Source organism: Hyperolius riggenbachi, chromosome 3, assembly GCF_040937935.1.
Source record: "Hyperolius riggenbachi isolate aHypRig1 chromosome 3, aHypRig1.pri, whole genome shotgun sequence".
NCBI lineage: Eukaryota > Metazoa > Chordata > Amphibia > Anura > Hyperoliidae > Hyperolius > Hyperolius riggenbachi.
In genome coordinates this window covers 33381793-33453881 of record NC_090648.1, presented here as the reverse complement: position 1 = coordinate 33453881, position 72089 = coordinate 33381793, and the positions used below count along the sequence as shown (strand labels likewise).

General features: G+C 48.8%; 1 protein-coding gene across 1 annotated transcript; it reads left to right on the top strand.

Annotated features, from left to right (window-relative positions):
* The first annotated feature begins 39326 nt into the window (after positions 1 to 39326).
* Positions 39327 to 59495, top strand: LOC137560913 (zona pellucida sperm-binding protein 3-like). Its single transcript, XM_068272081.1, has 8 exons — positions 39327 to 40050; positions 46568 to 46686; positions 50183 to 50286; positions 50360 to 50537; positions 50615 to 50735; positions 50835 to 50926; positions 57709 to 57839; positions 59255 to 59495. Exons 1-8 carry the CDS (start codon positions 39571 to 39573, stop codon positions 59476 to 59478), a joined length of 1449 nt encoding a protein of 482 aa, XP_068128182.1. The 5' UTR covers positions 39327 to 39570; the 3' UTR covers positions 59479 to 59495.
* Positions 59496 to 72089: the final 12594 nt, after the last annotated feature.

Sequence of the window (72089 nt, the reverse complement as noted above, 5' to 3'; positions counted from 1 at the left end):
GTACAAATGTACCATGTATTCCCGATGTAAGCTTTTTCCATGCTTGATCCTTAATTACCCTGTGCAATAAAGATCCAGATTGCAAGGCCTTTGTTATACGCCTACAATTTTCTGTAAGATTTTTAGATTTACCTGTCAGATGATTTCCAAGTTATTGGAAATTATCTAACCATCTGCCTAGCAATTTAGCATTGTTCTACTCAGCAGGAGGTAACCAGAAGACAATGCAGAAATAACTAGACTTAAGGGGCCCATACACCTAATCATTCTCCCACCGATATACAGCAGTTTCGATCACTGTGATCGAAACTGCTGTGAAATCGTCGCGCATACGCTGAGAACTATTTCCATCCAAAATCAATCGTTCCCATCGAGCCGTCCATGCGGAAGATTTTGCTCAATCGCCGGTGGGTTGGGACTGTGTCGATAGCGGCAATACGTTACCTGCTCCGCTGGCGCAAGTCCCCTGGTCTCCGCTGTCTTCTTCTCCGCTGGGCTCCAGGTATCGGCTGATTTCACTTCCTGTCCCGGCATAAAGTTTAAACAGTAGAGCGCCCTCTACTGTTTAAAACTTCCCCCGGCAGGGGAGACCGGGGAACTCATGCTGGCCGGATCAGGTAATATATATATTGGGGGGGGGGGGGCAGCTTCACAGATGGTGAATCGATTTCATGCTGAAATCAATTCACAATCTGTTTGCAGTAAAGGCAGCTATACAATCACTCTCTGATCAGAGAGGGATTTATCTGTTGGTCGGTCTAATGGTAAATCGACCAGTGTATGGCCACCTTTACTAGAAATGGTCCGAATGGTTCCCGGCAAACTTCTGGGGTTTGCAATCGCAGAGAATCGTGAACTTATCTGGAAGTTCGGTTTGCCCCCATAGTGTCATGAGGGTCAACTTTTACCCTCTACATCAGTCAGCAGGCACATTGTAGCCAATCGGGCTACACTCCCTGGAGCCACTCCTACACCCCCCCCCCCCCCCCCCCCCCCCATAAAAGGCAGGCGGCATCAGGCTTTTCACTCACTTGTGTGCCTACATTAATTAGAGAAGTGAGAGCTGTTCAGAGACCTATAGGGGAAAGCTTAGTTAGGCTCTTGTAGGCTTAGTTAGCTTGCTCCTTGCTGATTCTTATTGCTAAAAAAGCATCACTCAACAACAGCTCTTTTGAGAGCTAATCTTGATCGTGTGTGGCCCACTTGCATTATATGCAGCCCTGTCAGTCTGTTGCACCTGGCCTTTAGCCCATTGGTGGTATAATTAGTGCTGTGCACATTATAATGCCCATCATTGCATATACCTACTACCTGTTGTTCACTTCAGTGCACCCACCTACCTACGTGAGCGCATGCACTGTCACTGTGCCTGTCCGGTACCTGTCTGTGTCAGGTGCACATTGTAATACCCATCACTGCATATACCTACCTGTTGTGTTCAGTGCACCCACCTACCTACGTGAGTGCACGCAGTGTGATATACCACTCCATGCATACCTGTTAACTGCACCTGTGTGACTGCACATCGTATTATTCAAATCAGTGCATACCTTTCACTTCATCTCCCGCAACACCCCCTCCCCCCCGATATGGACAAAAGAGGTAGAGGCAACCCCAGAGGAAGGCCACCCGGCAGGTCTGTGCGAGGTCATGCTGATGTGATTTTGTCCGGCCCTGAACCAAAGTACAGTGCTCAGAAGAAGGCACGTCCCATCAACTCCCAAAATTGTCAGGACGTGGTTGACTATTTAACACAGAACACCTCATCTTCTGCAGCCACCAGCGCTACTACAAGCACCACATCCACTACATTTGACAGTTTGCAGGAGTGATTCGGTGGGGAAATCACTGATACACAGCCATTATTGTTACAACCAGATGAAAGTGCTAAGCCAAGTTACACCGCCTCATATGTCTGAGTTAGGCGACACTATGGACGCAACGTGTGCGGAGGGGGATGATGAAGTACCTGCTGTTGGTGCAGTTTTGGAGGTGGCAGGATGATTATGATGCTGATATGGATGCCACGTATGTTCCAAATAGAGGATAGAGGAGATGAACAGGAGGACAGTTCAGAGGGGGAGTCAGAGAGGAGTAGGAGACGAGTTCCTAAAAGAAGCAGGGGGAGCTCGTCGTCAGAAACAGCTGGTGACAGTGTCCGGTGCCATGTATTGCCACCTATGATCAGCCATCCAACATGCCCTTCAACGTCAGCTGCTGATGCCACCATAGTGCCATCACCCCACGGGGGCTCAGCGGTTTGGACATTTTTTTAATGTGTCTGCCTCAGATCAGAGGAATGCCATTTGTTCTCTCTGCCTCCAAAAATTGAGCAGTGGAAAGGCCAACACTCACGTAGGGACAACTGCCTTACGAAGGCACATGGAGAAAAGGCACAAACTGCAATGGGAAGAGCACCTGAGCAAAAGCAGCACACAAAAGAAAAGCCACCCTCCTTCTCCTCTTCCTCTTTCAGGTGCATCATCTTCAGCCGCTTTCTCCCTTACACCTTCACAGCCACCCTCCTCCACTCCGCCTCTGACCTTGAGCGGTTCCTGCTCCTCTGCTCACAGCAGCCAGGTGTCCATGAAGGAAATCTTTGAGCGGAAGAAGCCAATTTCTGCCAGTCACCCCCTTGCCTGGCGTCTGACAGCTGGCTTGGCGGAACTGTTAGCTCGCCAGCTGTTACCATACCAGCTGGTGGACTCTGAGGCCTTCCGTAAATTTGTGGCCATTGGGACACCACAGTGGAAGATACCGGGCCGCAATTATTTCTGTAAAAAGGCGATACCCAAACTGTACTGTGAAGTTGAGGCAAGTGGTGTCATCTCTGGCACACAGCGTTGGGTCAAGGGTCCACCTGACCACGGATGCCTGGTCTGCCAAGCACAGTCAGGGCAGGTACATTACTTACACAGCCCATTGGGTCAACCTGGTGACCGATAGAGATGGGCCGAACGGTTCGCCGGCGAACGGTTCCACGCAAACTTCGGTGGTTCGCGTTCGCGTCCCGCTGGCGAACCTTTGCGGAAGTTCGGTTCGCCCCATAATGCACCTTGAGGGTCAACTTTGACCCTCTACATCACAGTCAGCAGGCCCAGTGTAGCCAATTAGGCTACACTAGCCCCTGGAGCCACTCCCCCCCCCCCTTATATAAGGCAGGCAGCGGCGGCCATTACGCTCACTCGTGTGCTGCCTGCGTTAGTGAGAGTAGGGCGAGCTGCTGCAGACTGTCTCTCAGGGAAAGATTAGTTAGGCTTAACTTGTTCCTGTCTGGCTGCATACCTGTGCTGTGAACCCACCACTGCATACCTGTGCTGTGAACCCACCACTGCATACCTGTGCTGTGAACCCACCACTGCATACCTGTTCTGTGAACCCACCACTGCATACCTGTGCTGTGAACCCACCACTGCATACATGTGCTGTGAACCCACCACTGCATACCTGTTCAGTGAACCCACCACTGCATACCTGTGCTGTGTGAACCCACCACTGCATACCTGTTCTGTGAACACACCACTGCATACCTGTGCTGTGAACCCACCACTGCATACCTGTTCTGTGAACCCACCACTGCATACCTGTTCTGTGAACCCACCACTGCATACCTGTTCTGTGAACCCACCACTGCATACCTGTTCAGTGAACCCGCCACTGCATACCTGTTCTGTTCAGTGGACCCGCCACTGTATACCTGTTCTGTTCAGTGAACCCGCCACTGTATACCTGTTCAGTGAACCCGCCACTGCATACCTGTTGTGTTCAGTGAACCCGCCACTGTATACCTGTACTGTTCAGTGAACCCGCCACTGCATACCTGTTCTGTTCAGTGAACCTGCCACTGTATACCTGTACTGTTCAGTGAACCCGCCACTGCATACCTGTTCTGTGAACCCACCACTGCATACCTGTTCAGTGAACCCACCACTGCATACCTGTTGTGTTCAGTGAACCCGCCACTGCATACCTGTTCTGTTCAGTGGACCCGCCACTGTATACCTGTTTAGTGAACCCGCCACTGCATACCTGTTCAGTAAACCCGCCACTGCATACCTGTTGTGTTCAGTGAACCCGCCACTGTATACCTGTACTGTTCAGTGAACCCGCCACTGCATACCTGTTCAGTGAATCCGCCACTGTATACCTGTACTGTTCAGTGAACCCGCCACTGCATACCTGTTCTGTTCAGTGGACCCGCCACTGTATACCTGTTTAGTGAACCCGCCACTGCATACCTGTTCAGTGAACCCGCCACTGCATACCTGTTCAGTGAACCCGCCACTGCATACCTGTTGTGTTCAGTGAACCCGCCACTGCATACCTGTTCTGTTCAGTGAACCCAACGCATCAGTGCGCATACCTGTGCAGTTAAGTGAACCCACCTACCTACGTGAGTGCACGCAGTGTGATATACCACTCCGTGCATACCCGATATGGACAAAACAGGTAGAGGAAGAGGTAGTGCCAGAGCCAGAGGAAGGCCACCCGGCAGGTCTGCGCGAGGTCGTGTAAATGTAATTTCGTGTGGACCTGGCCCACAGTACAGTGCTCGGAAGAAGGCACGTCCCATCACCTCCCAAGATTGTCAGGACGTGGTTGAGTATTTAGCGACACAGAACACCTCATCTTGCTCAGCCACCAGCGCTACTACTAGCACCACTTCCGCTGCATTTGACACTTCGCAAGAATTATTTAGTGGTGAAATCACTGATGCACAGCCATTGTTGTTACAGCCAGATGAATTTTCACCAGCTCATATGTCTGCGTTACGCGGCAACACTATGGATGTAACGTGTAAGGAGGATGAAGGACCTACTGATGGTGCATGTTTGGATTTTTCTGAGTCAAGCGAAGCTGGGCAGGATGATTACGATGATGACGATGATAGGGATCCTCTGTATGTTCCCAATAGAGGAGATGAAGAGGGGGACAGTTCAGAGGGGGAGTCAGAGAGTAGTAGGAGGAGAGAAGTTGCTGAAAGAAGCTGGGGCAGCTCTTCGTCAGAAACAGCTGGTGGCAGAGTCCGGCACCATGTATCGCCACCTATGTACAGCCAGCCAACTTGCCCTTCAGCATCAGCTGCTGAGGTCCCCATAGTGCCCACATCCCAGGGTGGCTCAGCGGTGTGGAAATTTTTTAATGTGTGTGCCTCAGATCGGACCAAAGCCATCTGTTCGCTCTGCCAACAAAAATTGAGCCGTGGAAAGGCCAACACTCACGTAGGGACAAGTGCCTTACGAAGGCACCTGGAGAAAAGGCACAAACAGCAATGGGATGGCCACCTGAGCAAAAGCAGCAGCAGCACACAAAAGCAAAGCCACCCTCCTTCTCCTCTTCCTCCTCCATCAGGTGCATTATCTGCTTCTGCCGCTTTCTCCCTTCCACCTTCACAGGCACCCTCCTCCACTCCGCCTCTGCCCTTGAGCGGTTCCTGCTCCTCTGCCCACAGCAGCAGTCAGGTGTCCGTGAAGGAAATGTTTGAGCGGAAGAAGCCAATTTCGGCCAGTCACCCCCTTGCCCGGCGTCTGACAGCTGGCGTGGCGGAACTGTTAGCTCGGCAGCTGTTACCATACCGGCTGGTGGACTCTGAGGCCTTCCGTAAATTTGTGGCCATCGGAACACCGCAGTGGAAGATGCCAGGCCGCACTTATTTTTCGAGAAAGGCCATACCCCAACTGCACCGTGAAGTTGAGAGGCAAGTGGTGTCAAAGTACCCTGGCTTAGCGGATGTCCTGAAGCAGGCCAGGAAGTTCTGTGGGCATTTGAGGCGGTCTTACACAGCCATGGCACGCTTTGCAGAAATTCAGCGCAAAAACAACATGCCGGTGAGACGCCTCATTTGCGATAGCCCGACTCGCTGGAACTCGACCCTGCTCATGTTCTCCCGCCTGCTAGAACAGAAGAAAGCCGTCACCCACTACCTCTACAACTACAGTAGAATAAAACAGTCTGGGAAGATGGGGATGTTCTGGCCCGACAACTGGACACTGATGAAAAATGCATGCAGGCTCATGCGGCCGTTTGAGGAGGTGACCAACCTGGTGAGCCGCAGTGAGGGCACCATCAGCGACTTAATTCCCTATGCTTACTTCTTGGAGCGTGCTGTGCGTAGGGTGGCGGATGAAGCTGTGAATGAGCGTGACCAGGAACCGTTACGGCAGGAACAGGCATGGGACCAATTTTCATCAGACCCAGCTGTTTCCTCAACACCTGCGGCAGCACAGAGGGGGGAGGAGGAGGAAGAAGAGAAGTCGTGTGCAGAAGACGAGTCAGACTCAGAGGATGATGAGCAAGGTGTTTCTTTGGGGGAGAAGGAGGAGGAGGAGGAGGGGACAGCGGCAGGAGAACAACCGCAGCAGGCGTCGCAGGGGGCTTGTGCTGCTCAACCTTCCCGTGGTATTGTTCGCGGCTGGGGGGAGGAGGTTGACTTACCTGACGTCACTGAGGAAGAGCAAGAGGAGATGGAGGGTACTGGATCCGACTTTGTGCAGATGTCGTCTTTTATGCTGTCCTGCCTGTTGAGGGACCCCCGTATAAAAAACCTCAAGGGGAATGAGCTGTACTGGGTGGCCACACTACTAGACCCTCGGTACAGGCACAAAGTGGCGGACCTGTTACCAACTCACCGGAAGGTGGAAAGGATGCAGCACATGCAGAACCAGCTGTCAACTATGCTTTACAATGCCTTTAAGGGTGATGTGACAGCACAACGCCAGCAAGGTACCACTGCCACTAATCCTCCTCCCGTGTCCACGCAGTCAAAGACAGGACGCTCCAGCGATCTCATGGTGATGTCGGACATGCGGACGTTCTTTAGTCCAACGCCTCGCTGTAGCCCTTCCGGATCCACCCTCCACCAACGCCTGGAACGGCAGGTAGCCGACTACCTGGCCTTAAGTGTGGATGTAGACACTGCTGTGAACAGCGATGAGGAACCCTTGAACTACTGGGTGCGCAGGCTTGACCTGTGGCCAGAGCTGTCCCAATTTGCCATCCAACTTCTCTCCTGCCCTGCCGCAAGCGTCCTGTCAGAAAGGACCTTCAGCGCAGCTGGAGGCATTGTCACAGAGAAGAGAAGTCGCCTAAGTCACAAAAGTGTTAAGTACCTCACCTTTATCAAAATGAATGAGGCATGGATCCCGGAGGGCTGCTGCCCACCCCAAGACTAAGTCAGTCCCCGCACACACAGCATCTCTGCCTGCACGCCGTGTGACTGGCTGCCTGGGCTGCCCCAAGAAGACTAAGTCGCTCCCAGTCCCTCCACACAGCATGTCTGCCTGCAGGCCGCTTGACTACCTTCTCCACCACCACCAACAGGGTCCGGGACTCCAGGCGGATTGCTAAATTTTTTAGGCCGCTGCTAGCAGCGGCCGCTGTAATAATTTTTCTGGTGCGTGTACATGACTGCCTAATTTTTCTGGCTGCACTGCGGGCAGCTGCAACAACAAAAGAAAAGGCATGTACATGCGCCCATTCCCCTTCGTGATCATTACCTTGCCGTGGTGAAGGGGCTTGCGTATCACAATGAAGCCATGACCGGCGCATAGATGAGTGTCTCGGGGGGCACATAAAAGATAATAAGGTCGTTGCTTCATTGTGGTCAGACCAAATTTGATCAGCTGGACAGTCACTGTTCTGTCATTCAGCTACATCAGCCAGGCGACCATATGGGCTGTAAAGCCACCAAAACATGCACTCTCGCCATGGTGCGCACCAGTCCAGCACGGCCGTCACTACACAAACAGCTGTTTGCGGTGCGTTACACGGTGAGTTTGTTGTGTCAGTGTGAAGCAGTACCTTAATTACACTACCTGATTGATGTATACACATGCAAGATGTTTTAAAGCACTTTAGGCCTGTCATTTAGCATTCAATGTGATTTCTGCCCTTAAAACGCTGCTTTGCGTCAAATCCAGATTTTTCCTGGGGACTTTTGGCGTGTATCCTACTCCGCCATGCCCCCCTCCAGGTGTTAGACCCCTTGAATTATCTTTTCCATCACTTTTGTGGCCAGCATAATTATTTTTTTTTCCAAAGTTCGCATTCCCATTGAAGTCTATTGCGGTTCGCGAACTTTAATGCGAACCGAACCTTCCGCGGAAGTTCGCGAACCCGGTTCGCGAACCTAAAATTGGAGGTTCGGCCCAACTCTAGTGACCGATGGCAAGCAGGGAGTACGTGGCTGTGCAGCGGACCAACTTGTGACACCTCCACGGCTTGCAGGCAGGCCTCCTGCCACCTCCTCTCCTGCTACATCCTCTTCGCTGTCATCATCATCATCCTCCTTGGCTGAGTGGCAGTTCAACTCTACTGGTGCTGCGATCTCCTCTCCAGCTACACAGCCCCAGCTCCCCAGGGCCTATGCTGCATGCCAGGTACGACTGTGTCACACCATCTTAGACATGTCTTGCCTCAAAGCGGAGAGTCACACTGGAGCAGCTCTCCTGGCTTTTCTTAACAAACAGGTGGATCAGTGGCTGACCCCGCACCAGCTGGAGATCGGCAACGTGGTGTGTGACAACGGCAGCAATCTCATTTCCGCTTTGAATTTGGGAAAGCTGACACATGTATACTGCATGACACATGTGCTGAATCTAGTCATTCAAAGATTTGTGTCAAAGTACCCAGGCTTAGAGGACATCCTGAAGCAGGCCAGGAAGTTGTGTGGGCATTTCAGGCGGTCTTACACGACCATGGCACGCTTTGCTGATATTCAGCTGAGAAACAAGTTGCCGGTGAGACGCCTGATTTGTGATAGCCCGACTCGCTGGAATTCGACCCTCTTTATGTTCTCTCGCCTGCTAGAACAGGAGAAAGCCGTCACCCAGTACCTCTACAACTACAGTAGAAGGACACAGTCTGGGGAGATGGGGATGTTCTGGCCCAACAACTGGACACTCATGTGAAATGCATGCAGGCTCATGCAACTGTTTGAGGAGGTGACCAACCGGGTGAGTCGCAGTGAAGGCACCATCAGCGACTTGATCCCGTACACTTACTTCCTGGAGCGTGCCGTGCGTAGAGTGGTGGATCAAGCTGTGGAGGAGTGTGAACAGGAACAGTTATGGGAGGAAGCTTTGTGGCATAAATTCTCATCAGAACCAGATGTTTCCTCAACACCAGTGGCAGCACAGAGGGGGGAGGAGGAAAAGGAGGAAGAGTCGTGTGGGAAGAGGAGTCAGACTCGGATGATGAGGAAGGTGTTTCTTTGGAGGAGGAGGAAGCGGCGGCAGAAGAACAACCGCAGCGGGCGTCGCAGGGGGCTTGTGCTGCTCAATGTTCCCGTGGTATTGTTCGTGGCTGGGGGGAGGAGGAGGACTTACCTGACGTCACTGAGGAAGAGCAAGAGGAGATGGATGCAACTCAAGAAAGAACAAGCAGCATATCTAACAGCTTAGTAGCCATATTAAATAAATATAGAAAATCAGGGGAAAGGTCAACGACCTCAAACAATTCATTAAACTCAGCAACAAGAAAAAGGACCACCTGACATCATTAATAATTCAATAGAGCAAACAAAGGAAAAATCCAGGATGTGATTGAATGCAAAATGTCTTTATTGATAGCCACTACAAATTTAAAATCAATTAAAAGCAACAAGACCAACCTGGACCAAATACTCAATAATATATAGAGCCCGATACCAGCACTTAGCTTGGTAAAATATATGTGTCACAGTCTGAGCTTCCTGCGATAAATAAAGCACAGTATCTGGACTAAAAATATACCAAATACTTGTAATTATATATAAGTATACTGTGTCGCAGAGAATAATTCAGATATGAAGGCACATATGGGGCAATCCCAGTATCAACAAAAAGGCCCCCCACACATAAACTGCCACTGATGAGGTGCTAGTGCGTATTAATATAAATATAAAGTGCTCAAAGTGCAACTTGACATAGGTTAACAACTAGATATAAGTGTTATAATGCATGTGACAACAATTATGGGAAAAAAAAGGTTGAAAAAGGAGAGCTAAGCTCACGAATAAATGAGAACAGTGAAAGGGGATATATGGCTTCGGCGGAGCTAGCCGGACAGCGCGGGCAGCGCGCGTTTCAAGCCTTCCTGGACCCTTGCGACTACTTTACATCGGTGAGCCTCCATTTATAAGCCTCCTCCTTCTGCCATATATCCCCTTTCACTGTTCGCATTTATTCGTGAGCTTAGCTCTCCTTTTTCAACCTTTTTTTTCCCATAATTGTTGTCACATGCATTATAACACGTGTATTCTCCACAGTCAGCATGCAACGCATGAGCTGACGTGGAGGAGGTACACACACTAGCACACGGAAACAGGCTATCCCTAGTATAGTGGAGGGGAGGACTGACTCCAATAGGAGATTGTGGCGCACAGAGCCGGTGCAGATCCGACAGCCACAAACAATACTTTTGCGATAACGTCTCAGCGCAAGGTAGCGCTGAGCGCATAAACCAGAACTGAGGAGATCAGGACAGGTAGACAGAATGAACGCTTGCTAGCTAGCCGCTACTTAGCGACAGCAAGCGTCCAAAACAAGACAGACTGGAATGAGGCAGCCAATGCGATTGCAGCGATGGCGTGCCTCACAAAGACAGGACAGGATAGTCAGGAAATAGCAGGATCAAGATAGATGAACGTAACACAGACAAATATACAATAAGTATGTTTTCCTAGCGTATTACAATTACAGCTATCAATGAAACTATTTGTAACGTCTGACTAACATATGTATATATCGGCAATGAACCGATATATGACATAAGCAGGAACGCTGACTAGGAATGGAGTAACACAGGGAACAGGACTCAGAAGGATTCGCTATCTCTTCGCAGAGATGAACGCAATCCACAAATGGTAACAGAACAGGATTCAGAAGGATTCGTTATCTCTTTGCAGAGATGAACGCAATCCACAAATGGTAACAGAACAGGATTCAGAAGGATTCGTTATCTCTTCGCAGAGATGAACGCAATCCACAAACAGAACCAGGAGCAGGGTAACTACCTCAGCACGGGTGATCACGGTACGCGCAACCTACCAAAACGTGCTGGAAAGCTGACTAACTGCACACAGGATATAAACAGTTCGTGTACGTATACATCAGCGACCCTGATGTATCAACGTAACACGAATACAAGGAAAATAATAAACGTGCTGGTATGCATATATATTGGCAATGAACCAATATATGATGCAAAGACCAGCAAAGTATCTTTAGAACAAGAAACACGATCGGGGGCTGAAGCGACAGCAAGACAGGCTTAAACTGAAGCTATGAAAACCCGAGGAGTCCTGCAGGAAGCAGATCTTTATACTGAGGTCATCCAATGGGAGCAGACATGCAGATTCCCACACAGGTGAATGATAAGTCACAAGCTGACAGCAGGGGAAGGCAGACAAAGCTATGCAGCTTGCATGGAAAGAGATCAGAACTGCCTGAGCTGCAGCACTACTACTTCCAGCAATACCGGCTGCAGCAGCGATCATGACACCCCCATATAAATAAAAAACTCAAGGGGAATGAACTGTACTGGGTGGCCAGGCTACTAGACCCTCGGTATAGGCACAAAGTGGCGGACATGTTACCAACTCACCTGAAGGCAGAAAGGATGCAGCACTTGCAGAACAAGCTGGCAACTATGCTTTACAATGCGTTTAAGGGTGATGTCACAGCACAACGCAATAAAGGTACCACTGCCAGTAATCCTTCTCCCATGTCCACGCAGGCAAGGACTGGATGCTCTAGCGATCTCATGGTGATGTCGGACATGCGGACATTCTTTAGTCAAACACCTCACCTTAGCCCTTCCGGATCCACCCTCCACCAACGCCTGGACCGGCAGGTAGCCGACTACCTGGCCTTAAGTGTGGATGTAGTAGACACTGTGAGCAGCGATGAACCCTTGGACTACTGGGTGCGCAGGCTTGACCTGTGGCCAGAGCTGTCCCAATTTGCCATCCAACTTCTGTCTTGCTCTGCCTCAAGCGTCCTGTCAGAAAGGACCTTCAGCGCAGCTGGAGGCATTGTCACTGAGAAGAGAAGTTGCCTAAGTCACAAAAGTGTTCAGTACCTCACCTTTATCAAAATGAATGAGGCGTGGATCCCGGAGGGCTAAGACTAAGTCACTCCCCACACACAGCATCTCTGCCTGCAGGCCATGTGACTGCCTGTCCCAAGACTAAGTCGCTCCCCACACAGCATCTCTGCCTGCACGCCGTGTGACTGCCTGTCCCAAGACGAAGTCGCTCCCCACACAGCATCTCTGTCCGCAGGCCGCTTGACTGCCTTCTCCGCCACTACCAACAGGGTCCAGGACTCCAGGTGCATAGCTGAATTTTTAAGGCCGCTGCTAGCAGCGGCCACTATACTCATTTTTCTGGTGCGTGTACATGCCTGCCTAATTTTTCTGGCTGCACTGCAGCTGCAACAACAAAACAAAAGGCATGTTATAATTGCAGTATTTGTATAGCGTCTTTCTCCTGTCGGACTCAAAGCGCTTGCGAGGCAGCCACTAGAGCGCACTCAGTAGGCAGTAGCAGTGTTAGGGAGTCTTGCCCAAAGCGCTCCTTACTGAATTACTGGCTTACTGAACAGGTAGAGCTGAGATTCGAACCCAGGTCTCCTGTCCATGTACATGTGCCCATTCCCCTTCGTGATCATTACCTTGCCGCGGTGAAGGGGCTTGTGTATCACAATGAAGCAATGACCAGCGACTATAAGAGTCTCGAGGGAGCACACCCAAGATATTAAAGGTTGTTGTTTCATTGTGGACAGACCAAATTTGATCAGCTGGACAGTCACTGTTCTTCTATCATTGAGCTACCACAGCACAGCGACCATATGGGCTTGAAAACCGCCACGGCCTGCACTCTCGCCATGGTGTGCATCAGTCCAGCACGGCCATCACTACACAAACAGCTGTTTGCGGTGCGTTACACATTGAGTTTGGTGTGTCAGTGTGAAGCAGTACTCTAATTACACTCCCTGATTGATGTATGCACATGCAAGATGTTTGAGAGCACTTTAGTCCTGCAATTTATCATTCAATGTGATTTCTGCCCTTAAAACGCTGCTTTGCGTCAAATCCAGATTTTTCCCCGGGACTTTTGGCGTCTATCCCACTCCGCCATGCCCTCTCCAGGTGTTAGACCCCTTGAAACATCTTTTCCATCACTTTTCTGGCCTAGAAAGTACTTGTGGATCGCACACCTGTATTTGTGCTGGTGATGTGCCTGGACCAGAAGATAGGTAGCACTCCCGTCTCCAATTGCTTAGTAGAACGTAGAGTCCAGCACCATCAATTGTATTAATGCTCTTTATTATAAAAGACACATTGACAAAAGAAGCAACGTTTCGGAGGGGACCCCCTCCTTTCTCAAGCCAAAGTCAGTGTCTGAATATATGCTCTAAATCACACATTTATATACACATACAAACATGGAGATAACCAATCACATTTGATGTCTGCCTATGGCGACCAATCACTTACCACCACCTTGGGCGGACTTGATAGAGAACTGTGTCTTTCATATTCAAATGTGAGCAGACGCTCACCAGCCAGTGATGCGCAGGAATGGGGGAGGAGAGTGCCGGCCGCACTAGGCTCGTCTCCACAAAACGCCGACCACTCAGCCCAGAGGAGCTGGAGAACGTCATCAGGTTTCATGTACTTGTTGAATAAATTCCACTAGGCTCGAATGTGGCCCCGCCCATATGCAAAAAACATCATCGATATATCTGTACCAACACTGGGCAAAAGAAGTAAATAAAGTGTTACTGTAAATAAACGATTCCTCATATAGATTCATAAAGAACAGGTACCTATTTCTAGAAGAGGAGGTAATAGGTTAACCAAACTCCTTAATAGAGAGGCTGTATGGATCCGCAGATTAGATACGTTAGAACCAAGGGGGCTAAATAGAGAATATGACATGCAACCGTTCCTTTAATTGCTCCTCTGAATATTGTTTATTTCCATGTTTGTTATTGCTACGTTGTCTCATGGTTATTAGTTATATTTACCAACTCAATTATTTTTCCATGATAATAGTACCATGAAGCTTACAGATTGATGGCTTTCGCTGTTGTCACACTGATTGACTGTAATGAGGTCTCTTTGTTTATGTTTTCCAGCGTGTTGCGCGGAGGGAGGGGGGCGTGGTGGTCAGCGCTGTGTGTTACGTCCCACTTCAAGCACGAGGCCGGTCTGTTTACATCCCGACCATGTGACTTGGTGACGCTGACACCACAGGGGGCGGCGGCTACGCCGCGCGCTCGCAGCCACGGAGGTTTCCCATCAGGTCCGCCTCGTTAAGAGGCGTGACCTGATGACGTTTTCCAGCTCCTCTGGGCTGAGTGGTCGGCGTTTTGTGGAGACGAGCCTAGTGCGGCCGGCACTCTCCTCCCCCATTCCTGCGCATCACTGGCTGGTGAGCGTCTGCTCACATTTGAATATGAAAGACACAGTTCTCTATCAAGTCCGCCCAAGGTGGTGGTAAGTGATTGGTCGCCATAGGCAGACATCAAATGTGATTGGTTATCTCCATGTTTGTATGTGTATATAAATGTGTGATTTAGAGCATATATTCAGACACTGACTTTGGCTTGAGAAAGGAGGGGGTCCCCTCCGAAACGTTGCTTCTTTTGTCAATGTGTCTTTTATAATAAAGAGCATTAATACAACTGATGGTGCTGGACTCTACGTTCTACTAATCACTTTTCTGGCCAGCATAAGTGTTTCTAGTTTTCAAAGTTCGCCTCCCCATTGAAGTCTATTGCGGTTCACGAAAGTTTGCGCAAACTGAACTTTTGCGGAAGTTTGCGAACCGAAAATCGGAGGTTTGGGTCATCTCTAGTCTCTACTAGAGATGGCCCGAACGGTTCGCCGGCGAACGGTTCCAGGGGAACTTTGGGTGGTTCGCGTTCGCATTGAACCAGGAACTTTTTTCAAAAAAGTTTGGTTCGCCCATAGACTTTATTGCCCGCCGACTTTAGCGGTTAATAACAAAGTCCCCTTACATAGTAAAAACACCAAATTTCCAGGGTATGTAAAGGAGGGCAGTGACTACAAGAGGAAAAAAAAATTTTCAAAGACCTTATACTTTTTGAGAAAATCGATTTTAAAGTTTCATTAAAAAGAACCGGATGATTCATGAACCGTTAGTATAGCTTAGAATGCGTCCTGAGCAGGACGTATAGCTGCCGCCTCCTGCTGTCTCTCCCCACCTGCCGGCTCCGCTGCTGTCTCTCCCCACCTGCCTTCACCTGTCACCCTCACCTAGCCTGGCACCCAGCGCACCCATGGGTGCCAGGCTAGGTGAGGGTGACAGGTGAGGAGGTGGGGAGAGACAGCAGGAGCCGGCAGGCATTCTCTGCTATGTGGGGGGGGGGGGGGCGTCGGAGATCTTCAATCAACTTAATTGAAGATCGCAACATAAGAGGATACATTATTCGTTGGATCGTTTACCGTGGATATTGGGGTGGGATTTTTTTTTTAAAGGTACAAGTAAGTATTTATGGTTAATTTAGAATAATAAAATACTTTTCTCGTGGTTGTGTTTTTATTTCATTTAACCCTTTGTGGAAATGGGTAAGGGGTACTTTGTTTCTTAAAGGGGACTCCCAGATGCCACCACGAACCCCCCCCCCCCCCGGGAGTTGTCGCCCCCACCTCCTCCTGGGGCACCAGAGGTGGGGGAAGAGCCCCTTGTCCATGGATTGGACAAGGGCTCTGGGGGGGAGGGGAAGGCTTGGCCGTCCCCCCCCCCATACCGTGGACCATGCGGGCTGTTATAGCTCAGGGTGCGAAGCCCCAGCCGGCCGGGGCTCCGCATTCTGGCTGTCCCAGCCTGCATGGGGGACAAGGGGTTACAGAGGCTCGGGGGGGGGGGGGGGGGGACCACGCCATTTTTTTTTCAGATTTCCCACACACAGCACATAAAAATAAAAAAATAATAAAAAAAGATGTTTAAAGGACTTTCGAGGCCACAAATGTTACATAGTTACATAGTTATTTTGGTTGAAAAAAGACATACTTCCATCGAGGAAGACAAAAAAACCCTTACAAGGCATGGTCCAATTAGCCCCATAAGGGAAAAAAATTCCTTCCCGACTCCAGATGGCAATCAGATAAAATCCCTGGATCAACATCATTAGGCATTACCTAGTAATTGTAGCCATGGATGTCTTTCAACACAAGGAACACATCTAAGCCCCCTTTAAATGCAGGTATAGAGTTTGCCATAACGACTTCCTGTGGCAATGCATTCCACATCTTAATCACTCTTACTGTAAAGAACCCTTTCCTAAATAAATGGCTAAAACGGTTTTCCTCCATGCGCAGATCATGTCCTCTAGTCCTTTGCGAAGGCCTAGGGACAAAAAGCTCATCCGCCAAGCTATTATATTGCCCTCTGATGTATTTATCCATGTTAATTAGATCCCCTCTAAGGCGTCTTTTCTCTAGACTAAATAAACCCAGTTTATCTAACCTTTCTTGGTAAGTGAGACCTTCCATCCCACGTATCAATTTTGTTGCTCGTCTCTGCACCTGCTCTAAAACTGCAATATCTTTTTTGTAATGTGGTGCCCAGAACTGAATTCCATATTCCAGATGTGGCCTTACTAGAGAGTTAAACAGGGGCAATATTATGCTAGCATCTCGGGTTTTTATTTCCCTTTTAATGCATCCCAAAATGTTGTTAGCTTTAGCTGCAGCGGCTTGGCATTGAGTACGATTATTTAACTTGTTTTCTATGAGTACTCCTAAGTCCTTCTCCAAGTTTGATGTCCCCAACTGTATCCCATTTATTTTGTATGGTGCTAGACCATTGGCACGACCAAAATGCATGACTTTACATTTTTCAACATTGAATTTCATCTGCCATGTATGTGCCCATATAGCCATCCTATCCGGATCCTGTTGCAATATGACACTATCTTCCTGAGAGTTGATGATTCTGCACAATTTTGTATCATCTGCAAAAATAGCAACATTGCTCACTACTGCATCTACTAGGTCATTAATAAATAAATTGAAGAGCACTGGACCCAGTACAGACCCCTGTGGGACCCCACTGTTAACAGTCTCCCATTTTGAGTATGATCCATTGACCACAACTCTTTGTTTTCTGTCTATTAGCCAGTTCCCTATCCATGCACACAGACTCTTCCCCAGTCCTTGTATCCTCAACTTTTGATACATCTTTGTTAAATACCTTTTCGTAATCCAGATCCATGGAGGACACCATCCACGCCCTCCCGTTCATTCCGCCATGGCTCCCGCAGTAATACCGGCCCCGGTCTGGCCCCACCCCCTCCGAACGGGTCGGGTTCTCATTCCCCCCTCAATATGGCCGCCACAGATTGCCGTGACTGTGCAGTCCGCATAGGCGCGATTGCGTCCGATGTATGCACGCATATTGATGACGCGGCGGGAGGAGGCCCTAGAGCTACGGGAGGGCGCGGATGGTGTCCTCCATGGATCTGGATTATGAAGTATTTAACTTTTTTCACATTTGTGGCCTCGGAAGTCCTTTAAAGGGAACCAGAGAGGAACTAAAAAACAAAAACAGAAAAAGCTTTTATACATACCTGGGGCTTCTTCCAGCCCCATACGCACGGATCAGTCCCACGCCGCCGTCCACCGCTTCCTGCATCGGTGGTAATGGGTCCCGTCACTTCCGGCGGACGCAGCCAATTGTCCGCATGAGCAGGGGCTCCCTCCATACCCGTACACATGCGGCTGCTCAGTATGCAGCTGCACGCGTAAGTGTATGCCGGGAGCCCCTGTGATGCAGACAATTGGCTGCGTCCTGCCGCCGACTGGCCGAAACTACGGGACCCGGATACAGGAAGCGGAGGATGGCGGCGTGGGAGCGATCCGTGCGTATGGGGCTGGAGGAAGCCCCAGGTATGTATAAAACCTTTTTTCTGGGGCCTCTGGTTCCCTTTAAATATTGTTTCCTGCTATCTTTTTAACATATCCTGCAAATTTGGTGTTGCTAGGATGTAAGGGGCCTTTGCTATTTACTGCTAAAGTCGGCAGGTGATAACCAACCAGAGTTATAGGGGTGCAAAAGTACTGAATTCTGCCATTGGCTTTTATTGGGCTCCCTATTTCACTTTCAAAAATCCCAAATCTTTTCAAAGGACTATGGCTCAGCAGTGGCACATTTTCTAGCATTGTAGGGACTCTTAGGGGGATCATGACTGGTGAGTTTCAGGCCCCTAGGCCAAAGAGGTCATAGTCTGTTTATTTTGGCAATGTTAAAGGGGAACTTCAGCCTAAACAAACATACTGTCATTAAGTTACATTAGTTATGTTAATTAGAATAGATACCGTATTTTTCGGACTATAAGACGCACCGGACTATAAGACGCACCTAGGTTTGGAGGGCAAAATCCAGGGGAAAAAAAATGCTAAACCTGGTGCATCTACAGTGCAGGGGTGTCTTGTAGACCCTTTCCCTCCAATTATTATGTCCACCTGTGTCCTCTGCCCATAGCCCCTGTGACCTCTGTCCTTACCATGTCCTCTGTCCCCCTGTGTCACTTGTCTGCGCCACCTGTGTCTGCTGACCATACCCCCTATGACATTTGTTCATACTGTGTCCTCTATCTGTCCCCCTGTGTCACCTGTCCATCCCCTTGTGTCACCTGTCTACACCCCTTGTTTCTGCTGTCCATACCCCTGTCCTCTGTCCATCCTGTGTCCTCTGTTCCCTGACAATGTGCATCCATGTGTCCCCCAGAAGGAAGTGCAGGTTGCAGACTAGAGTGCACTCACTTACTCAATCCCAGCTCTGAGTGCTGCATCTGCCTATTTCACCTTCCCTGCAGGCAAGTGATGATCACAGGCTTTGTCCCCGCTGATGGTATCAGCCGACATGCTGCATAGGTGGCTCTGGCACGAGCCTGGTCTTTTTCTGTGTCCGCCTCATCCATATGATCTTCACCACTGCTGGTGGCTGACATCGAGCGGGGCATCTGTGCACCGTCTCTCTAGTGGTTTCATCCCGCTGTATGTCCGCATATCATCCGCGGGCCCCCCTCGTCGCAGATTCACGAACGGGAACATCGCGTCCACCCTCTTCTATCTCCTAGACCATTATCCAATCAGGCGGGGGGCGCTGTCCCTGACCGCCAATCACAGCCATTCTCTGACTCCTCTCCTCTCCTGATTGGCCGCGATGGTCCCGCCGGCGGGACCATCGCGGCCAGTCAGGAGAGGAGAGGAGGCAGAGAATGGCTGTGATAACAGCCTGATAACCCCTCCCAGCTGCACACGCTAGACTTCAAATGTCAAATTCAAAATGTAACAAAAAAAAAATTTGCACCAAAACAGCAGAATGAGAGCAACAACATCAGAAATCCCATCATGCTTTGCACAGCATCAGGGGAAAAAAGCCCGGGCAGTTTTCTTCTGTGCAGCTAAAAATGAGGCTTGGATTAGAGAAACAAAGTTCTGATGCTGTGAAACTGTTAAAGAAACACAAAGCCTTTTCAGTGCTGCTGAGTCGATTTTTAGTCCGGAGGTTCACTTTAATGGTGGTGATTCTGACGAACATAAATCACAGCCATGGCTGTTAGCAAAGTCTGAATTTCACAACATGTCTCACGCAGGTAGAAGGCATATTGTTAGACTTGGATTCCAAAGATGGGGTCCCTACATCTCTGCAAACCAGAGTTACAGGGGTCCAAAATTGGTAAGTTCCCCCATAGGCTTTCATTGGGGCCTAGGTTTTGAGGGTACAAAAGTGCAGGTTTCTGCCAAACGGTAAGGTAAGGGCCCGAAACTCAACAGCCCTGAGCCCCCTTAAACTCCCTACAAAGCCTGAAAATTTGGGGCTTCTCAGCCGTACCGTTCGACAGAAACCTGCGCTTTTGTACCCTCAAAACCTAGGCCCCAATGAAAACCTATGGGGGATTTTAGCACTTTTGCACCCCCGTAACTCTGGTTTGCAGAGATTTAGGGAACCCAGCATTGGAGTGCAAGTATAACAATATGCCTTCTACCAGCTTGAGACATGTCATGAGATTCAGAGTTTGCGAACGGCCATGGCTGCGATTTATGTACGTTAGAAACGCCACCATTAACATTGCCAAAATGAACAGGTTTTTGTGACCCTAGGCTATGACCTCTTTGGCCTAGTGGTCCGAAACTCACCAGTCATGATCCCCCTAAGAGTCCCTACAATGCTAGAAAATGTGCCACTGCTGGTCCAAAGTTATTACTTTTATAATTATATTACTTTTATGTCAAATACTGTATGTAAAAAGTCACTTGTCAACTATCCTTTACTTTTTCTATTCAACATCGTACCTACAACAACTGACCTAATTGATCAGGCAACAGTACCATCTGATCTGACTAATATTATACTCTGTGCCGCTTGCAGGGGAGGACTGGGACCTTTTGGCCTGGGGGGACAACACAAACTAGAGGCCCGTTTCACGGCATCCCCAGCCCAAAGCCATATCTTTCTTGTGTGCAAATCTTCAAATTGTGATGACTAACAGCCCCAGCCACACACACACACACACACACTATGTACCTGATGCCTAACCCCATTTCTCCGCACAATCTACCTGTCTGTGTCTGATGCCTAACCTTAAAGTGAACCAGAGACGAAGCACCCTTGTGTATTTTACCATAGAAATCAGTGGGAACATTAGAGAAAACATTTACCATGCTCTCTGTTCCATCCTCACTGCTAAAAGTGTCTGTTATCTAGCTGAGATAAGAATCCCGGGCTGAGCATTGAGTCTGGCTTTGCTATAATGACTCAGCTATAATGATTCCTGAGCAAAGCCAGCAGGGGGCAGGCTTGGACTTGAAGACAGCAAAGAACACAGTCTCAGCTATAATTATTCTGTAGCAAAGCCAGACCGACTGCTTAGTCGGGATTCTTATCTTAGAGGTGATAACAGGCAAATTAAACAGAGAACAATGTAACAAAGAGCAGATTAGGTGTTTACTGTCATGTTCCCACTGATTTATAAGGTAAAATACATGAGGTTGCTTCATCTCTGGTTCTCTTTAAGGGCTGGTTCAGACGGACGCTTGGAGGCGTTGCGTTTGCTGGCGTCGCGTTCAGCAGCGTTCGTGTGCGTTTGGATGCGGTCGCGTTTTTTCTTCCCCTAGGGGGACATTAGCCGTCGCGGTTAACCTCCCCTGGAAGCTACATGTAGCTTCCAGGGGCTCCTTGAACGCCAGGGAAAATCGGGACCCAAACGCCGCGTTTGTGTAAACGCGCTTGAAAGCTTGGTACAAACGCTCCCATTCACTTGAATGGGAGCGTTTAACACCAAGCCCTGAACGCTGGCTGTAAACGCTCTGCAAGCGTCCGTCTGAACCAGCCCTAAAGGAGTTATCAGGCTTTTTTCTTTTTTATGAAAATAAGTGCTACTTACCCAGGGCTCGTCCAGCCCCAAGCTCCCAGCATGTCCCTTGCCGCAGCTCTGCAGTCAGCTGTTCGCTGCCGCTGCCTCCCAGCCCCGGCGATGACGTCAGGCCAACTGCGCCTGTGCGAGCGGCGCTGTCAATCACTGCCACATGGACCAGAGCGTACTGTGCAGACGCAGAACTACTGCGCCTGCGCAGTACACTCCGGTCCAAGTGGCGGTGATTGACAGTGCTGCTCGCACAGGCTCAGTACAGGCCGACATCCAGGTCGGACTGGTGCCATCGCCAAGGACTGGGAGGCAGCGGCAGCGAATGGCTGACTGCAGAGCTGCGGCGAGGGACATGCTGGGAGCGTGGGGCTGGAGGAAGCCCCGGGTAAGTAGCACTTATTTCATTAAAAATGCCTGATAACTCCTTTAAACAACCCCCCCCCCCCCCCCCCCACACACACACACACACACACACACACAAACCTACCTACCTGGTGATGCCTAACCCCACTCCTGCCCACCCACCATACAAACTACTTGTCTGACACCTACTCCCCCCCCCCCTACAACTACCTGTTTGACAGTGCCTAACTGCCTGCCTCCCCCCTCCCCTGCCGCCAATCACACCACAAGAAGAAAAAACGTTCCCCCTCAGGCCAGGGTCAGAATGGGGATGATTATCACACAAAAAAAACCTCAGAAGGCACTGGCCTGGGCAGAGAATTGAATTTGACAGCAGTAGCAGGCAGGCAGCAAAGTGTGAGTAACTCAGTGACAAGAAGGGAGAAGAAGTACAGAAACAAAATTTATAAAAACCACCTTCTCCTCTGGCAACCTGGACCCGACCTCCTCTATCCTCCTGTCTCCTCAGTCCTACACCTCCTCCTCCTCCACAGCAGCAAGCAGCTATAGGTGGCATCTCCGACTCCCAGCCCCCAGAGTGTCCGACTCCTCCAGCCAGGACAGCCAGCCAGCCACTCGTAGCCGCAGCTCCAGGCCCCCAGCCCCCCCAGCACAGAAAGCTGAAGAGTGAGACAGCTCACTCCGACGACACCTCAGGCACAGCAGCACAGGGGAGGACTGTGTCCGACTCCTCCAGCCAGCCACCCGTAGCCACAGCTCCAGGTCCCCAGCCCCCCCAGCACAGAAAGCTGAAGAGTGAGACAGCTCACTCCGATGACACCGCAGGCACAGCAGCACGTTGCAGGCGGCAATGGCTCCAGGCGGGGGCGGAACATCCACCGCAGGCGCAGCCACGCACAAGGGCACACCACGGGCGGCCGCCTCAGCCCCTTCTTTGATTGGATACTTCAACTTGCCGGGAAATATCGCGCGAGGTTGCGATCCCCACTGCGAACCTGTCACCTGTGGTATGTCTGCGGCCGCTGCGTATAGCAGCGGCCGGCCCTTATTACTTAAGATTCGGGCAGCCCGGGGGGCAATTGCCCCCCGTCCCCCTGGGCCAGTCCTCCCCTGGCCGCTTGCAAATCTATATACAACAGATGGATATATCCAACCAGTCCTTCCACCTGGGACATACAAGCCGAACTGATGGAAATGTTCGCAATGGAGAAAACAGAAACCTTGCTTCACAAAGAAACATTTTCAAAAAAATTATTTAAGAGATAGAAGCCCTTTATTATATCGACTGATAATGTTCTGATGGAACCCTTTAAATATACCAGCTGGTATGGCATGGAAGATCTACAAGTCACACTAGGTCGCTTAGCAATATCATAAATAGATCTATGTCTGTAATATGAGTTTCCCTATGCCTCCACGGCAGCACTACGGGTATTGGCCCCACCCCCCCAATACCCCACAGGACAATTAACTATAAAGGTGTAACTGACCCTCCCATTCCTGTCTTTTTTTTCCTGTCCCTCACCGTCACAGGACTGTCGCAGGAGATTCCTGCAGATTACTTTAATTTTTTCCCCTTACCGGCTGCATCAGGTAGCCATCCGCACAGGTTGCCTCCCCTGTAGCGATGCCACCTCATAGGTCTGTAAATCAGGCTGGCTGGTGGGGACCCCGTTCTGCTGGTCTTGGGGGTCCGTTTTCCTTATGCTCCCCCGTTCGTCCGCACTAAATCGTGCGGTGGGATGTCAGAGAGCACCTACTATTGTTTCGCCGCTCTCCTGGGTGGCTGGCGAGGGCATCCTTCCTCCCTCTCTTTCTCTGTCTCGGCCGGAGTCGGCGTGCGCTCCAAGGGACGCTCCCTGTGCGTTCCTCTGACAGGAACTGGTATGGCCGCTCTTCCACTTCCGGTGGACGAGGCCGTCTGATAGGCTCTGCCGCGGTGGAACGCGGAAGAGTCTCGGAAGAGTGTCGGGGGGGCGTGGCTTGTCGGCGCCGGCGCTATTTAAAGCGCTGTGGTTTGAATCTCGCCGGCTGTCACTTTTCTGAGGCTGCAGGCAAGCTGGATGCTAAGGCTGGAGCTCCTGGCCACCAAAATAGATATAGATTTCTCAAGTGAATATAAAAAAAAAAAAAAAAGGAAATTAAGGGGGAAAGGAATTAGAATGAGGGTGTATGTATATATATTTATATATATATATACATACATATATATATATTTTTTTTTGGTCTTCCTCCTTTATATCTATATTACTATTACTATTCTCTCCTTCTTTTCTAGCGTGTGGCTGATTAGCCGCCTCTATGGATGCCCCACTGCCCTTCACAGATCAGCGATCTTTATCATGGTAAGGGGATAATAGGTAATTTCTTCCTAAACATGGTATAACTTTGGAGTGCTTACAAGATATTCTTCTGCTCTGTTTTTCTTCAGCCCTACTTGGAGAAGAACCGAGAGATCCTATCGCTTCGCCTCCCGTGACTACTATAGAAGGCGTTCCAGGAGCAGATCGCCACATTACAGACCAAGAGATAGGTCAAGATCTCGGTCACCGGAACATCGTAGGAAAGGAAAACTTTGCTGGGCGTGTGGAAAACCGGTGATGCCTGGGAAGATGGTGTGTGCCAAGTGTTTCCAGGAGATTGGAAAAGAGCCATCATCAGATCCGATTGACGTCACAAATATCATACAAAAAGCCGTGCAAGAATCAGTCAGCAATTATATAGCTAGTCTTCCCGCTCATCCCTTGCAAGATCAACCGTCAACTTCTGCAAGTAAACCCACGTCGGAGGACGTTGACTTAGGATTCGATTTTACGCTAGTGGAGCCTTTCATTAAAGCTATACGAGAAGCTCTGGAATGGGAGGACTCGGATGAGGAAGAGGAGACGACTAGAAAGAAGCCTAAAAAGACTTATTATAAACACTTGGACAAAACGAAACTTACTTTTCCCGTTATGGACGAAATAATGAATATTATCCAAGAGGAGTGGCAAAAAGTTGAAAAAAAGCCTCCCTTAGGCAACAGACTCACAAAATTGTATCCTCTGCCACAACCCCAGACAAGGCTATTGGACACTGCCCCAAGTGTGGACGCAGCTGTGACGAGACTAGCGAAGCACGTCACTTTGCCCATCGAGGATTCAGTCAGCTTTATTGATTCACTAGATCGCAAAATGGATCAAGATTACAAGAAGATATATACATCTGCAGGGGGTGCCTGCAGGCCCGCCATAGCCCTTACAGCAGTAGGGAAGGCCATTAGAGTATGGGTAGACAAGATTGAGCAGGCAATCCTAGAGGACATGAACAAAGAGGAGTTGATTATGAAGCTGGAAGATCTTAAGGTTTCTGCAGACTTCGTTGGCGAAGCGGCAATTGATGTGGTTCGCGGCACAGCAAGATCCATGCTGTATTCAGTTACAGGGAAGAGGGCCTTATGGTTAAAATCCTGGTCGGCCGACCCTACCTCCCGACAATTATGGTGCAAAATCCCATACGATGGGAAAGCACTTTTTGGCGAAAAATTAGATACAGCAATAAACAAGTTACCGGCGGAAAGTCAGGTCTGCTACCACAGGACAGACGTCCCAAGAAGCAAGGCAACTATTCACAAGGAAAGCCACAGAGCTCAAGATATAGGAACGCCAGGTCCTACCGACCGGGGCGTAATTTCCGCAACAATTTTCAATCAACACAGGCCTCAATCAATAAAACGTCAAAACAAAGAGCACCTCAGCCCACGCAGAGCAATAAAAAGTCTTTTTGACAAAACGACTGTCCAAGAGGGCCCAGTAGGGAGCAGACTAAGTTTCTTCAGCAGCATATGGAGACAACACATAAAGTCACCCTGGATTCTAAGAACAGTAACCTCTGGTCACTTTTGGACATTCAAGGAGAATCCTCCAAAGGACTACTTCATACCGACAAATATCCCGTCCTCACAGGAGAAGATAGACATGCTGGAGAAATATCTACAAGAGCTACTAATCAAACGAGCTATAGTTTCAGTTCCCCCTTCGGAAAAGTATCAGGGCTTTTACTCCAAGCTCTTCTTTGTGCAGAAAAAAACGGGCGATCTGCGCCCGGTTTTAGATCTAAAGAAACTGAACTCATACATCAGCCTCGAAAAATTCAAAATGGAGTCACTAAACACCATAATCATGGCAGTAAAACCTCATGATTTCATGCTTATGATCGACTTAGAAGACGCATATCTGCATGTCCCAATTAGTGTTGGGCGAACACCTAGATGTTCGGGTTCGCGAACGTTCGCCGAACATCGCCGCGATGTTCGGGTGTTCGCGCCGAACTCCGAACATAATGGAAGTCAATGGGGACCCGAACTTTCGTGCTTTTTAAAGCTTCCTTACATGCTACATACCCCAAATTTGCAGGGTATGTGCACCTTGGGAGTGGGTACAAGAGGAAAAAAAATATTTGAAAAAGAGCTTATAGTTTTTGAGAAAATTGATTGTAAATTTTCAAAGGAAAAACTGTCTTTTAAATGTGGAAAATGTCATGTTTCTTTGCACAGGTAACATGCTTTTTGTCGCCATGCAGTCATACATGTAATACAGAGAAGAGGTTCCAGGAAAAGGGACCGGTAACGCTAACCCAGCACCAGCAGCAGCACACGTGATGGAACAGGAGGAGGCGCAGGAGGAGAAGGCCACGCTTTTTGAGACACAACAACCCAGGCCTTGCATGAGGACAAGAAGCGTGCGGATAGCATGCTTTGTACCGCCATGCAGTCATAAATGTAATAAAGATAAGAGGTTCCATAAACAGGGACCGGCAACGCTAACCCAGCAGCAGCAGACGTGATGGAACAGGAGGAGGCGCAGGAGGAGAAGGCCACGCTTTGAGACACAACAACCCAGGCCTTGCAGGAGGACAAGAAGCGTGCGGATAGCATGCTTTTTTCCGCAATGCAGTCATAAATGTAATAAAGATGAGAGGTTCCATAAACAGGGACCGGCAACGCTAACCCAGCAGCAGCAGCACACGTGATGGAACAGGAGGAGGCGCAGGAGGAGAAGGCCACGCTTTGAGACACAACAACCCAGGCCTTGCATGAGGACAAGAAGCGTGCGGATATAGCATGCTTTTTACCGCCATGCAGTCATAAATGTAATAAAGATGAGAGGTTCCATAAACAGGGACCGGCAACGCTAACCCAGCAGCAGCAGACGTGATGGAACAGGAGGAGGCGCAGGAGGAGAAGGCCACGCTTTGAGACACAACAACCCAGGCCTTGCAGGAGGACAAGAAGCGTGCGGATAGCATGCTTTTTTCCGCCATGCAGTCATAAATGTAATAAAGATGAGAGGTTCCATAAACAGGGACCGGCAACGCTAACCCAGCAGCAGCAGCACACGTGATGGAACAGGAGGAGGCGCAGGAGGAGAAGGCCACGCTTTGAGACACAACAACCCAGGCCTTGCATGAGGACAAGAAGCGTGCGGATATAGCAATGCTTTTTGCCGCCATGCAGTCATAAATGTAATAAAGATGAGAGGTTTAATAAACAGGGACCGGAAACGCTAACCCATCACAGATGGTCATTGTTCATGTTACTTGGTTGGGGTCCGGGAGTGTTGCATAGTCGTTTCCAATCCAGGATTGATTCATTTTAATTTGAGTCAGACGGTCTGCATTTTCTGTGGAGAGGCGGATACGCCGATCTGTGACGATGCCTCCGGCAGCACTGAAACAGCGTTCTGACATAACGCTGGCTGCCGGGCAAGCCAGCACCTCTATTGCGTACATTGCCAGTTCGTGCCAGGTGTCTAGCTTTGATACCCAATAGTTGAAGGGTGCAGATGGATTGTTCGACACAGCTACGCCATCTGACATGTAGTCCTTGACCATCTTCTCCAGGCGATCGGTGTTGGAGGTGGATCTGCACGCTTGCTGTTCTGTGGGCTGCTGCTGCATAGGTGTCAGAAAATTTTCCCACTCCAAGGACACTGCCGATACCATTCCCTTTTGGGCACTAGCTGCGGCTTGTGTTGTTTGCTGCCCTCCTGGTCGTCCTGGGTTTGCGGAAGTCAGTCTGTCGGCGTACAACTGGCTAGAGGAGGGGGAGGATGTCAATCTCCTCTCTAAAGTCTCCACAAGGGCCTGCTGGTATTCTTCCATTTTGACCTGTCTGACTCTTTCTTCAAGCAGTTTTGGAACATTGTGTTTGTACCGTGGATCCAGAAGTGTATAAACCCAGTAATTGGTGTTGTCCAGAATGCGCACAATGCGTGGGTCGCGTTCAATGCAGTCTAGCATGAATTGAGCCATGTGAGTCCTGCCAGAATCCTCATCATCCTCTTGTGAGCGTTGTGATAGTTGTTGTGATGCATCATAGTCGTCACCTTCTTCCTGGTCTGCTTCTGCTGACCATTCGCGCTGAATTGTGGAAGTCCAACGTGCACAGCTCTGGCCCTCGTCAGTGGTGGCATGAAATTCCTGCTCCAACTCCAGCTGTTCCTCCTCCTCTTCTTCGTCATAGCTGCTGGGGCCAGCGTTTCCTGAGGCGGATGGCCTGATGTTGGTACCATCACGCTGATCGTTTTCTCCTTCAGATTCCCCCAGTTGCATCATGACAGCTGTTTCCTTGATTTTCAACATTGACCTCTTCAGTAAACACAGCAGTGGTATGGTAATGCTGACTGAAGAGTTGTCACTGCTCACAAGCAACGTGGACTGCTCAAAATTTTGGAGGACTTGGCAGAGGTCCAACATGTTGGCCCAATCGGATCCACAGAAGCTTGGCAGCTGTCCGGATGCGCCTCGGTACTGCGCCGTCATGTACTGGACCACTGCACTCTTCTGTTCGCAAAAGCGGGCTAGCATGTGCAGCGTAGAATTCCATCGCGTAGGGACATCACACAGCAAGCGATGGTGGGGGAGATTGAAGCGCTCCTGCATCTTGGCGAGTGCCCCCGAAGCAGTACTGGAATTTCTACAATGTTTGGCCACTCGTCGCACCTTCAACAGAAGATCGGCCACGCCTGGGTATGTCCTCAGGAACCGCTGAACTACTAGGTTCATCACGTGCGCCAGGCAAGGGCTGTGTTAGCTTAGCCAACCTTAAAGCGCGAATGAGATTACTCCCATTATCACACACAACCATGCCCGGTTTCAGGTCCAGCGGTGCCAGCCACAAATCCGTCTGTTCCTTTATTCCCCTCCAAATTTCCTCCCCTGTGTGCTGCTTATCCCCAAGGCAGATCAGCTTCAGCAACGCTTGCTGACGCATGCCAACAGCTGTGCTGCACTGCTTCCATGATCCTACTGCTGCTGGGTTAGCGTTTCCGGATGAGGTACAGCTTTGAGATGCGTTGGAGGAGAAGGAGTCAGAGAGGTAGGTGCTGCTGTTGTTATCCAGTGGGAGGGACGGCGGTGCAGCTGTTTGCGGCGTGGGCAACACCCGCGCCGTAGCAGGTGAGGAATCGCTGCCAGGCTCCACAAGGTTCACCCAGTGCGCGGTAAGGGAGATGTATCGACCCTGGCCGAACGCACTCGTCCAGGTGTCAGTGGTGAGGTGAACCTTGCAGGCAACGGCATTCTTCAAGCTTCGGGTTATTTTGCTGACCACGTGCTCATGCAACTCAGGCACTGCAGAGCGCGCAAAGTGGTAGCGGCTGGGAACCACGTAGCGTGGGATGGCCACTGACATCATGCCCTTGAAGCTGTTTGTCTCCACCACTCGATATGGCAGCATTTCGCAGGCCAGAAGCTTGGCTATGCTGGCTGTTACTGCCACGGCCCAGGGGTCATTTGCTGGCAATTTCCTCTTGCGCTCAAACATCTCCGAGACAGACAACTGAATCGTAGGGCTGCACACTGAAGGGCTGTTGGTTGTTGTGTTTGATGAACACTGGGAGACCTCAAGAGCACTACTCCGGAAAGTGACAGTGTCAGCGTCTGATGTTTGTGAATGTTGTGAACCACGCAATGGCTGAGCTACTGCTGCTGCTGAGGCGGGTCTGGTGGTGAGTCTGGTGACCCCAAGGGAGGCAGTGTTGCTGGTACCCTGTCCTGCCGCGTTTGCCCACAGAGTGGGATGTTTGGATAGCATGTGGCGGCTCATGCTGGTGGTGGAGAGGTTGTTAATACTTTTCCCCCTGCTCAGGCGGGTCTTGCACACCTTGCAAATTGCCATAGTACCATCCTCAGTGCAGTCTTCAAAGAAAGCCCAGACTTTGGAGCACCTGCCTTGCTGGCGATTTCTGTTTGCGCCTCTTTTGCCTCTCACTTGAACTTCCACGCTTGTGGTGCCTGAAATTGCGCGCCGCCTACCTTGTGGCACAAGGCGAACTCGTGCAGCAGTGGGTTCTTCAACAGACTCATCTGTGCTGCTGCTGCTACGACGGCGATGTTCTCGTTCACAAACAAAATCTGGGTCTCTGTCCACATTGTCCATACCCTCCTCTTCCATCTCCTGAAACTCGTCATATGTCATTGTGGGGGGCCGCTGCCGTGGAGTAGAGCTCCCCAGAACAACCTCTGAGCAGCTCACTCCAACGTCGTCTTCCAGATCTTGTTGGCCGACCTCCTGCAATTGCAACCCCTCCTGCCCAACTTGCTCTGGGATTTGGGTTTCAAAGTCCTCGGACTCGCCTTGCATTTCAGTGCGCGGTGCATTTCCCACAGTTAATGGTTGTGAATCCGGGCACAACATTTCTGGCTGTTCCTCCATAACCCTTTGAAAAGTGGAATTTTGTTGGGCTGGGAATAGCTCCTGCGAATACTCCATTGAGTCCTGAGGTAATTCGTCGGACTGGTTATCTAGTAGTTGTGTGCGTGGTGTCGCTGCCGGTTGTGTCAGCTTTGTGCCCACTGGCTCCTTGTAACTGGCTGAGGACTCGGACCTCGTGCGTGATGTGCTGGTGCTGCTTAACCCACTGCTGGACGCTTGAGAGGTCATCCAAGTAATTATCTGGTCCTGTTCTTTTGGATTTGTGAGGGTTGTTGTCCTGGACAACATGGGCGGTATTGAGTGGGTTTTCTTGGGTGCTCCCCTGTGGCCTGTACGTGAACCGTCAGGGGAAACACCTCTCCCCTTGCCCCTCCCTCTTTTACCGGATTTCTTCCTCATTTCACTTATCCTTAAAGTACACGCTGACTGGCAGCAGTACAGTGGCAGTACAGAAATGCTATACAGTGGTGGGTGAGCGGTGTACCACTATTCCCAGCAGCGACACAGAGCACAATGCTATACAGTGGCGGGTGAGCGGTGTACCACTATTCCCAGCAGCGACACAGAGCACAATGCTATACAGTGGCGGGTGAGCGGTGTACCACTATTCCCAGCAGCGACACAGAGCACAATGCTATACAGTGGCGGGTGAGCGGTGTACTACTATTCCCAGCAGACACAGAGTGGCAGTAAACAGAATGCTATATAGTGTGGCTGAGCGAGGTACACATAGTGGCAGTAAACAGAATGCTATATAGTGTGGCTGAGCGAGGTACACAGAGTGGCAGTAAACAGAATGCTATATAGTGTGGCTGAGCGAGCGGTGTACTACTATTCCCAGCAGACACAGAACAGTAAACAGAATGCTATATAGTGTGGCTGAGCGGTGTACCACTATTCCCAGCAGCGACACAGAGCACAATGCTATACAGTGGTGGGTGAGCGGTGTACCACTATTCCCAGCAGCGACACAGAGCACAATGCTATACAGTGGCGGGTGAGCGGTGTACTACTATTCCCAGCAGACACAGAGTGGCAGTAAACAGAATGCTATATAGTGTGGCTGAGCGAGGTACACATAGTGGCAGTAAACAGAATGCTATATAGTGTGGCTGAGCGAGCGGTGTACTACTATTCTCAGCAGACACAGAACAGTAAACAGAATGCTATATAGTGTGGCTGAGCGAGGTACACAGAGTGGCAGTAAACAGAATGCTATATAGTGTGGCTGAGTGAGCGGTGTACTACTGTTCCCAGCAGCGACACACAATGACTGGGGGGACCCTGGCTAGCGTGGCTGGAGCGCGAACTACCCTTCCTGCCTACCCAAAGCTAAACCCACAGACAAATGGCGGAGATATGACGTGGTTCGGGTATTTATTTACCCGAACCACGTGACAGTTCGGCCAATCAGAGCGCGTTCGGGTCCGAACCACGTGACCCGTTCGGCCAATCACAGCGCTAGCCGAACGTTCGGGGAACGTTCGGCCATGCGCTCTTAGTTCGGCCATGTGGCCGAACGGTTTGGCCGAACACCATCAGGTGTTCGGCCGAACTCGAACATCACCCGAACAGGGTGATGTTCTGCAGAACCCGAACAGTGGCGAACACTGTTCGCCCAACACTAGTCCCAATACAGAAGAGTCTTCAAAAGTACCTCAGATTTTCAGTAGGGAAACTACATTTCCAATTTTTGTGCCTGCCTTTCAGCATATGTACAGCCCCCAGGACGTTTTCAAAGTTACTATTAGAAATAATAGCGATCGTGAGACTCCAGGAAGTTCGAACACATCACTATCTGGACGACATCTTACTATTGGCAGATACGGCCGAGAAGTGCCTAGTACACAGGGAGGTTCTGATAAACACCTTAAAAGATTTTGGCTGGCTAATAAATTATGCAAAAAGTCATCTCCAACCAACGCAAGATCTAGTCTATCTAGGGGCCTTTGTTCAAGACAAAAAGCAACGAAGTGTGTCTTCCCCGAGAAAAAATTCCGATCATACAGGGAAGGATACTTCAACTACTCCTTTCATCACGAACACAAGCAAGGTCTTGTCTACAAGTACTGGGTACCATGTCATCTACAATACCCATGATCCCATGGGCACACTGGCATCTCAGATGCCTACAAGCCGGGTTTCTGGCCCAATGGAACGGAGAGGACTTGTTCCAGACTATAGCAGTGACTCCTCTTATGAAGAAACAGCTGAACTGGTGGCTGAAAACGGAGAACTTGGAAAAGAGTCTACCATTACATCCGAAACAACCGTTAGTGATCAATACGGATGCCAGCACGAAAGGCTGGGGGGCAGTCTGTGGGACTCAAGTCATACAGGGGACTTGGGCCCCATTTATGAAGTACTGGCCTGCCAACAAGCTGGAGATGAGGGCCGCCTTCTGCGCACTCCGTCATTTTCAGGATCTGATAGTGGGGAAGCCAGTTTTATTAAAAATGGACAACAAAACGGCAGTAGCCTACATCGAAGAATCAAGGGGGGTCACACAGTCGTTCTCTCATGGAGGAAGCGGATTTAATCTTCAGTCTCGCAATACCAAGAGTGGAGTCCTTGGCGGCAGTTTACATTCCGGGGTACACGAATTTAGTCCCAGACTTTCTCAGCAGGACAGAACTTTCAAACAACGAATGGGAACTAGAGGAAGCTGCATTGAAGACAATATGTGCTCATTGGGAGATACCGGAATTAGACTTGATGGCTACCAAAAAGAACCGGAAATGTCCACGATACATCAGTCGGTATCCCGAAAAGGATGCGGAGGCATGCGACGCTTTGACAGCTCAATGGACGTTTCAGACGGGATACGTCTTTCCTCCTGTCCCTCTAATCCTCAGACTCCTCAGACGATTGATGTCGGAATCAGTAACATTAATAGCAATCCTCCCTTGGTGGCCCAAACGACCTTGGTTCTCTATGATTCATCAGATGGCAACGGACCAACCTCTATCGATCCCAGTCACCAGAACACTACTGTCACAAGGGCCGGTGCTACACCCCAATCCATCTCGCCTCAAGCTGACGGCATGGAGGTTGAGAGGAGGAGACTACAAACTTTAGGGTGTTCAGACTCAGTGATTTCCACTCTACTTAAGTCAAGAAAATAGACTACTAATCTAACTTACCATAGAATCTGGAAGATTTTCTTAGAGTTTGCAAATTTGAATGGGTTTGATCCCACACAACCACCAGTACATCAGGTCTTAGCCTTTCTACAATCCGGAATAGACAAGGGACTCTCGTTCCATTCCATTAAGGTACAAATCTCTGCGATCTCCGCCCTTTCAGGTCATAAATGGGCCTTTGACCCTCTAATTAAACAGTTTGTGGCTGGAGTTATGAGAATGCGTCCACCTTCAAGGCCTATATTTCCGAAATGGGACCTCCCGTTAGTTCTACAATATTTATCTGGAACTCCGTTTGAACCCATCCAAGAATGTTCGTTATGGTTCAAAACCTTGAAGGTAGTCTTCTTGGTTGCTATAACTTCGGCGAGAAGAGTGTCCGAATTACACGCCTTGAGCCATAAGGAGCCCTATTTAACTTTCTTCCCAGACAGAGTTCAGATAAGGCCAGTCCAGGGATTTTTACCTAAAGTCCCCACTTTTCTACATATCAATCAGGAGTGGTCACTGCCTATATTTAGTGAAGAGGATTCTGTAGCAACGCACCCGCTGGACGTGGCCAGAGCACTAAAACATTACATCACAGCTACAGAAGATATTAGGAAGTCAGATAGACTCTTTATAGTTCCGGCAGGGTACAGGAGGGGAGAGGCCGCTTCTTCGAGAACCATTGCCTCCTGGCTGACCAGAACCATCCGGGATGCCTATAAAGCTAAAAATATGGAACCCCCAGTGGGTGGGTCCCTTGTGCTGCCATGGATGCATCGGGAAAGGAAAATTACCGTTAGGTGAGTATTCAATTTTCCGCTTTCCCTATGCCTCCATGGCAGCACTACGGGATTTAACTAGAACAAAAAGAGACGGGAGGGCAACTGGAGCAGGTAAAACTAGATTACAAGTTTAATTATTCCTTTTTTCAAATGACAGAGGATGCATTACAGGAAGATAATACTGCTCTTCCAAACTCTAGACTAGTCAAAGTAGAAGTATCAACTTGATAATGCTTAATGAAAGTGTTTATAGTACTCCAATTGGCGGCCTGACATATCTTGGCCGCTGAGACGTTGGCGTGAGCCGCCCATAATGCTGCGACCCCTCTGGTCGAGTGTGTGAGGTACTAGTTACAAGACAGGAATGGGAGGGTCAGTTACACCTTTATAGTTAATTGTCCTGTATACAATACCTGTAGTGCTGCCATGGATGCATCGGGAAAGGAAAATTACCGTTAGGTGAGTATTCAATTTTCCGCTTTATGACTGATCTTTAACATCCTACATTGTCATATTCAAATGCGGACCCACACCGGGGAAGTGGGTCTGTTAATTAATCTTTATACTCATGGAAAATGATGTGGCTTGGGAGGGATTGGGGAAGGAGAAAATTATTTCGTTGTTAGTAATCAAGAGAAAAAAAGAGTGTTTTAAAGCTTTAATTAGGCATACAGTTAAAAATGCTACCTAAGGCTTCTTTCCCACCAGGACGTTGCGTTTTAGGGGATGTTATAGGTCGCATAACGTGCCTCTAACGCAACGCCTGGTGGTGGTGGACGAGGATGCTACCTAGAGCTGCGTAATGCAGCTCTTGGTGCGCCTTTTTTGTGCCATGCATGCGGAGACCACGTGATCCGCATCACGTGGTCCCGCCAGAGCAGCCGCTCCAGGAAGTAAACGCTGCACGTCACTGAGTGCAGTGAATATTAATTAGCCATGTGGCTGGCCACGGAGGAGGAGGGGTGACCTCCTCCTCCAACATTACTGAGCATGTGCAAGCAGTCTAACGCGGTTTAGCCACGTAGAATGGACAGCATGCAGCACTCTATTTAAACGTGCTGCGTTACAATGTAACGCAACGTGGGCACTGTGAACATCCCATTGATTTTTCATTGCTGTGCGGTGGGCTGCATTACAGGCTGCTCTAATGTGCGCCTGTAACGTCTTACTGTGAAAGCAGCCTAATCCTTCCTCCACCTTATCCTCCTCCCTCCACCCCGATGCCTAGTGTCCTGCTGCCTCTCTCCCCAATCCCTGCTGTTTAAATATAAAATGATAAATATCGTTTTATGTACATTACTGCGGCGCCACTTTTGTACTGTTGGCGCTGTGCGGCATTTTTGCCTGTTCCGTTAATTAGGACCGGACCAGACTATTCCCAGATAGTTACTATAGTTTAATGACAATATTATGAGTTAATGTTTAGGCACAAACATTATATTATAGGATCTATTCATAATGGTTATATAGTCATACCGTTACTAGTGAATAGCCAGGCGGGTCCATCTGAAAATGGCGCAGGGAGAAAAATGGTGCACCATTCTGCCGATAAATGTATCATAAAACGCTATTTACCGTTTTAATGTAAATACAATAAAACAGTAAATTTCGTTTTATGATACATTTTTGCAGAGCGGTGTGCCATGAAAAACATGCAGGGCTAGTATAGGCAGCGGGGGCTGGGGGAGAGAGGCAGCGGGACACTAGCGGGCATAGGCAGCGGGGGCTGCTAGTGTAGGCAGCGGGGCTGGGGGAGAGATGCAGCGGGACACTAGAGGGCATAGGCAGCGGGGGCTGCTAGTGTAGGCAGCGGGGCTGGGGGAGAGAGGCAGCGGGACACTAGAGGGCATAGGCAGCGGTGGCTGCTAGTGTAGGCAGCGGGGCTAGGGGAGAGAGGCAGCGTGACACTAGCGGGCATAGGCAGCGGGGGCTGCTAGTGTAGGCAGCGGGGCTGGGGGAGAGAGGCAGCGGGACACTAGCGGGCATAGGCAGCGGGGGCTGCTAGTGTAGGCAGCGGGGGCTGGGGGAGAGAGGCAGCGGGACACTAGCGGGCATAGGCAGCGGGGGCTGCTAGTGTAGGCAACGGGGCTGGGGGAGAGATGCAGCGGGACACTAGAGGGCATAGGCAGCGGGGGCTGCTAGTGTAGGCAGCGGGGCTGGGGGAGAGAGGCAGCAGGCCACTAGCGGGCATAGGCATCGGGGGCTGCTAGTGTAGGCAGCGGGGCTGGGGGAGAGAGGCAGCGGGACACTAGCGGGCATAGGCAGCGGGGGCTGCTAGTGTAGGCAGCGGGGCTGGGGGAGAGATGCAGCGGGACACTAGAGGGCATAGGCAGCAGTGGCTGCTAGTGTAGGCAGCGGGGGCTGGGGGAGAGAGGCAGCGGGACACTAGCGGGCATAGGCAGCGGGGGCTGCTAGTATAGGCAGCGGGGGCTGGGGGAGAGAGGCAGCGGGACACTAGAGGGCATAGGCAGCGGATGTATGCAGAGGCATACGTTACCTTGTCCTGGGCCGGCGATCGCTCCTTCCCTCCGCTCCTTCCATTCGTTTGCTGTAGTCCTGCAGCCGGCCAATCACCATGCGGAGACTGAAGCCACATGATGATTGGCCGGCTGCAGGACTACAGTAAACAAATGGAAGAAGTGAAGGAGCGAAGGGAAGGAGCGATCGGCGGCCCAGGACAAGGTAACGTATGCCCCTGCACATCCTCCCCCGATGCCTATGCCCTTCAGTGTCCCACTGCCTCTCTCCTCCCCCCGACCCCCGCTGCATTTTTGAGCACACTGCCTGTGCCATTTTTTAACACTTATAACGCTAAATAGCGTTATATAATGTAAGTCTATGGGGCGCCCTTTGTTTTCCCCTGGCGCTGCACGCCATTATTAACTGTCACGAGCCAGGCTGTGCGGTTTTATTATAAACAAATTCTTATTATGTATTTATAACATATAAGTAATTATTTGTGCTGATCCTCTCTTGTTCAGAATGTTAAAATTTAGAAAATATCAAATACATTCACCCCCTTCCCCCGAAAAAATGCATACATCACAATATATATATTTTTTTATCCCCTCAGCTCAGGGGGCTTAGAGACAGTTTTCTGTCACTCATGTTCCCTGGGATCTGGAGGATGACACTAACTTTAAACAATACCAGTTTCCCGGCTGTGTGTGGCTCTCTAATGCCTAGTACACACTAGCAATTTTGATGGATCAATCATTGGTCAATTTTACCACCTCCATGTAGTATGACCATTTACCTATATAATCTGCATAGAATTGAAAATCTGTTTGGCCCTCATACTACATGGAGGTGGTAAAATTGACCAATGATTGATCCATCAAAATTGCTAGTATGTACTAGCCTTTAGGGCCGGTTCACACAGATGCTTTCCCTGCGTTTACTGCCAGCATTTAGTCGCAACATTAGGATCTACCGCCGTCCCATTCAAGTGAATATAAGCATTCCGGACAAGCTTTTGCGCTCTGGCGGTAGATCCTGGCGTCCCATCTTGACAGCGACATGTTTCTTTCTAAGGCAGTAAACACCAGGAAACAAGTGTAGGGATCCGAACCACTAGCCTTGAAGGTTTCCCCAAAGCTCTGCAGACATCCATGAGAACTAGTCCTAAGGCCCCATACACACGTGAAAGCGCAAAACGCTAGCAATTACCACCGCCGTTTTGCGGGAGTGATTTTCCCGCGATCCCATTTAGCGCTTCTATAGCACTGAAACGCGATCGCCGGGAAATCACCTGAAAATGGTGCAGGCTACGTGTTTGCGTTTGGCAATTTGCATTAATTGCCAGCGATTAACACAAATCGCCCAAGTAAGAACAGGCCCATAGGGTTTTATTACACTAGCGCTTTCAATAGCATTCAATATTGATGAACATTGAAAGGCAAATATTCTCAGTTTGCATGCACATAACACTACAACTGCTTACTTCTGCCTAGTAACTGCTTGCTGAGCACACCGCTCAACAGTCCGTGGAAAGGAGGCCTAATATTCACCCTGGAACTGAGCCAAAGAAACCTTGCAGCTCCTGCATTTATTTTGCTCAATGCAATGAGATGCAAATAATTTGGGGGTAGGAACACACTAGGCAGAAACGCTCGCGTTGTGGAAAACACATTGAAAATGCACATAATGCAAGTCAATGCGCTGCATGGAAAACGCATAAGGTTGCGTTTTGCAGTACACTTTTTTTTAAAAGCGCAGGACTTGCTGCATATTTTTCCAAAACGCATCTATGAAAGTCAATGGTGACGCAGAGGTATTGCGTTTTAGTGCATTTTTTATGCATTTGTATGCGTTTTTTATGTTTTTTTTTTTAATAAAACTAAGTTTGATGATGTATTTCCGCTTCCTGTTGACTTCCTAGTGATTTGCATAAAATGCATAAAAAACGCATGCAAAACACATATGCAATTTATATATGCGAAGCGCAAACGCATTAAAACACACACAAATGCAAGAAAACCGCATGTGTGGGGGAAAACGCAAATGCACAGAAAATGCAAGGAAGACGCACTAAAACCGCACAAACGCATATGCAGCAAAACGCTGCCTTTCCCGTACTGCCTAGTGTGTTCCCAGCCTGAGGCAGTGCTATGCAAATTTTGTATGCAAATATATGCAGCTTAAGGCCTCTTTTCCACGAACTGTTTCTAGGCAGTGAAATGCCTCTCAAACTCTCACAACTGCTCACTGCTGCCTGGTAACTGCTCACTGCTGCCTGGCAACTGCTTTCTGAGCACACAGCTCAACAGTTCGTGGAAAAGAGGCCTACAACTAGACCAAACAAATTCTGCTGAGGTGGGATTTGATTGGTCCATTTTGAAGCTGCATACAAAATTTGCATAATCCTGCTTGAACTAAATTAGGCCTCTTTTCCACGAACTGTTGTTGAGCTGTGTGCTCAGCAAGCAGTTGCCAGGCAGCAGTGAGCAGTTATCAGGCAGCAGCAAGCAGTTGTGAGAGTTTGAGAGGCATTTCACTGCCTATCAAGAGTTCTTGGAAAGGAGGCCTAACAACAATTCGTGGAAAAGAGGCCTCATTTGCATGTCAATGACCATCCCTAGTCAGGAGATCATTCAGCTGGCTGTTATGAGTGTGAATTGCCCCACCTGGAGGAGGGGTTATCAGCTGCTGGGAGGGGTATAAAGAGAAGGTCTCTGCTCCTCCCTCATTGTGCTGTTTCTCCTGCAGTCAGGATGGGTCTGGGTGGAAGTAGATGGTGCAGTTGGTTGCTGGTCCTGGCTCTGGTCTATGGGCTGGGGTATGGCAGTGCTAGGGATGGGGGCTTGGCCAGAGATAGGCGGCAGCAGGATTGGTGGAGGGAGTACCAGAGGTTCTCACCTGCTCAGGGCTCTGCTAGAGCTTCTGCTAGGGACTTTGCTCGCCCAGTGGTTGGGTTTGGCTCCAGAAGAGGTGGTTCTCCCTCTGGGTGGGGGTCTAGCTTTGGTGGTCTCCCCAGGGAAGCAGTGCAGCAAGTGTCCCTGTCTTCTCCCATCAGCCTCCAGTGTGGAAAGGATGTCATGGTGGTCAGTGTGAGCAGGAATTTCTATGGTAATGGGAAGCTGGTGAAGCCCTCTGATCTGACTCTGGGACCCCAATCCTGCCAGCCCACCTCCCAGACTGCTGATACTGTTGTCTTCCAGAATGCCCTGCAGGCCTGCAGCAACCCTGTCCAGGTAACAACTCTCTACAACTTCTTTGTTCTGTTCCTTAACATATGATTGTGTGCTGCATAGTTCCAGGAGGGCCTGAGCCCACTAATGCAGCTGTATCTGCTTTCCAGCAACTGAAACACTGATGTGTAACTGAAAAGTGGACAAAACTGTGTTAGTGGGCTAAGGCCCTTTACTATTGTCTCCCAATGAGTGTTCCGACTGCGTTCGGTAGAACAGTCATTAGTGATGTGGCCATACACTGGACGATTTGACCAGATAGATCCCCCTCTCTAATCGAATCTGATCAGAGAGGGATCGTATGCAGGGACGGATCAAGAGCAAGTTGCGCCTGGGGCAAGGTCAGGTTTTGGCGCCTAAAGGTCATGTTTTGGCGCCTAAATGGCCATTCATTTTGCCGCCTTTTTAAGAAGTCAACAAACTGCGCCTGGGGCAAGATACCCGCTTGCCCCCCCCTAGATCCGTCCCTGATCGTATGGCCACCTTTACTGCAAACAGATTGTGAACTGATTTCAGCCTGAACCCCCACCCCCTGCATACATTACCTGCTGTCTTCTTCGGTCTGGTCTCCGGCATGCTTCACTTCTTCCTGCCCGGCAGGAAGTTTAAACAGTAGAGCGCCAGATTGGAGAAGACAGCGGGGATTTGCGCTGGCCGGAGCAGGTATACCTGCTGTATTGCTTCAGGCATTCTAACGACGCACTCCTGACCCGCCGGCGACCGAGAAATCTTCTGCACGGATGGGTCGACGAATGATTGATTTTGGACGGAAATCAATCGTTCTGTCAGCGGTGTGCGTGGCGATTTCACAGCCGTTTCGATCACTTTGATCGAAACGGCTATATATCGGCAGGAAAATCGTTAGGTGTTTGGGCCCCCTTAAAGGTGGCCATACACTGATTTGACCATCAGATTTGTTGAATCTGACAGGAATTTATCTGTGTGCCACATACTATGAACAGATTTCTAATAGATTTTAGAATGAAGTCTATTGGTAATCAATTAAAAATTGATCTAAATACACTACTGCACCACTAGATCCAATGCAACTCTATGGGCCATTGATCTGCTGCCAGCAGCAGACTGACCTAGATTTTTCATGCTGTCTGATAAAATTGATTGAAATCGGGTGATTCTATATTAGATTTGCTATAGCTTTCTATGGGATCAATTGCTGAAATTGGCCAGTGTATGGGCCCCTTTAGATTCTGGACATGGAAACCTTCACTAGGGATTATTGCTGAAAGGCAGCAAGCGAAATTCCATGTAAACCATAATGTAGCTTCAAATTGGACCAAAACTGTTAAACTCCCTGACCACTGTTAAATTGGTCCAGCTTCAAGCTGCAATACATATAATACTGGTGAGGCCCAACAATTAGGGATGGTCGGAATGCCAATTTCCGATTCCGTCATGTACCGATTCCGCATTCCAAGGCGGAATTTCTGCTGGAAATCGTGGAAATTCCACTCGACTTTAACATCGCTTTTCTCAAACTGTAAGGTCTTTGAGAATTTTTGTATCTTGTTCAGAAGATTCTGTTTAATAAACCCTGAATTTGGTGTTTCTAGGACTTACAGGGGCTTTGCTATTAATTGCTGAAGTCAGCGGATTTTTACTGTTATGTAAAATGCAGAAAATAGGCAGATGCAGATTTTCTGCGTTTTACATTACAGTAAAAATCCACCGACTTTAGCGGTTAATAGCAAAGCCCCCTTAAGTCCTAGAAACTTTTCAGGGTTTATTAAACCGAATCTTGTGAATAAGATGCAAAAAAGTTTTCAAAAAGACCTTATAGTTTATGAGAAAATCGATGTTAAAGTCGGGTGGAATTTCCGGCGGAAATTTCCCCTCGCTTTCTGGCGGATATCCGCCTACGGCACTTGCATTACCGATTTCCGCATTCCGATGCGGAAATGCAATTTCCGAAATTCTGATCGGAAATTGCATTTGCACGGAATCCGAATGAGCATCCCTACCAACAATCTAAAACAGGCTGTTTGCATATTTGGTAGATGTGGCTCTGTAAATGAGAAGCTATAGGCTTGCTATACGCCAGCGGTTCTGGATGCTAGCCTGGCTTCAGGGGTATAAAGGGATAATATGCATATTCAGTAGTGATGCATTGGTCTCTATTCACATGTGCGGTAATTTCTTTTTTTCTTTTGTATGGCAGGCCATATGCTTTCCACCCATTACACACAAATGACCCAGGATAGCCTGTCACATTTAAAGTGGACTTGAACTCTTGCGCAAGACAGAGGGAAAACCTATAGAAATGTACCCTGTGTATATTTAGAGTTTAGCCTGTCTAATTCCCTCATCTGACTAATCACAACTGTAATTTGAGCTCTCAGCTGTGCCATCTTGGTGCCTCAGCAGAGCAGCTAATTTGTGAACACAGGATGTTAACTATGTCTGCTTCCATAAAAGCAGGAAGTAGAGATTTGTATCGGCTGTAACAAATGTTTTTTTTCTTTAAGGCCTCTTTCACAGTGGGGCATTAAAGTCGCATGTTCTAAAAAATAACGCAGACTAATGAACAGCAATACAAAGTCTGTGCGACATTCACAGTGCACACGTGTATAACGTGTAGCAATATTTAGAAAGTTCTGCATGCTGTGCGTTTAGCAATACATTTGCTGCGTTGTGTTGCACATGCTCAGTAATGTTTTATGTAACGCATGCACTGTTTTCGTGCCATCAGTATGTGACAAACGGCACACCAACTTGCCAAACACACAAAGGGAAATGCTCACTCCTTAACCACCCTGGCGTTCTGATTAAATCGCCAGGGTGGCTGCGGGAGGGTTTTTTTAAATAAAAAAAAAACTATTTCATGCAGCCAACTGAAAGTTGGCTGCATGAAAGCCCACTAGAGGGCGCTCCGGAGGCGATCTTCCGATCGCCTCCGGCGGCAAGAGATAACACGGAAGGCCGCAATGAGCGGCCCTCCGTGTTTCGCTTCCCTCATCGCCATGGCGACGAGCGGAGTGACGTCATGGACGTCAGCCGACGTCCTGACGTCAGCCGCCTCCGATCCAGCCCTTAGCGCTGGCCGGAACTGTTTGTTCCGGCTACGCTGGGCTCGGGCGGCTGGGGGGACTCTCTTTCGCCGCTGCACGCGGCGGATCGCCGCGCTGCAGCGGCGATCAGGCAGCACACGCGGCTGGCAAAGTGCCGGCTGCGTGTGCTGCTTTTTATTTGGTTAAAATCGGCCCAGCAGGGCCTGAGCGGCAGCCTCTGGCGGTGTTGGACGAGCTGAGCTCGTCCAGACCGCTCAGCAGGTTAGTTAACAGTTCTCTGCTGCTTATATAAAGCCTGCAGGCTGCTTGTAAGCCAATAAGTGCACACACACGTTACACCCAGCCCTGTTTCTATGGGCGTGTGACACGTGCCATCGCCCGGGGCGCTTTATTTTGCGGCAGGAGGGGTGCGCCGGGGGAACAGACCTAATAGTTACAACTCGCCTTCTCCAGCCGTTCACCCGCAGCTTCAATGTCTTTCCTTTCCCGGCATCAGTCGCCTGGTAACAGCGCCCCCTGTGACATATCGCGTGTCATCACAGGGAGCGCTGTTACAGAGACAGATGCTGGGAAAGGAAGGACATTGAAGCAGCGCGGGTTCGGTGGAAGCAGGTGAGTGGTAACTATTATGTCCGCTCCCCCAGCCTGCCACACAACTGCGGGCACCTACCTATCTGACCCATACTGGGGGAACCTACCTATCTATACTGGGGGCAACTATATGGGCTACCCTATAGTTGAGGCACCTACGTAGTTAACCTATACTGTAGGCACCTACCTATCTAACCTATAATGGGGACAACTATTCAGGCTATCCTATACTGGAGGCACCTATGTAGCTAACCTATACTGCGGGCACCTATGCCTGGCTCCATGGGGGGGGGGAGGCTTTTTTTTTTTTTTTTCCACCCTCACCCTGGATGACATTTAGCCTAGAAACTGCCCTGGTTACACCTAGTCTGCAGTAATCAGAGGCTGAGCAATTCAGCCAGTTGTTGGAGGGCTTCAGTTGCATATAGACAATGGCTATATGGCCAGCAGGGGGCAGATGAGAGGAAATATCCTGCACGCTGGTGCCCCTGCTGGCCATCCATATAGCCATTGTCTATATGCAACTGAAGCCCTCTCCAATGACTGGCTGAATTGCTCAGCCTCTGCTAAATTGATTACTGCAGTCTAGGTGTAATGTGTGTGTGTGTGTGTGCACTTCTTATTGGCTTACAAGCAGCCTGCATGCTTTATATAAGCAGCAGAGAACTGATAGGGAGTATTTCCCTTTGTGTTTGGTAAGTCTCAGAGCAGTTGGGGACAGGCTCCTGGTGGTGGCAGCTCCAGGGCTTGACTGCGCTCAGTCTTACATGCTGGTTCTGGTGTCCCGGGCAGTGAGTTCCCGGGGCCCCTGCCTGGCATGTGCACTTTTTTTTTTTTTTTAATCCAAACGGCACACCAAGAGACACAACGCAGTGCAAAACATCCGCTTTTATAACCTACATGCACTGCATTAGGGGCACGTGACTTTAACGTTGCATCAAACGCAACGTCACACTGAAAGAGGCCTAAAGGTTGTTATGCTATCTTTTAGAGCAGAGATGGAATTTCTTCCTCTGCATCTATAAAATCATATAAGACTGTACGAGGTGTGAAAGTTCACCTTGAGATTAGACACATTCGTCTTCTCTGCCTTCTGTGTAAAATTGACAAACTCGAGCTAACAAAGCTCAAAAGGCTCCATCATGAAGGCCAACAGCAGAGAAGTGAAAATAATCACCTGCCCTCTATAGGTGATAAAGCCTTATTTATGATCCCCAATTATCTGCACCTTCATTTAATTAAGAATTTCAAAGTGGAGGAAATTTAGTCACTATTTACCACATGTGCAAATTTAAGGAGCTAAATCTTTGAGAATTACACAATGGTGATATTTTGCCCATAGTATTTTACCGTATGCGGTAAGGTATTGTGAATACAGCCCATTGTGGGAAACAACTCACTCGGAGCTGAATTATCACAAATATCTTCTAAGGCAGCCTTATTAAAGGGGTTCGGTGGGGGTTTGGTAAGGATAAAAACTGCCACTAAGTGGCGGTTTTTATCCTTAGCAAACCCCCCACAGAACCCCTTTAAATAGGTTTCAATTTCCACAGTAGGTGGGAAACTTGGTCAGGACTAGGGATGATCAAAGCCATGCAAATATTTTCAAGTTCATGCAGATTCATTTTTATGCAAAGATTTGCAGTTTGAAAATAAACCAATCAAGTCCCACCCAGGTCTCCACTGATTGGTCCATTTTGAAGCTGTGTAAAAATGTACATAAATCTGCATTAATATTTGCATCTCATTGACCCTTCCTAGTCAGGAAGATGTTGCCTTTTAATTGTTTACTGCCAACTCTCTATAGTTTAGCAATGACTAAAGGGAGTACTCTGGGGAGTGTCACTAGAATGGCTGGTAAAAGGCATGAGCATTTGTAGAAGTTTCCTTCAAAAACTCAACAGTAGGGATGATCAATGTGATGCAAATATTTGAGTTGATGCAAATTTGGCAGCCAATATAAACAGCTTGAAAATGGACCAATGCATTTTGCAGCTGCATCAATTTGCATCAACTCAAATTTGCATAACATTGATCATGCCTACTCAGCAGTACAAGTGTGTAATCCTCTCCAGCAGTCAATTCTCCTTTTGTGGAAGACTCTTCTCATGCTGTGGTTACTGGACAATGCACTGCATGGCCACCCCCACATGTGGGCGGGTACTACTAGCTTGTACATTCTTGCTCCTATGGTGGCAGAATACTGAAAGGCCACACTGACATCCCTGCAAGGTGCCCATTAATGATACAATCTTTGTTGTACAAATCTATGTAGTAGAAGGGTAAACGGGTGCATTAGGCAGTACCTCATAAGATTCTACTTTAGAAAATCTGTAGCATTGATGGGCATCTTTAAAGGAGTACTGTGGGGAAGGGTTGAAATTACCCAGGGCTTTTAATGGACCCCTGCAGACATCCTGTGCCCACACAGCAGTCAATGCTCCAGTTCACTTCTGGAATTTCTGACTTTAAAGTCAGAAAACCTCTGCGCCTGTGCAGCTGTAGCCTTGCTGACCCCAGGAGAGTGCTGCGCTGACCATAATGGGTGTACACTACAGTGTTCTTTCCAGAGATTTTTCCCAGCCGGGTGGCATGAAAAAGTAGTCGGTGAGGCGAAATGAGAGAATGCAGGGCCAGTGCTTCTGTGCACAAGTCTGCTTATAGCAGAGGAGGCGAGACTGACAGCCAGGGATGCTCACCAAAACTAGCCAGGGGGAGCACCCGGCTAAAACAGCCTGGGTGGGGAGAACACTGCACTAGTGACATGTGGGGATTTCCCAACTTCTGTTTCTGGAAGACCCAAATGCTATTCATTTTAGAGCTTGGGAGGTGGTACTTTAGTTCATCTGGCATCAGTGTTCTAAGGGGTTACAAACATTGACTTTTTGTATTTTTCTGTACAGATGAGTCCAGACTGGGTCATCTATTCTACCAGCCTGTCCTACAACCCAACTGCCTCCCGGGATGTACCAATCATCAGGACCAACTCTGCTGTGGTCCCCATCCAGTGCTTCTACCATCGGTGAGTTCTATACTAGTAACAGGTCTACATGTTCTAGAGCTATTTGAAAGCTCCCCCTTCCAATGACCCAAAGCAATTTCCTGACAGATTCCACATCACACAATTTTATTTTTCTAATAGATTCCAGCAGGTAACCTATTGAAGACAAATCACTGCATTACACAACACTATGGCCTGTCAATCTGACAAACTTAGTTAACCCAAATTCCAGAATGGCTGGATTAACACATGGTAGATCAGGTTCTGGTCACGTATGGCTTTACTGTGGATGCATTGAACAATGGTGGAAGGTAACAGTGACATGAATATATACTATTTACAAAGTATCCCCAATCCAATGGCAGCCAACCACAGCAATGTTGCTATCCTAGTCAAAGACCATTCTGGGGTATGGGGAAGCTACGGTGAAGTTTGTGCAGGTAATGTCCTGGCTGATGTGGCTATGACTGAAGTATGGAACTCAACTGTCGTCCATTATACCACCATGGCACCCCATTAGTCCTGTTTAAAGTGACAGTACAGGTGTTTACTACCAGCAGGTGTGGGAAGATTGATGAAAATTGAGCCAAGTCATTTGTACAATTTAACACAAACCTACTTGCACAAATGACTGTTGCCTCTTAAAGAGAAACTGTGACCAAAGATTAAACTTCATCCCAATCAGTATCTAACCCCCCCCCCACCTTTCCCATGAGAAATCTTTACCTTTTCTCAAACAGATCAGGGGGCTCTGTATGGCTTGTATTGTAGTGAAACCCCTCCTGTGTGATGTCAGGACCATGGTGCTGACATCACACTGTGGGAGCCTTGTTGTATTGTGGCAGATTACAGCTGTTAAAAGCAGTTTCCAACTGCCAAAAAAGCAAGCAGCAGCTACTTCCACTGACATCACCTGCCAGCAGTAAGAATGTCACCATGTGATAAGTGTCAGAATGTAAATCAGGGAGAGGAAAGATTTTACAATGAGCACACTGATTAAATCATTCATACATAATTATTGTAAAAAAGCATTTGTTTTCAAGAGTTTCTCTTTAACCACTTCAGGATTCTGCATACGCTTAAGTACGCCCCTGAATCCTGAAGTGAATACCATGGAAACGGCCACTCGTTTGAGCGGCCATTCCATGTCAGTTCACATAGGGTGTCTCCGTGAACACCCTGCGAGCCGCCGATCGTGGCTCGCAGGGTAAATGTAAAACACACGGAAGATCTTCCCCGCAGTTTACATGTATACGGCGCTGCTGCGCAGCAGCGCCGTAGCGGAGATCGGCAATCCCCGGCCTCTGATTGGCCGGAGATCGCCGGCACCTGATAGGATGAATCCTATCTGGCGCAGGACGGAACTCCATCCTGCGCCGCTGGGAGGGAAGGGGAAGGAGGCCAGGAAGCGCTGCGGAGGGGGGCTTTGAAGAGCCCCCCCAAGCGCAAGCAGCCAGCGGCAATCAGACCCCCCCCAGCAGGACATCCCCCCCCCCTAGTGGGGGAAAAAAGGGGGTAGTCTGAACGCCCTGCTGCACTCCTGATCGGTGCTGCGGGCTGGAGAGTCCACACAGCACCGATCAGGCAAACCAACCCCTGGCACAGAAGTGGTTAACTGGGGTGACCTTTGCTTACAAATTGTTAAAATTCAGGTGTAATGAATCCTCTGGATAAATGGCAGTTTTGACAGTCTGTCCTGCAAAGCTTTTGCTTGCTGCACTGATTAATGGTAACAGATGGTCCATGAAGTACTAATGCTCAAATGCCCAATGCAATCTTATGCATCTAGAAAATGAACTGAGCCAGTGCGCTAGCTACTGCATTGTCCATATTCATGCTGTATAAACTTGCCTAACCCTTTAGCAGCCAATTTACAGGCTTGCATGTTCTCCAGGCCAATCAGTAGCACACTTATTGTATTGCTTTCTAATTAGTACTGCTGTAAAGTGTATGGCCAGTGCTGCTTGTCACTAAGGGGCAGTGTGAGGCAGTAGGACATCTGCTTTCAGTTTCTCTCTTCTGCTAGCAGAGATCAAAGCATTCCAAGAATTTACAGCACAACTTCTGCTGACAGAGGTAAACCGTGCACTTACCTCAAAAGAGAACACTATTGAAGCTATTAATGGCATCTCGCCTACCATACCTGGTGTCAACTGAACAAAGGACCGCTTAAAGGAATACTATCGATTCACATATTTTTTTCAATTGACACGAATTGTTTGGGAAGTGCTGCTAAGTACTGGTGTATACATTTTAGTAGCAACTTCTTTGTTTACTGTTAGCAAAATACATTCAAAGTTTACTGACGCCAAAACTGACGGCAGACTGAGCCATGAGGAGAGTGGAAATTCCCCTCACACTTGATCAGTTAACTATGTGTAGCTCTGTGTGTGACACAGGACACAAGAGCTGCAGCTGTTGGGAGCTCTGTTTCTGACTGAAGTGTGTGAAGAGAGCAGAGGAAATGTAACTAATTGTCAAAGCTTTTTCATATTGTTTTTGCGATCAGAGTTTGCTATTTGCTTTCTGTAATCTGATATGCAAGTCTGGCTGTGCATTGAAGCAGACACCCCTTCTGCAATTGATTTGTCCCAATATAGCTAAATCCTACCCTCAAATTACAGCTTTTGCCTCTAAACATTTTCCTACTTTTCATGTTAAATATCACACAGCTACTTAGACATTATTTGCACACTGTCATTTTAGAACACTTGGGTATCGATAGTATTCCTTTAAGATGCCTGCCCTACTAAACCCCTGCTACTCCTGGGAGGGGGAAATGGCCAGAACTAAATCTGTGAATCTTGTCCTGAACTGCTCAGACCCACTTCCAGCTGTTGCTCCTTAGACTAGTACAGATCACAATCTTCTGCCAGGTAGATTGGCACATAGCGTCAGTACTAGGGCTACATTCACAGTGGGATGTTGCATTGTAATGCATTTTTTTTTTTTCTATAAAGCAACACAAAGTGGTAATGCACATTAAGGCTGTGTTACTATCATGTACATAAAAAGTTAATGAAAAGTATACTTTCATGTACCTAGTAATGTGTACATTACAACGCAATGCTAATGTTGCACTGTGGACATCCCATAGGCTTAGCATTGCAATGCAGTGGTGTAGCTAAGGAGCTGTGGGCCCCAACCTGCTAATGGCAACTAGTGTCAGAGGTACAAGAAGGGGATGGGGAACAGTTAATGATTACCACTATTCAAAGAATCTATATAAGTGATATGAGCACAGGACCAATAGAGTTAATACTGCAGTTGAGGGAGAGCCCTGAGGGGCCTCTCTGGCCCAAGGGCCCCAATGCAGTTGCTACATCCTCACCCCTGGCAGTAAGCTGCACCAAGAATTTATAACACAGCTTTGCAACCTCCCACTGTGAATAAGCCCTGCTAGAAGTTTCTAGCCATTTCTGAATTTTCAAGTTTTTGGGTAGGTCTAGCATGTTCATAAAAAGTGGATCTATGGAATTGCACACATGGCTCAAGCTTTAAATCTGTTTTTTTACAGGCACAGCAATGTCAGTAGTGATGCCATCAAGCCAACTTGGTCTCCATTCAGCACCACAGTGTCCAGTGAAGAGAGGATGTCCTTCTCCTTGAATCTGATGTCTGGTAAGTGGAGTTGAGACATGAGATGGGATTGGTGGACATTTTGGCTACTTCTGATTATTTACTTTCTCTATAGATGACTGGAATAGTCAAAGAAATTCAATAACCTTTCAGCTGGGTGACGTAATAAACATAGAAGCTTCAGTGGAAACACAGAACCATATTGATCTGTTCCTGTATGTTGACAGTTGTGTGGCCACACTATCTCAAGATCCCACCTCTTCTCCTAACTATAACATCATAGCAGCCAATGGGTAAGATTTGGGTAATACAGATGGAGGGGCTTCTGTGAACTTTGCTCCAGCTACAAATCATCATCCATGTTCTTTAGGTGTCTTATGGATGGTATGCAAGATGATGCCTCGTCGGCTTTCAGATATCCAAGAATCACACCTGACAAGCTGCAGTTCTCAGTTGATGCCTTCAGATTCTTGAATGTAGACCAGTCAATGGTGAGGAGTTATCATGTTGCTAAACCCCTATGGTCTACCATAGAATCGAGCATGGCATTTTGTAAGGCTTGTTTACTAATGGAAAACGTTATATTTTAGATCTTCATCACCTGTTATCTAAGGGCGGTTCCAGCTGAAAAAGTGCCAGACTCCATGAACAAAGCCTGTTCCTACAGCAAATCTACCAGCAGGTGAGGAGACAAGTCAAACCTTCCATTTCATGTCTAATATTAGGCAGATGGGAGATTCTCACAGCTGAAGAGATTGTAGAGTACTACTCAGCCATTTAACTATCGCTTTGAGGGCACAGTCATGTACTAATGCATGTCAGGCTTGCATAGCTGTGCTCATAGCCTATGTAACCTTCTTGTTTCTGAATGCCAACTAGCTGTAAAGATTTTTCCTAGTCACTCTACAGATTTGTTCTACTGTAGAGATCTCCTAATGCCAAGTCTTAGATTCTCGTCTGGAGCACCTCCAGAAACCTTATCCTGCATGTCCAGGTCTTGGGTGCCTTGTGGAAGGTTCACACAGTAAGCAGTTTCCTCTAGTTCAAAAAATATGAAATGGGGATGGTTGGGAACACCGATTTCTGTCAATGCTAATTACTGATGGCACAAATTTTAAAGGGGTTTTTGCATTCTGATTGGCTAATCAGAATGCAGAATTTTACCACGGTAACCAGAATGCCACAATTTTAGGCCAAAACAGAAGACTGGGAGGAGGGGGTACTCCAGGGTATCAAAGTTTTGTGACTGGTCTATAATTTAGTAATGGAATCTTCCCATTCTGCACACTGGGCTAACATTGTTGACGAAATCTGATTTCCAATCAAATGGAAAATAATTGAAGTTAGGGATATGGAGGCTGCCATATTGGTTTCCTTTTTAAGAAATACCAGTTGCCTGGCTATCCTGCTGATGATCTGCCTCTAATACTGTCATAGCCCCTGAACAAGCATGCAGCATAGGAGGGGTTTCTGACAATGTCAGATCTGACAAGATTAGCTGCATGCTTGTTACTGGTGTTACTCAGCCACTATTGCAGCCAAATAGATCAGCAGGGCTGCCAGGCAACTGGTATTGTTAAAAAGGAAATATGGCAGCCCCCATGTTAAGTTGCACTCTGTTTTGTGAAATCCCAGCAAGCATCACTAAACTGAATCTTTGACCAGTTTACCCATGAGGTGGGTTCCCCAGGCAGTAAAGGGGAAGCACTCCCTGGGTGTGGGGGGGGGACCCTCTAGCTTTATAGGAGGCAACAGGCAGGAGTGACTCGCCTCTTCTGCATTCCACTATTGTCACTCCCTGCAATGCTGCCCACTGTATTGTCTCATATCCTTTCAGTAGCTTTATAATACTGCATCACACTGTCAGTTGCAGTTTAGAATCCACACTTAAAGAGAATCTGTATTGTTAAAATCGCACAAAAGTAAACATACCAGTGCGTTAGGGGACATCTCCTATTACCCTGTCACAATTTCGCCGCTTCTCGCCACATTAAAAGTTTTTATAAACAAACTTTTTAAAACTGTTTTTAACCAAACAAAATGGCCACCAAAACAGGAAGTAGGTTGATGTACAGTATGTCCACACATAGAAAAATACATCCATACACAAGCAGGCTATATACACCCTACCTTGAATCTCAAGAGATCATTTGTGTGTTTCTTTCCCCCTGCATCTCTCATGCACTGAAGTTTCAGGCTGCCCTTTTCTTCCTGCAAACAGCTTTGCCCTTGTCTGAATTTCCTCAGTATGTGAAAGCCCAGCCAGCTCAGGACTATTTATCCAGCTTGTAAAAGAGAGAAGCTGCCCTAATCTAAATACACAGGCAGTGTGCAGAGGGGTCTGGAAGGGGGAGTTCATTGCAGAACCACAACACTGAAAAACTTGGCAGCCTTCCAGACACAGGCTGACAAGTCTGACAGGGGAAAGATACAGGGGCGCTCCTAGCTGCAGGCAATATAGGCAAGGACTTGGAGCGGCAAGGGGAGGGGAAGCGCCGCCGTGGGGGGGAATTCGCCGCTATTACAGTCACCGTCTGTGACAACTTAGAGCCCTCCGTGGTTTGTTTACATGTTAAACCATGTGCTCCGCCGCTGCTGCCGCCTCTATGCATGCCCCCAGCCAATAGGCATGACGCTAGCATGCTAGCCACCTCCCAGTCCCACCCTTCCCTCCTCCTCTAGTAGCCCGGCTGGCCCCATCTCTATAGCAGCAGCCGCACGGGTACTCTGTTTACCTCATGCGTGGCACCGCCTCCAGCTCCGCCCCCGCAAGCGTGACTCTTCGCCGCCAGAATCCGGATTCTAATTGCCGGTGTGACATAACTGTGCCCTCCTGCTGAGCCCCCTGTCCTGTGCACATACACGCAGCAGCCCCGGTGTGGTTCATGGTGCCTCTATCATCATCACTGCCTGTGCTGCGGGACTCTGGCTGGCTCATCTCCGTGTAGCTCCGCCCCTTTTGTGAAGAGCCCAGAGAGGAAGCAGGAAGAAGGCCAGGAAGGAACTGGGGCTCTGGAGACTAGAGATGGGAAGTTCGGATCTTTTCAATGATCCGGATGATTCGAATCAGATCATTGAAGAGATCCGGATCTTTGATCCGAATCTCGGATCATTTTACTACCGGAAGCATTCGGGGGTGAAATGAACAGCAGGACAGGTCTGTGGACAGGAGAAGGGGAGGGGGGTGGACACACAGAGAAGGGGAGAAGATGGACAGAGGGCAGGGAGTGGACAGAGAAGGGAGGAGGGACGAGCAGAGAGCAGAAATGTTTGCACGTAATACCCACATGCTGAAGTCATATGCTTTACATGTATTTCACCTATATGTCCATCTGTACACTTTGAAAGAAAAGGTCGCACAGTGAAAGAAAGCATTCCCAGAAAATAAGTGCAGCTGTTTAGTGCCGAGTGCAGGAGGATTATATTGCCTTTCAATCACACTGTCTGCAAAGTTACTGAGCTGTGCTGAGCCAAAAGCTTCCAATGTGATCACTGTGCAGCACTACGGAACAGCCAGCCTATAATGGGCAGCACATTGCAGCCAGTATGTGTGCTCTACACATATCTGGCAGTGGCACCCATGTCCCCTCTCTCTCATCTACCTGTCTCCCTGCAAGGCTGGCTCCCCTCCAACAGAGCGATCCCTGCTTCCAGGACCCCGCTGCCCGCTGAGAGGGGGCGTGTCGCTCCTGGCCCCACCCCTTTTGCGATCCGAATCGTTCATTTTGATTCGGATGATCGACTCATAAAAAATTCGGATCAAAGATCCGAATCGTTCATGATCCGGACAACACTACTGGAGACAACTGCCTGGCATGGTCTGCCTTCTATGGTGCAGTTCACTGGAGCCCCAGCAGAAAGGAAGATGGGATGCTGCAGCTGCTTGCATCAACAACGATTTTGGAGGGTTAGTGCTGCTTAGTGCTGCTCTGTCCTGTGCGTTCCCCTGCCCTCTTGTGCGTTCCCCTGCCCTCTTGTGCGTTCCCCTGCCCTCTTGTGCGTTCCCCTGCCCTCTTGTGCGTTCCCCTGCCCTCTTGTGCGTTCCCCTGCCCTCTTGTGCGTTCCCCTGCCCTCTTGTGCGTTCCCCTGCCCTCTTGTGCGTTCCCCTGCCCTCTTGTGCGTTCCCCTGCCCTCTTGTGCGTTCCCCTGCCCTCTTGTGCGTTCCCCTGCCCTCTTGTGCGTTCCCCTGCCCTCTTGTGCGTTCCCCTGCCCTCTTGTGCGTTCCCCTGCCCTCTTGTGCGTTCCCCTGCCCTCTTGTGCGTTCCCCTGCCCTCTTGTGCGTTCCCCTGCCCTCTTGTGCGTTCCCCTGCCCTCTTGTCTCGCGTTCCCCTGCCCTCTTGTCTCGCGTTCCCCTGCCCTCTTGTCTCGCGTTCCCCTGCCCTCTTGTCTCGCGTTCCCCTGCCCTCTTGTCTCGCGTTCCCCTGCCCTCTTGTCTCGCGTTCCCCTGCCCTCTTGTCTCGCGTTCCCCTGCCCTCTTGTCTCGCGTTCCCCTGCCCTCTTGTCTCGCGTTCCCCTGCCCTCTTGTCTCGCGTTCCCCTGCCCTCTTGTCTCGCGTTCCCCTGCCCTCTTGTCTCGCGTTCCCCTGCCCTCTTGTCTCGCGTTCCCCTGCCCTCTTGTCTCGCGTTCCCCTGCCCTCTTGTCTCGCGTTCCCCTGCCCTCTTGTCTCGCGTTCCCCTGCCCTCTTGTCTCGCGTTCCCCTGCCCTCTTGTCTCGCGTTCCCCTGCCCTCTTGTCTCGCGTTCCCCTGCCCTCTTGTCTCGCGTTCCCCTGCCCTCTTGTCTCGCGTTCCCCTGCCCTCTTGTCTCGCGTTCCCCTGCCCTCTTGTCTCGCGTTCCCCTGCCCTCTTGTCTCGCGTTCCCCTGCCCTCTTGTCTCGCGTTCCCCTGCCCTCTTGTCTCGCGTTCCCCTGCCCTCTTGTCTCGCGTTCCCCTGCCCTCTTGTCTCGCGTTCCCCTGCCCTCTTGTCTCGCGTTCCCCTGCCCTCTTGTCTCGCGTTCCCCTGCCCTCTTGTCTCGCGTTCCCCTGCCCTCTTGTCTCGCGTTCCCCTGCCCTCTTGTCTCGCGTTCCCCTGCCCTCTTGTCTCGCGTTCCCCTGCCCTCTTGTCTCGCGTTCCCCTGCCCTCTTGTCTCGCGTTCCCCTGCCCTCTTGTCTCGCGTTCCCCTGCCCTCTTGTCTCGCGTTCCCCTGCCCTCTTGTCTCGCGTTCCCCTGCCCTCTTGTCTCGCGTTCCCCTGCCCTCTTGTCTCGCGTTCCCCTGCCCTCTTGTCTCGCGTTCCCCTGCCCTCTTGTCTCGCGTTCCCCTGCCCTCTTGTCTCGCGTTCCCCTGCCCTCTTGTCTCGCGTTCCCCTGCCCTCTTGTCTCGCGTTCCCCTGCCCTCTTGTCTCGCGTTCCCCTGCCCTCTTGTCTCGCGTTCCCCTGCCCTCTTGTCTCGCGTTCCCCTGCCCTCTTGTCTCGCGTTCCCCTGCCCTCTTGTCTCGCGTTCCCCTGCCCTCTTGTCTCGCGTTCCCCTGCCCTCTTGTCTCGCGTTCCCCTGCCCTCTTGTCTCGCGTTCCCCTGCCCTCTTGTCTCGCGTTCCCCTGCCCTCTTGTCTCGCGTTCCCCTGCCCTCTTGTCTCGCGTTCCCCTGCCCTCTTGTCTCTTGTTCCCCTGCCCTCTTGTCTCTTGTTCCCCTGCCCTCTTGTCTCTTGTTCCCCTGCCCTCTTGTCTCTTGTTCCCCTGCCCTCTTGTCTCTTGTTCCCCTGCCCTCTTGTCTCTTGTTCCCCTGCCCTCTTGTCTCTTGTTCCCCTGCCCTCTTGTCTCTTGTCTCACTGCCTCCCTGCGCGTTCCCCTGCCCTCGTGTCTGTTGTCTCACTGCCTCCCTGCGCGTTCCCCTGCCCTCGTGTCTGTTGTCTCACTGCCTCCCTGCGCGTTCCCCTGCCCTCGTGTCTGTTGTCTCACTGCCTCCCTGCGCGTTCCCCTGCCCTCGTGTCTGTTGTCTCACTGCCTCCCTGCGCGTTCCCCTGCCCTCGTGTCTGTTGTCTCACTGCCTCCCTGCGCGTTCCCCTGCCCTCGTGTCTGTTGTCTCACTGCCTCCCTGCGCGTTCCCCTGCCCTCTTGTCTGTTGTCTCACTGCCTCCCTGCGCGTTCCCCTGCCCTCTTGTCTGTTGTCTCACTGCCTCCCTGCGCGTTCCCCTGCCCTCTTGTCTGTTGTCTCACTGCCTCCCTGCGCGTTCCCCTGCCCTCTTGTCTGTTGTCTCACTGCCTCCCTGCGCGTTCCCCTGCCCTCTTGTCTGTTGTCTCACTGCCTCCCTGCGCGTTCCCCTGCCCTCTTGTCTGTTGTCTCACTGCCTCCCTGCGCGTTCCCCTGCCCTCTTGTCTCTTGTCTCACTGCCTCCCTGCGCGTTCCCCTGCCCTCTTGTCTCTTGTCTCACTGCCTCCCTGCGCGTTCCCCTTCCCTCCTCTGTGTTCACCTGCCCTCCCTGGTACAGACTTCACATGGATCAATAAATTAAAGCAAGTTCCATCTCAATTAATTAAACATTGATATGCGGGGTACATGCGTTTGATGTGGCGAGGTTCTCTCACCTGGAGTGACAAAATGGCTAGAGGCGCCCCTGGAAAGATACATTGATTTATTACAGAGACTGTGCTAGTAGAAAGTGCTGCAGTAAGCCAGAACACATTAGAATAACTTTTGGAACTTGTAGGATGATAAAAAACAGGATGCAATTTTTGTTACGGAGTCTCTTTAAGCTGTAAAGGGTAAATCACCTTTGAACTTTCCTGATGTAAAACCTTCTCAAACACTCTCTTGGCTGTTTTAAGATCAAAACAAGACTGTTTCACCAAGTTGGTCAACTAGCTCTGAGAAGCTCTTGCCTAGATTACTCTTAAAGGGAACCTTAACTGAGGCATATGCAGGTTTCCTTTTTAAACAATGCCAGTTGCCTGGCAGCCCTGCCAGATCTCTTTAGCTGCAGAAATGACTATCACACACCTGAAACATGCAGCTAATCCAGTCTGACTTCAGTCAGGGCACCTGATCTTCTGCATGCTTGTTCAGGGGCTGTGGCTAAATATTAAAGACACAGTCAGCAGGAGAGTTGGGCAACTGGTGTCAAAGGAAAATGGCCTTCTCAGTTCCCTTTAACAGTGATCTAGCAATGGGGGATGCAGAGGTTGTGACCACACCAGGGCCCTTGGCCTAGAGGGGCCCAACCTCAAATGCAATACTGGCTCTCTATTGCTGTGCTGGTAATGACTTCTATTGATGCTTTGAAGAATATATTGACAAACTGTTCCACTGCCTCAGCTTACACCTCTGATGCTGTGTATGACCTTGGCAGGTTTGTGGCTCACCATATTGATACTGCTGGGGGAGAATCTGCAATGTTAAACTTGCATTGGGGCCCAAAGCTCCATAGCTGTTACTGCTCATACAGTTTTTCACTTCAGATGTTTTGTGGCTAACACTGCAATGATCTGTTTCAGCTGGACTCCTCTAGAGGGCTCCAATGCAATCTGCCAGTGCTGTAGCACAGGAACCTGCAGCAGTCCTCCTCCTGGCCAGAGCAGAGGATGGGGTGGAAGACCAAGACAAGGGAAGAGAGACCTCTCAGCTGGTAAGTGAGCTCCTACAGTCACTCTCGAGTTGTGAACCAGGCAATCTGTACATCCTCTTCTGGGTCTTGATGGAAGCAATGTGGCCTGGTCAGTCATGAAGCTAGATGACTCAATGTCATAGGCCTCTATTCATAAAGCATTCCTGCATGTGGTAATGCTCAAAACAGCTTACTCTACCAACCATTTAGCAAAGTATCAATTCATAAAAGCTGTTACCACATGAAAAGCTACAATTCCTGAGCAGTGCAGTAAATAACTGCCTTGTGCAGTGATTATCTCAACACATGTCCCTACATGTCAATTCATGAAGATTAGAGCAGGCGATATCAGGAGAAAAGGCGATAAGCCAGTGGATAACTAAAATAATGGAGACAGACCTCCCAGGCAGCAGCGAAGGGAACAAACTTTCCAAAATACCCAGGCTGGTTTTTTAACCCCTTGGGTACCTGTTTGAGATTTCACATCAGAAAGCCTGCATGTGTAACATTTCTTAAAGTTCTTCTAAGCTGCAGCAATTTGTTTTGAAAGACTAAATAGACATAAAGATTCAGGGCAAGGAAGGGCAGTTTTTTTAGCAAATCTAAAGGGAAGTTGAGGCTGCCTCTATTGTAACCATCTCTGCACAGAGAATGTATAAGGACAGTTGGATCTGTCTCATGCTCCCTGTCACCTCCGTTCAACCAAAAAGATGGCTGCCCCATGAAATCACAAACATTTGCCTGTTTAAAACAGGGTGGGTAAGATAATATAACCTATTTTAACATGACTAATGTAACTTAATGACAGTATGTTTAGGCTGAGATTCTTCTTGAAGACCTGGTAGTGTGTTCACAACTTAGAAAATCCTATAAGGGAAGGTGGTCAGGAATCCACATTGGTATGTAGATGGACTAATTCCTAAAATCATGGCCAGCCTCTCTCCATGCCCTAACTCAGACAGATCACTCTACCATACAAATGAGGGAGAAACTGACAGCAGATTCAGTATTGACACTTTGATTTAGAAAGTACTAAACATCCGTCTTTCTTTTTGTGACTTTCTCTCAACACTTAACTTGGCCCAACTTTATCACGGCAAGCTAGCTGGAAAGTAACATGTCTTTAGTGTCTAGCCTTATTGCTTGGGTATTTTCACATTGCCTAAAATGAGCACGTGCTTCCACTAGTGACATGGTTGCATTGGCTGGATAGTATCAGGTTAAAGGCTGACAGACCAGGGTTCACTTCTCGGCTCTTCCTGATCAGTAAGGGGTCCTTGGGCAAGATTTGCTAACTCTACAGCCTATAGAGGACACCCTAGTGGCTGCAGCTCTGGTGCTTTGAGTCCACCAGGAGACGAGCTCAATATAAATGTTATCTTGCATGTTGTGGTGCATGTTTGGCACTAATCCTAACATTTTGGTGTTTCAAATAGGTGCCCAGAAGAAATCTGAACAAATGGTGACCACACTTGGACCTCTGCTTGTCATTGGACCAGAAGCAAGCCGTACTTTCATGGTGACTGAAGAGTCTAACCCTGTGGAACTCTGGGTGTTGGTGGCTACTGGGGGTTTCAGCCTTCTTGTTGTCCTTGTTTGTGCAGTGGTCATTGGCAAGTCTATGAGAAGACCACAGTATGCTGTAGCCATGGAAAAATAAACTCTTTGCTCATTTAACCTGGTCTCTTGATGGAATCTTCCTTCCTGCTCTAACTTAAATATTCTGCTTGTAACAATTGGTGTCAGCAAAAGGCAGAATTCTGATTTAGGTGATCTGCAGTATCACCAATAATGCAGATATAAACCTGATTATAAGGTGATCTGCAGAATCACCCATAATGCTGGTATATCAGAAGCTGTCGTGACAAATACAAAAGGTGTAACGTGCTTGGTGCAACAGTAATACTGATAGGTTAGCAGGACCTCACCAGAGGAGCTGGTGAGTACTATCAGTAATGAACTTCACCAGTGACAAGGGCTCACTGGTGCGAGCAAGGCAGAACCTCACCAGAGGCGCTGGTGAGAACTGACAGCAAGGAACCTCACCAGTGACAAGGGCTCACTGGTGAGTGGAGTGGTCAGACAGATCAGTTTGGCAACAGACGGGAACAGTACCAATCGGCAGACAAAAGGATAGATATATCCAGGGCCGGATTTCTGGCAAGGCCACATAGGCCATGGCCTAGGGCGCCAGAAATTCAGCTCTACTTGGAGAGGCTGAGGGGCAGAGAAGTGTGTGCAGGAAGGCAGAGAGTGATAACAATGATGGCCGTCCACCGCTACTCATTTATGCCCGGCCGTGGCAATCCTGCCCGCCAGTTTCAGCCTGCAGTGTCTCTCCCCCTCCCCGACTCCTCTCTGTGCTCGCTGAGTCATGTCTCCCATTCCCTCCTCAGATATCCTACTTGCAGCAGAGTCTGATCCTTCCGCGGCCGCCCTGTATTTAACTTTGCAACAGGTAACGGCTCAGGCTGGTAGCAGGTGGTCGTGGACAGGCTGGACTTAGTTGCACCTGTGCTAATGATTAATCCGAGTCCGTCTGGACTCGAGTCGCAACTGGCTGTCGATCTGTCCCCTCTCCTCCAGCATTGCAAGGATCAGAGCACAGCAGCCAATCGCTGCGCTCAGATGCCCGGGCGACCAATAGAGCGGCTTGGAGGGAGTGGCTTTGTCCGCTCTGTGATTTTAATTGGCTGGAAGTGACTTGTGGCGGCAAGGACTGTTTTGATTTACAAAGATGAAAGATCCCGGCAGCAGGGGGCTGAAAATACTGTGCACGGAGGTCAGTCAGCTGAGCAGCTTGTCAGCAATCATTGCTGGTAAGCATAGCAGCTAACAAGATTGATTAGGAGGAATGAGCGACCACCCAGTGTCTAGGGAGCCATGCTGACAGAGGTTTCACACTTGAGATGGTACTGTCCCGTAGCTGACTTGGCAGCTGCAGTGCTTTGTCTCAGCCTGGCTGATTTATAGCCTTTTTTTGTCTCCATGTGAAAAGTCTTACTCGCCACTTTTTTTTCTTCACACTCCCCTCTCTTTTCTTATCCTATCTTCTGCTCTCTCTTTTCCTGCCTTGTAATCTCTAATTTCCTTCTGTTATGCTTCACTTCCTCCCTGTCTCCCTTTTCCAATCAATTTTGTGTTTGGGGAGCAGGAAACAAGTAGCAACACAGCTAAAAAACTGCCTTGATACCTCCTCTCAATCTTTGTCCCCCACCCCCTCCTCGCTACCACTGTCTCTCCTTTCCTCTACTCTGAGTCATTATTTTCCTTTCGCTTGCCTTTGCTATCCTCATTTTTTCCATAATTGTCTCCTCTCTTGTACTTTTTGTAATCCTCCCTTCTCCTTTCCTCCCTGTCCTCCCCTATATTTCGCTTCACCTCATTTTCTCCACTTTTCCAATTACCCCTATCTCCCCACTTCTATCTTCCCTCTTCCTCTCTGCAGCATTTAGAGCAAAGCTATGAGGCTAGTGAGAGGCACATTTGAATACATTCATCAGGTGGAGGAAGCCTCTGGGTCTAAAGGATGCTTTTCTTGTCCTCCAGTGTCAGAATGATCAAGCGCTGAGATCCTCAAAGTGAATTCGCACTGCATCTGCGCAGTAGAAAAAGCAGATCCTGACCATGTTTGTGCTACTGCGTATGTGCAGACAGCTCGCACTGACATGTAATATAAATAGTGTTGACATCTTATCTAGCCTTTTCCAGAGTCATGCTATTGATTGTCCTCAGAGGAGCTCACAATCTAATTCTGCTGTTGTCAGTCTAATGTCCTACCATATTATTATGTATTTATATAGCACTGACATCTCCTGCAGCACTTTACAGAGTACACAGTCATGTCACTGACTGTCCTCAGTGGAGCTCTTATTTTGCATGCATATACAAGTGTGTATGGGGGGGGGGAGCAAAGTCAAAAGAGAGCCAGAGTCATACACAGGATATCAAGCAATATATAAATATCAATCACAATAATAATTCCTAGTCTTGTGTGAAATCCCCGGTTTCCTCCCAGATCAAAGCACACCGGAACTATCTAAGGTCTGAGTGCTCACACGTAGCATTTGCAACAGCAGGCAAATTGCAAGTGCCTCCAAGATGCTTAAGAAGCAGAAGAGACCCCCCCCTCGGCCACACCCCTGCTCATCAGCCAATCAGACGCCGAGAGTCTCCGCTGACGTCGGCCGGTCAGCTGACACGCCTCCTTCCCGCATAAAGGTCTCATCTATGCGCGACAAAGCTAGTCTGTGAGCCACTGACAGTCCCCCTCCTCAGCGTGCTAGACGCTGGAGGGACAGACATGCCTGATGGGGAAACCGAAGAAGCTGCGGAGGCATCCTGACTGCTCGCCACTGCTTCTCCAGGAATTGTTACACTGCTTTATCAATAGTCCTAGGTCAGTGACAGCTAACCTTGGCACTCCAGCTGTGGCAAAACTATAAATCCCATCATGCCTCTGCCTCCCCAAGTTATGCTTAGAGCTGTCACAGTATTGCAATGCCTCATGGGACTTGTAGTTCTACCACAGCTGGAGTGCCAAGGTTTGCCATCACTGTCCTAGGTGCAGGGTCATAACTAGACTTAATAGGGCCCCCTGCAAAATGATAGCATGAGGGGCCTTTGTTCCTAAACCGCACAGGACTGGGAGCTGGCAAATGACAGCAGGGAGTGTTCTGCTGTGAAGCAGCCTCTGGAAGCAGGAAACAGATGCTCCTGCACTGTTCTTGTGACTGAATGGGGAGGTTTTTCTGCCAATTGGCTACATATGTGATTAGGGTTGCCACCTTCATGGTGAAAAAATACCGGCTTGTGGGTGTGGCCTGAGGGTGTGGTCTAAAAGTGGGAGTGGTGTGTCACGGACTTTTTAAAGGACAACTGACCTGAGAGGGATATGGAGGCTGCCATAATTTATTTACTTTGAAGCAACACAAATTTCCTGGCTGTCCTGCTGATCCTCTACCTCTAATAGTTTTAGCCACAGCCCCTGAACAAGCATGCAGATCAGTTTTCTGACTAATGCTGGGTACACGCGATACATTTTTCCGCTCGATTTTTCAACCCGTTCGTTTTATCCGCTCAATTCTCCACTCGATTCTCTTATCTTCCGCTTGTTTTTCTTATCTTTTTCCATTCACTTCTATGACAAATAGAATCGATCAGAAGGAATATCAGACATGACAGGAATTATCTATCAGATCCATCTATCGAGCGGAAAAAATGTATTGTGCATACCCAGCATAGAAGTGTGACAAGATTAGCTGCAAGCTTGTGTCGGGTGTTTGATGCAGACACTACTAATGCCAGAAAGCTTAGCTGGACAGCCAGGCAACTGGCTTTGTTTTAAAGGAAATCAATATGCCATCCTCCTTATCCCTCTCTCAGGTCACTTGACCTTTGTTGCTTGGTACACACTATACAATTTTCTGACAGATTTACTGTCAGATCGACTTCCAACAGGTCCGATCTGATTTCCGATAGATTTTCTGTTCACTTCTATGGAAAATCTACCGGAAATCAGAACAGAAATAGTAAATCTGACAGTAAATCAGTCAGAAAATTGTTTAGTATGTACCTAGCATTAGGCTCAATCTGGGTCTCATAGAGGCAGCATTAATGGGTGTATTTATACTTACCTGGGGAGCTTCCTCCAGCCCTATGAGGTGTGGGGGCTCCCTAGCCAGCTGTTTCATTCACTTGATATGCTCCCCCTGGTAATATCTGGCTGGCCGCGCTCTTGTGTGCCATGCATCTACCTATGTAGTGCTCCTGCAGCGGGGAGCATTACACACGTGCGGTAGTGGCTGGGTTGCGTATATGCAGATGCGCATGACTGGTTGTGACTGACCAGATTACCGGGGGATATCAAGTGAACGGAGAGGCTGCAAGTGAGCCCACACACTTCATGGGGCTGGAAAAAGCCCCAGGTAAGTATAAATACACCTATTATATCAGGTACACTTTAACCTCCTTGCGACCGACTAACGCTGATGGGCAGTCGCAAGGTGGCTCCCCCAGGACCGTCTAATGCCGGCTGGCAACAAGTCCTGGGGGAGGAGCGGAGTTACGAGATCAGTTGCCTGCAGGCGGCAGCCTGTTTCACATTAAAAAAAAAAATAGTTTATTTACATGTACAGCCCTGCGATCTACCGCAGCGCTGTACGGGGGACAGCTCTGTAACTGAGCTGTCCCCTCGAGTGTGCCACAAGAAGATCCCTCTCATAGGCTGATGCCTGAGAGGTGATCAGCTCTGATTGGCTCTCCGGTGGGAAGGGAGGGTGGGTGAATCATTTAAAATACGTGATTTTATTTAAAAAAAAAAAAAAAAAATCTCAGCAGCAATCAGATGCCACCAACAGAAAGCTCTGTTAGCACGCAATTAAATCTTGCCCCCTTTTGTTGCTACCAAGTTGTATGGATCTGCAGCAAGCTGCAGTGGTGTGAATTTTAAAAAATAGCCTGGTCACTAGGGGGATGTAAGCTTATTTACTGTAGATCGCAAAGGGGAAAAATGAGTTGAACTTACCTGGGGCTTTTAATGGTCCCCCGCAGACATCCTGTGCCCACGCAGCCACTCACCGATGCTCCGGCCCCGCCTCCAGTTCACTTCCGTAATTTGCAGCTTTTAAGTCGCAAAACTACTGTGCCTGCGCAGGCTTCTCTTCACCCCCACTGACATCCCCGGGAGCATACTGCGCAGGCCGTACAGGCAACAGTGGCAATTTCCAGAAGTAACCGGCGGCAGGGACTGGAGCATTGGTGAGTGGCTGCGTGAGCACAGGATGTCTGCGGGGGTTCATTAGAAGCCCCAGGTAAGTTCAACTCTTTTTCCCCTTTGCCCCACAGTACTACTTTAAGCAGTTAAGAGAAGGGTGGGTCAGGTCTATCAGGGACAGGTGGGGGAGGGGGGGGGGCAGGGTTATGGCAGGACAACTAGTGCAGAAGAAGCGTGGAAGTATATTGCCCATGCTTGCTATGGGGTTAAGGGAGGGGGTGTTACACTGAAGGGGGATGCAGTTTTCATACATACACCCACATGCTCTATGTACATACATACATGCTCTGTATACATACATACTCTATATAGACGTACAAACATACACACATGCTCTCTCTATACACACACGCACACGCGCACACACGCTCTGTATAATGTGATTGGGGAGATGGGAGGGCCCCCGCAATAGCTGGGGTCACAGGGTGATTGCTACTCCCATGCCTTGGTGGACATATCTAGATGTAACTACATGGTAGCCAGAAACAGATTCTACAAAACCTAAACTTTGCAGCACTAAGACTGACAGGGCATGAATTACATTTCTATATGGCATAGATTCCGATGCAGGCTACATGGTAAGTGGGAATACCTGTTAATGCAATGTCATTGAGATGAACATCCACATGATCACATGTTAAGGGGTATGCAGCTTATCTCTAATCGGCCATAGATGCATTAAGGGACTGTTCTCACTTATGCTAGGTACACACATACAATCTCCTGGCAGATTTGCCTGCCAGACTTATTAAGGTGGCCATACACTGGTCGATTTGCCATCAGATTCGACCAACAGATAGATCCCTCTCTGATCGAATCTGATCAGAGAGGGATTGTATGGCTACCTTAACAGCAAACAGATTGTGAACCGATTTCAGCCTGAAACCGTTCACAATCTGTTGTGGTGGTACTGCTGCTGCTGCCCCCGCCCGCATACATTACCTGCTCCGCCGGCGCGACTCCAGTCCCCCGGTCACCGCTGCTCTGTCTGCGCTCTGGTCTCCGGCCCCGGCATGCCTCACTTCTTCTAGCCCGGCAGGAAGTTTAAACAGTAGAGGGCGCTCTACTGTTTAAACTTCCTGCCGGGCGAGAAGAAGTGAGGCATGCCGGGGCCGGAGACCAGAGCGCAGACAGAGCAGCAGTGACCGGGAGACTGGAGTCGCGCCGGCGGAGCAGGTAATGTATGCGGGCTCTATTGCGTCGGTCGTCAGGCACTCGAACGCCGCTAGCGATGCGCTCTTTACCTGCGGGCGATCGACTGTTATTTTCCGCACGGCATGATCGACGGGATCGGACGAAATGGATCGAAATTCGGCGTGTAGCGTGAACGATTGGCAGCAGATTCGATCCCAGTGATCGAATCTGCTGTCGCAACGGGCGCAAATCGGGCCAGTGTATGGCCTGCTTTAACATCCAATCTAAATGTTTTAGTTTTTTCCCCATAAAAAGTAAACTGAAATCAATTGAAAAATCAAGTCACATCAGACATGTTGGCATAATCTTGCAGGTAAAGTTACCAGAAAACTCTATTGTGTGAACCTAGGAAGTACAAAACACTAGCACTTGGCGCCTGCAGTTTGCATGGGCAATGTGGGAAAATCACTACATGATTTTTGAGTACTCACAATCGGCATTTTTCAGGTTTCACAATTGGTGCTTTTTTTTTTTTATTTTAGCAATCTAGCCCAGTGCACACCAAAAAACCTCCAGCAGATCTGCAAAACGCTAGAGGTTATTGAAGCAGATTTCAGAGTGATTGTAGGCAGGCTTAGAGACGTTTTCTAAACATGCCGAGCGTTTTGTGTAGCAGATTACATATATTGCCCCGTCCACATCTAGGGTGCTTTTAAGCACTGCTGCACCACGTTGACACCCTGCATACTGCCAGAAGGGCATAGAATGCCCTTCTAGCGTTCACATCTACTGCGCTGAGCAGCAGTACGGCTGCATGCATGTTGCCCCGCAGCGCAGAGCTGATCTCATCACTGTCAGTGGATGGGTTCAGCAGCGCAGATGGTGTGCCGATCGTACACGCTGCATTCTGATTGCACAGCCATCTGCATTAGCTAGATGTGAACGAGGCCTTGCAGTAAAGCTGTAACTGAACAGCTTCTGTAACAAAATCGCCTGGAAAACCGCTCTGATCTAGTGTCTCCACTGTCCTATACTTTAACATTGAGGCAGAAATGCCTCAGAAATCTAAAAATGCTGACACTCTCACACTCCCATTTATTGAAAAACAAACCGCTCTGGTGTTCACTTTCATTAGACAAGGTTTTCACCCTGCAAGAGGGTTGTTTTTTTTTCTTAAAAGCTCGAACTGCTCTGGTGTGCACCAGCCCTATGATGTTCTTGCCAATTTACTGTCAGATCAATTATTTCCAACATGTCCAATTTGATTTTCTATTGAAGTGAATGGAAATCGATCTGAATATTCTCAAATCGATCGGAAAGCAAATTGGACATGTTGGCAATCTGACAGTAAATCTGCCAGAATCTGTGTACCTAGCATAAAATGCTACATGTAGCACACTTTGTAATTGCTGCTAATCCTGAATGGCCCACAATTGTCAGTCAGATCACTGCCAAATAAGTTTGTATTACACTAGCAGTTAGCAGTTAATTACCCCAGTGATAACAGGCCCTGAACTAAATTAGCAATGACTTGCAGGCATAGCTACCAACTGTCCCTTTTTTCGGAGGGACAGTCCCTTTTTGGGAGCTCTGTCCTCATTTGTCCCTCTTTCAGGACTTTGTCCCTCTTTCTATGTAAATATATATTTCTCTACTAAAAATGTGACTCAAAACTTCATTCCCATCCTTTAAATTTATATATTACTAATATTAAAATGTTCCTATGAAGGAAAATGAACAAGGACAGAAAGGACCAATGTGGTTTGAAGTATAAAACATATTTTTCTTATGAAATCTTTATGGTATGCATGGTGAGGGCATGGCTTAAGTGTCCCTTTTTTCTCATCTCAAAGTTGGGAGGTATGCTTGCAGGTATGTGCTAATTTCAGACTGCACATCTTGCTGACTATACCTACAATCTAAACTAACATTATATACTGTGGCGCATGGGGCCAAGCTACCTAATATACTCTGTTTTTTTTTTTTTTTTAAAGCGCCTGAGGCCAAAGGTGTAAAGGTTCATACACATGCACTACTTCCGCCAAAGACTGGTCCGTCAGACCCTCTTGCTGGGTGGACTTTCAGCTGACAGTAGCTCGTGCTGTCAGACTGATAAGGTTGTTTCTGAACAATACACTGAGTACCTTAACCTATTTTAGTTCCTGGACGTAGAAACCCCGTCCAGGAACTAAGCGCACTCCCGGTCCGCGGTTCGTTAGCCAGGCAATCAGTGAATCGGGCTATGGTGCCTGATCACAGATTCCTAACCCCCCCCCCCCCACTGAAAAAGCGACAGCTTCTTTCGGAAGCTGCGCCTTTTCTGGCTGTTACCTCCCCCATGCGTCGGTCTAAGCATATGTTACGCTTAGAGTGACGTCATGTAAAAAAAACTCATGGCCGCCATCTTGTGGCCAAAAAGTAAAACTAAAAGTAAAAAAATAAACACCCATTTACATTATAAACCTATAGTTCACATCCCACCTCCCAAAACTACCCAAAATGTGTAATATTAAAAAAAATCCATTACAATAAAAGTGTAAATATTTACCTAAGGGTCTAAACTTTTTTTAAATATCAATGTAAAGATGAAATCATTTTTTTTTTTTTATATTTTAAACTTGTAAATAGTGATGGATGCAAAATGGAAATAATGCACCTTTATTTCCAAATAAAATATTGTCGTCATACATTGTGAAAGGGACATAATTTTAACGGTGTAATAACCGGGACCTATGGGCAAATACAACATGAGTTTTAATTATGGAGGCATGTATTTTAAAACTACAATGGCTGAAAATGAGAAATGTATTTTTCCATTTTTTCTTATTCTTCCTGTTAAAATGCATTTGCAGTAAAGTGGCTCTTAGCAAAATGTACCCCCCCCCCCAAAGAAAGCCTAATTGGTGGTGGAAAAAATAAGATATAGATCAGTTCATTGTGATAAGTAGTGATAAAGTTGTAGGCTAATGAATGGGAGGTGAACATTTCTCAAGTGAAAACGACGGAACGCGAATGGGTTAAAGGGGCCCATACACTTTTTTTTTTTTCCACCTATATACAGCCGGTTCGATCAGTGATCGAAACGGCTGTGAAATCGCAATCGATTTCCATCCGAAATCTATCATTCCCGTCAACCCATCCATGTGGAAGATTTTCCTCGGTCGCCGGCGGGTCGGGAGTGCGGCGTTCGAATGACCGACGCAATACAGCGGGTATAAATTACCTGTTCCGGCTGGCGCGAGTCCCCTGGTCTTCTCCGCTTCGGGCTCCAGAGCTGCACAGAACTTCCTGTCCCAGCAGGAAGTTTAAACAGAGCGCCCTCTACTGTTTAAACTTCCCCTGGACAGGAAGTTCAGTAGCCGGAGCGGAGCCAGAGTGGAGAAGAGCTGGGACCAGGGGACTCGCGCCGGCCGGAACAGGAAATGTATGCAAGGGGGGGGGGGGGGGGGGTGCGGCAGCTCCACAGATTGTGATTGGTTTCAGGCTGAAAACGATTCTCAATCTGTTTGCAGTAAAGGTGGCCATACGATCCCTCTCTGATCAGAGAGGGAGCTATCTGTTGGTCGTATCTGGCAAATCGACCAGTGTATGGCCACCTTTAGTCTATCCATGCTTGATCTTTAATTACCCTGTGCAATAAAGATAGATTGCAAGGCCTTTATTACCCCCCCCCCCCCTTCCTTGGTGTTGAACACTGTCCCTCGTATGGCTTGTTTCCACTACACACAGATTGGTTGCAGAAAAAGACTCCATTAAATGCCTATGGGAACATCTGCTTCAGAAAATTCGCTTTTAGTGGAAACCGGCTCATAGGCATTCATTGGAGTCAAATTTTTCTGCATATGATCTATGGGTAGTGGAAACAGGCCCTAACTCTTTCCTTGGAAAGAGAATGCATCAGAAGCCTTGTGACATATCTCTCTAGTGGTGATGTAGAGATGTTGGCGAACAGTTCCCGAACCATTCGCCGGCGAACTCCTCACTTGTACTACCGGGTCGCCATGACCCGGAGTAGTACGGCTGCGCTGGCCCGGCGGTGCGTGTCCTGGATCGCGCTCCTGTTGCCGGGCAATTTCTGTGCATGATGTCATGAGTAACATCACGCTCATGCGCAGAAAGTACCCGGCAATGGGAGCGTGATCAAAGACTCGCACCGCCAGGCCAGCGCAGCCTTACTATTCCGGGTCATATCGTCCCAGAAGTAGTACTGCCCCATAGAGATTCACCTGCGAACAGTTCGTGCAATCTCTAGTGGTGAGTCCTCAGACCCTAATATAGGGCAGTGGTGACCCTGGGATACAGTGAGAGGTGTGCAGTGATGGCACTGTATACGCCAAATACAGGAAGTGACGTCATTGCCCACTTCCTGTATCATGAATTACATGTTTCCCTAAACACTTCTCCACAGTGAAGAGTGCACAGCCAATGCTGGCAAATCTTGCTACTGGCATGTTGTAGGAGACATTGCCTGTTCATAGTAATTGCCCTCATGCTTCATGGAAGTGGTAGAATTTGGCCAATCCAAGATTGGATGTGTAGACACCCTAATAGGGGTGTATTTATAAATGGGTTGAAAGCAACTGAATTTTAGCTGCCCACCCAACTGCCATGTCTACAACTATCACATTCAGCACCAAATGTCACAACTATACTTGTAAAGCTACAATTCTGACGGTGGGGTGGCTGAATACATCTGCAAATGGGAATTTTGAGTATCTGACTACCACTTGCAGGGACAAACCTATGAATAGGGTATTAAAGTGACCACCCTTATAACATCACTCCAATGGTGCCATAAACATTCAATTTCCCATTTATGCAACCAAAACAAAGTTTAAGATCTTATCAATCTGATTGGACATGTTAAACTTCATATTCAATCTAAGAATAATTAAATGTAGTAACTATGGGCATTATTAAATAGTACATGGCAGCAATGCATTCCCATGGGCCAATAACTGATTAGTGATTGCAATTTTAAATTACAGTGCAGCATCTCAGCAATGGTCACCAGGGACCAAAATCTAATCCCGTTTTATACATCCAAGGCTTGAAGGCTGAACTAGCATGCTGATGCCTGCAGCAGGCCACTAGGTGGTGTCCTTACTTTAGCTACCTGTATTGTCATAGCACCATGATAAAAATGCATACATTACTATACTTTTTTTTTTCCCCCTTGCAAGGAAATCTTGCACAGGTATTAGCAAGAAACTTGTGTTTGGATTTTCTCCATGATATACACCAGACCACACACTACTGGCAATACTCATGGCTGGTGAACCATAGGGGGGCAATTGCTCAGGCCAGGGCTTAGAGCCAGTTTTGTGTCACTCATGTTCCCTGGGATCTGGAGGATTTTAAACAATACCAGCAGTGGCATAGCTAAGGTGCTGTGGGCCCTGATGCAAGTTTTACAGTGGGGCCCCCCAAGCACTCTATACACAACAATTGCCACTGCGCACTAAAACCTGCCAATGGCAACTACAGTGTCAGAGGTGCAAGAAGGGGATGGGGAGCAGTTTGTTAGTGATTACCACCATTCACAGTATCTATAGAAGTGATAATTATGAGCACAGGACCAATAGAGAGCCAATACTGTAGTTGAGGGAGGGCCTTTCGGGGCCCCTCTGGCCCAAGGGCCCCGATGCGGTCGCTACCTCTGCACCCCCTATTGCTACGCCCCTGAATACCAGTTTCATGGCTGTCCTGATTAGAACTCTGTGTAGCCATAGACCCTAAACCACATGCAGATCAGATGTTTGACTATTAGATGCATGCTTGTTTCAGGTGTGATTCAGACACTGCTGTAGCAATAATCAGGATACCAGGAAACTTTATTTTAACCAGTTTGGGATCGCGGTAAGTAGAATCCATGCTGCATGTGTGGTTCTCTAAGGGCCGGTTCACACAGATGCTTTCCCGGTGTTTACTGCCAGCATTTAGACGCAACATTAGGATCTACCGCCGTCCCATTCAAGTGAATATGAGCATTCCGGACAAGCTTTTTGCGCTCTGGTGGTAGATCCTGGCGTCCCATCTTGGCAGCGACATGTTTCTTTCTAAGGCAGTAACCAGGAAACAAGTGTAGGGATCTGAACCACTAGCCTTGAAGGCTTCCCCAAAGCTCTGCAGACATCCATGAGAACTAGTCCTAAGGCCCCATACACACGTGAAAGCGCAAAACGCTAGCAATTACCACCGCCGTTTTGCGGGAGTGATTTTTCTGCGATTTCACGTGGAAAAAATCACTGGACACTGCAGTGATTTTCCCGCGATCGCGTTTAGCACTTCTACAGCACTGAAACACAATCGCTGGGAAATCGCCTGAAAATGGTGCAGGCTACGAGTTTGTATTTGGCAAT

Bases quoted from the DNA above. Each gene is read 5' to 3' on its own strand.
- LOC137560913 (XM_068272081.1), top strand. From the start codon at position 39,571: ATGGGTCTGGGTGGAAGTAGATGGTGCAGTTGGTTGCTGGTCCTGGCT. The intron at 40,051-46,567 runs GTAACAACTCTC...TTTTCTGTACAG, and splicing joins CCTGCAGCAACCCTGTCCAG to ATGAGTCCAGACTGGGTCAT. The intron at 50,287-50,359 runs GTAAGTGGAGTT...CTTTCTCTATAG, and splicing joins CTCCTTGAATCTGATGTCTG to ATGACTGGAATAGTCAAAGA.